A 72089-nucleotide genomic window follows, 5' to 3' on the forward strand; every position below is an offset into this window, starting at 1 on the left:
GGATGGTAAAGGTCTGCTGGAGAAAGTTGTTCTCTCTAGTATGAGGAACTAACTCAGCACTGGAAACCAGGGAGGCTATCTTCTGAGCTCTAACCCCAGAGCCCCCAATCCTGGATTCTCCTCACACAGCTCTAATCCACTCTATCCTCCCTCTGCTAGAGACCAAGGTGAGTGGCTGCACATTAAATTTTGTTCATTGGCCTGCATTTCCAGCCATCTCTACCTGGCAGACAACAACCATGCTGCTTTTCCCAGCCAGATGTTATGTGGGCATCTCTCTTTCTCAGTACTGGTTATCTGTGCTGGGGAACCAAGCATAGGGTTTAGAACCCAGAGTTCTCAATGGGAACCTCCACCCCCCCACACACACACACACACCAGCTGAGATATGACTTCAGAACTCCAGCTGCTGTCTGAGGGAGCCTGTCCAGCATTTCCTACCATTCTCTATGCAGTCTCCACTTTCTATCCATGGTTATCAGGGTTCTCTCCAGCTAGTCTTCAGCTGATTATTCAATATGGATTTTCTATATTTTAGTTGCAATTCCAGTTTGGTCCTGGCAGAGTGTCAGTATAGCTTCCATTTACTCTGCCACCAGAAACTCAAAAATAAATTTTATCTAGTTATTTGAAAGTACTACTTTGGAGTTTATTTTTTTAATTCTTTATTGTTGAAAGTAATACGTATGTCTCCTTTTACTCACATTAACCTCTCCCTGCCCACTCCTACCCAGAAGCACATGCCCTCATACCCCTACTGTGTGTGTCCACTGGTTATGCTTATATGCATGCATACAAGTCCTTTGGTTGGTCTCTTACCCTCCACCCCACCCTCCCCTACCCTGCCTCTGAGGTTTGATGGTCTGTTCAATGCTTTGATGTCTCTGGATCTATTTTTGTTCATCAGTGTATGTTGTTCATTATATTCCTCAAATGAGTGAGATCATGTGATATTTATATTTCTTGGTCTGGCTTATTTCACTTAGCATAATGTGCTCCAGGTACATCCATGCTGTTACAAATGGTAAAAGTTCTTTCTTTTTTATAGCAGTGTAGTATTCCATTGTGTAGATGTACCACCGTTTTTAAATCCACTCATCCTCTGATGGGCACTTAGACTGCTTCCAAATCTTAGCGATTGTAAATCGTGTTGCTATGAACATAGGGGTGCATATATTCTTTCTGATTGGTGTTTCTGCTTTCTTGGGATATAATCCTAGAAGTGGGATTACTGGGTCAAATGGCAGTTCCATTTTTAATTTTTTTGAGGAAATTCAATACTGTTTTCCACAGTGGCTGCACCAGTCTGCATATCCTTGCCAGCGCTTGTCATTTATTGATTTGTTGATGATAGCCATTTACAGGTGTGAGATGGTACCTCATTGTCATTTTGATATTCATCTCTTGGATGATTAGTGATTTTAAGCATGTTTTCATATGTCTCTTGGCCTTCTGTATGTCTTCTTTTGAAAAGTGTCTATTTAGGTCCTTTGCCCACTTTTTGGTTGGATTTTTATCTTCCTTTTTTTAAGTTGTACGAGTTCCTTATAAATTTTGGAGATTAAACCCTTATCAGATGTAACATTGGCAAATATGTTCTCTGGTGCAGTGGGCTTTCTTATTGTTTTATTGATGGTTTCTTTTGCTCTACAGAAGCTTTTCATTTTGATGTAGTCCCATTTGTTTATTTTCTCCTTAGTTTCCATTGTCTTAAGAGATGTATCAGTAAATATATTGCTATGACATATGTCTGATATTTTGCTACCTATGGATTTTTCTAAGATTTTTATCCTTTATCCATTTTGAGTTTATTTTTGTGTATGGTGTAAGTTGGTGGTCTAGTTTCACTTTTTTTGCATGTATCTGTCTAATTTTCCCAATACTATTTATTGAAGAGACTGTCTTGACTCCATTTTATGCTCTTGCCTCCTTTGTCAAACATTAATTGAGCATAATGGGTTGGGTTGATTTCTGGGTTCTCTGTTCTGTTCCATTGCTCTATATGTCTGTTTTTGTGCCAGTAACAGGCAGTTTTGCGAATAGTGGCTTTGTAATATAGCTTGATATCTGGTATTGTGATTCCTCCAACATTGTTATTTTTTTTTACAGGATTGCTGTGGCTATTCTGGGCCTTTTAAATTCCATATTAATTTTGGAGAGTTTGTTCTAGGTCTGTGAAATATGCCATTGGTATTTTAATAGGGATTTCATTGAATGTATATATTGCTTTGGGCAGTATGGACATTTTAATGATGTTGATCCTACCAGTCCATGAACACGATGTATTCTTCCATTTGTTTATGTCTTCCTTTATATCCTTTTTCAATGTCCTGTAGTTTTCCAACCTCAGGTCTTTTGCCTCCTTAGTTAATTTTATTCCTAGGTATCTTAATTTTTTTGTTGTTGTTGTTGTTGCAATGGTAAATGGAATTGGTTTTTTAGTTTCTCTTTCTGTGAGTTCATTATTGGTGTATAAAAATGCCAAAGATTTCTCGGTGTTAATTTTGTATTCTGCTATGTTGCCAAATTCATTTATTAGGTCTAGTAGTTTATGATGGAGTCTTTAGGATTTTTTATATCATCTGCAAATAATGACAATTTTACTTCTTTTCCAATTTGGATACCTTTTATTTCTTTTTCTTGCCTCATTGCTATGGCTAGTACTTCCAGTACTATGGCAAACAGGATTGGTGAAAGTGGGCATCCCTGTCTTGTTTCTGTTCATAGGGGATGGTTTTAGTAATTTGCCCATTGAGTATGATGTTGGCTATAGGTTTGTCATATCAGGTGTTTATTATGTTGAGATATGATCCCTCTATTTCTACTTTGCTTAGAGTTTTTTCAAAAAAGGGTGTTGGACTTTGTCAATGCCTTTTCTACATCAGTTGTTATGATTGTGTTGTTTTTGTCTCAATCTGTTTATATAATGTATCACATTTATTGATTTGCAGATATTGTACCAGCCTGCATCCCCAAAATAAATCCCACTTGGTCATGGTTTATGATCCTCTTAATGTATGCTGGATGTGATTTGCTAATATTTTGTTGAGGATTTTGGCATCTATGTTCATGAGGAATATTGGCCTGTAATTCTCTTTCTTTGTAGTTTCTTTATCTGGTTTTGGGATTATGGTAATGCTGGCTTAATAGAAAGAGTTTGGAAGTGTTTTTTCCTCTTGAATTTTTTGGAATAGTCTGAGGAGGATTGGTGTTAGTTCTTCTTTGAATGTTTGGTAAAACTCCCCTGTGAAGCCATCCAGACCAGGGCTTTGATTTGCTGGAAGTTTTTTTTTTAATTATTATTACTACTTCATTTTCATTAGTTGTTTTCAGCCTATTCAGGTTTTCTCATCCTTTCTGATTGAGTTTTGGAAGATTGTATTTTTCTAGGAATATGTCCATTTCATCTAGGTTGTCCAGTTTGTTGGAATAGAGTTGTTCATAGTATTTTTTTACAATCTTTTATATTTCTGTGGGGTCAGTTGTTACTTCACCTCTTTCATTTCTCATTTTTTTTATTTGGGTCCTCTCTCTTTGTTTCTTGGTGAGCCTGGATACAGGTTCATCAATCTTGTTTATCCTTTCAGAGATCCAGCTCTTGGTTCTATTGATCTTTTGTATGTTTTTGTTTTCTTTTTTAGCTCTCTATGTCTTATATTTCCACTCTGATCTTTATTATTTCCTTCCTTTTACTTAGTCTGGGTTTTTCTTGTTGCTCTCTTTCTAGTTCTTTAAGTTGTAGAATTAGATAGCATATTATCAGTTTTTCTTGTGTTTTTTTTTGTGTGTGGTAGGCCTGTAGATCTATGAACTTCCCTCTCAGGACTGCTTTCACTGTGTCCCATAGATTTTGGATTGTTTTTATTTCATTTTGTTTGTTTCCAGAATGTTTTTTATTTCTTCTTGGATCTCTTTGGTAACCCATTTATTGTTTAATAGCATGCTATTTAGCCTCCATGTGTTAGATTGTTTTTGATTGTTTTTATTGTAGTTGATTTCTAACTTTATGCCATTGTGGTCTGAGAAGATGCTTGATATGATTTCAATCTTCTTGAATTTGTAGAGGCTTTGATTGTGTCCTAATATGTGGTCTATCTTTGAAAATGTCCCGTGTGCACTTGAGAAGAATGTATATTTCATAGCTTTTGGGTGAAATGTTCTGAAGATGTCAATTAATTCCATCTGATCTAGTGATTTGTTTAGGGTTGCTGTTTCTTTGCTGATTTTTGTCCAGAGAACTTATCCAGTGGTTTCAATGGGGTATTAAAATCCCCTACTATGACTGTATTGCTGTCGATCTTTTCCTGATATCTTACAGAAGTTTTTTTATGTATTTAGGTGCTCCTGAATTGGGTGCATATATGTTTACCAGAGTTATATCCTCTTGATGAATTGCTCCCTTCAGTATTATGAAGTGGCCTTCCTTATCTTTTGTTATGGAATTCACTTTGAGGTCTATTTTGTCTGATATAAGTATTGCTACCCCAGCTTTTTTTCATTTCCACTTTCTTGAAAAATATTTTTCCATCCCTTCACTTACAGTCTGTGTGAGTCCTTTGTTCTGAAGTGAGTCTCTTGTAGACAGCATATACACTGAGTGGCCAGATTATTATGATCTCTGAATGCATAATAATCTGGCCACTCAGTGTATATCCTATATAATAAAAGGCTAATATGCAAATTGTCCCCTCGACCAGGAGTTCGACCAGCAGTCAGGCTGGCCAACCGCCCATGTCTCCTCCCCCTGACCAGGCTGGCCGGACCCCACCCATACACGAATTAATGCACCGGGCCTCTAATATATACATATACTGAGTGGCCAGATTATTATGCATTCAAAGATTATAATAACCTGGCCACTCAGTGTATATGGGTCATGTTTTCTTAACCATTCAGCTACCCTATGTCTTTTGATTTGAGCACTTAATCCCTTTACATTTAAGGTTATTATTGATAGGTACTTGTTTGTTGCCATTTTTACTCTTTATGCCTCTGTTCCTTCTCTTTCTATTTCTTCTTTTTTCGGCAGTTCCTTTTGCATTTCTTACATTGCTGGCTTGGTGGTAATAAACTCTCTTAGCGTGTTTTTTTTTGCCTGAAAAACTCCTGATTTCCCCTTAAATTTTAAATGATAGCCTTGGTGGGTAGAATATGCTTGATTTCAGTCCCTTGCTTTGCATCACTTTGTATACTTCATTCTATTCCCTTCTGTCCTGATGTAAAAATAGGGAACGCTTCACGAATTTGCATGTCATCCTTGCACAGAGGCCATGTTAGTATTCTCTGTATTGTTCCAATTTTAGTGTTTGTGCTGCTGAAGTGAGCACTAGAGTTTATTTTTAATAAATGGATTTATGAAATGCTATTAAAAACAGCTCACTAAAATTACTTTCACTAAAATGTGCATAAGTGTATTTTTAATTCTTACCATCATAAATGTCATTAGTAAACCTAAAAACAACCAAAAAATTTATTCAAGAAATAAATAAAAATACCCAGGGGAAGTAAATCTGTTTTCCTTATAAGAAATATTCTAAATCAGTACTTTCAGATAGCATTTATAAAGTAATTGCCACATGTCAGGCACTATGTTGGTCACGTTGCCACACAGTATCTCATTAAATTCTCAAAACAATTAATCTGGCAGGGTATAATTCCTTTTCTGCCAAAGAAAAAACTGTGGCTAAGAGAGGTGAAGAACAGGCTTTCCCAGAGCACAGCCAGCTAGAAGAAAAGGCTGTAAAAAGTGTCTTCCTACTACATTAGAACTACACTAGAGAAATATGTTATTTAAAGAAACTCTGTGGTTACTCTTTTAAAGAAAAGAATAACTTATTATGTCATTTATCACCCCCTAAGTTTCCAATTTTTTAAAGTTTGGGTTTTCATACAGGAGGTTTTCTTTAAGAAACAGCCACCTATATTTTAGAAGCCTTTCAAGAAATAAATTGCCCTCTGAAATTGCTCCTTACAACTAAAGCTTCATGATTAAATAACCCAACACAACTACTGTTCATGGAAAATGGTGGTCCCAACAGTGCAGAGATTTCATTTGGTAAAAGTATTTTAAAATTTCCCCTGGTTTTCCAAAAATAATTAGCTACTTTCTACGTTGTGATTTGTGGAATGTTGACTTTTTAAAAGGATATATAACCACTTCATAAGTTATGTCTAAGCTTTACAAGGGCAAAGGGGAGAGGATAATGGGATACATCAGTAATAGTGTCAACAATAAAAATAAATAAACAAAAAATAAAGAGAAATGCATTTGGATCAAAAAAGGATACCATTTTAATACCTTAATGAATCAAATTTTATGTAACACCATTAAATTCTCTAACCCTTAAAATGCTGGTTAATAATAAGCTTTAAGTACATGAGGTATTTTTCCTCCTTCAGGCAATCAAATAACAGTCAAAAGTAAACTTTGTAAGGTTAAATAAGAGCAGTATACACAGAGATGAACACTAATGTGGACATTTCACATTTCAGCAATGAAGAGTTTTTTTTAAGTAGCTATCTTAGGATTGTACCAACTCTATCCATGGAACATCATAAAGAAATAGAATGGCATTTTTTGAGACTCGACCAAGAGAACAAAAACATAACAAATCTAATTATGTGTGTGAGTAGAGACCAACTTGCCTTGAACATTTTCAAGAATTTAGTGTTTTCTTCATGTACTATGGAGAATTCCCACTTCTTTAAACAATTTGGGGTTCATTTTCTTGCTTTTGCTACACTGACATTCATCATCACCAACATGCCTCTCTCCACCCTCCTTGCATCCTTCCTACTGAACACATGAGCACCTTTCAAAATTTTGGGAACACAGGCAGATTTACCGTTGAAGCTAATATAGTTTAAGTTTCAAGACCCATCACTAGGAGGGGCCCTTGCAATTTGTCCACATGGCTATGTGTTAATACAAAGTTTACAAATGTAAGGTATTTTTGTATTATTTTTTTAGAAATATACCCCTCCAAAATTTTTTAAATGAATTAAGCACCAAAAAATCTGGCTCCCTCACTGGTAATGAAAGTATGTTAATGAACACTGATACAAGTTATACAAATATCTGATGTGCATAAGGCCTTTTCCAAGTCAGTTAAACAGGGGCCAGGTCAAGTCATAAAGAACCTTCTTCATCAAAATTTTTAATCTGCAAGAGAACCTTGAAAAAAATATGTTGGAAAATTGTCTATAATGGTTCCACATTTTCTTGAATCTTCTAATAGTCCCAATATGTTTTGGAATTAAAAAGCCAACAATCATATATAACCCTGACTACTAATAGTGTTAAACTTTTTAATTTTTATTTTTTCAAAAGAAAACTGAATCTTTTTCTATATGATTGAAAAAATGTCTCACTAGAATGGAGCACATCCTCCACTAGCTGCTGGACTAGGCTTCCTTTTCCAAGAACAGGATTCTTTCCTGTGACTTATTTCTCACTGCTTTGGCATGTCTGTGATGCTGGGATGGATAGGAGTTAAGAGAGGAAATTCCATAGCTGCTGAGCTTCTGGTTTTCTAAACTGCTGTTTCAAAGTGAGTGACGTTCTTTCCAGAAAGGAACTTTAGTAGTTCATGGCATGAATTTCAACTTAGATATGTGATTGAAAGAGAGACAATCATTCTTTTTTGCCCTGATTTCATCACCCTTAAACAAGAGGAGGGGGTGGGGTGGGCTAGAAGGGGTCAGTGGGGAAAAGTGGGGGGGCATATATAATACTTTCAACAATAAAGATTTTAAAAACAAATAAATAGGAGAGCACTGGAAGACACCAGGTGACATTAATTTGGATATATTCTGAGGTGAATTCTTCCACAAGTTTTCTCACTGGCCACCAGTTGTCACTTTTATAGCACACATATGCAGACACACAAATTCACAATTATTATTTTTCTGGCTGCAAACATTAGATCCTTAATGAAAGAAATTCAGTACCTTGCACAGTTCATAGAAAGTGTAAAAATTTGTTTGAAGAAACGAGTTTTTGACAATTTTGGTGAAAGCTGATTATATATCTTTTTATCAGCATATATTTTCTTTTGCATTCACACACACACACACACACACACACACACACACACACACACACCCTTCCATAGCTATAGCTCAGTCTTTTTTCTTTTTCTTTTGTTAATCCTCACCCGAGGATGTTTTTCCATTGATTTTTAGAGAGAGTGGAAGAAAGAGGGAAAGACAGGGAGAAACATGGATGTGCGAGAGACACATTGATTGGTTGCCTCCTGCACAAGCCCTGACCAGGCACCGGGCTGGGGAGGAGCCTGCAACCAAGGTACACACCCTTGACCTGAATCGAACCCAGGACCCTTTGGTCTACAGGCCAATGCTCTATCCACTGAGCAAAACTGGCTAGGGCTACAGCTCAGTCTTTAAGTGCCAACTAGCCTGGGCCCTGGGGATTCAAACACCTCAGTTCAGATCCCAAGTTCTAGAAAAGTTCTGACTGGGTGGCCTCTATCTGAGATTTGGCCAAGATTCTTCCAGTTTTTGGCTACATCCTGTGTCTCATATATTACTTCTTAAGAGTTTTAAAATACAAAATAAAGTCACAAAAGAAAAAGTATAAGTTATGAGTTCACCAGGCTATAATGGAAATACACTGAGCATGATAAATTACTAACAAGTCCAATTTCACAGTATTGCCTGTAAAATTTTGACTTTCGATACATTTTTCCTGCTCCTAAGGTGGTAGGAAAACATTTCTAAGAGACAGTGTAGATGAAAGTCAGTCAAATATACACTGAGTGGCCAGATTATTATGATCTCTGAATGCATAATAATCTGGCCACTCAATGTATATCTTATATAATAAAAGGCTAATGTGCAAATTGTCCCCTCGACCAGGAGTTCAACCAACAGGCAGGCTAGCCAACCGCCCATGTCCCCTCCCCTTTGTCAGGCTGGCTGGACCCCACCCATGCATGAATTCATGCACTGGGCCCCTCTAATATATATATATATATATATATATATATATATATATATATATATATATATGTAATGAGTGGCCAGATTATTATGAGTTCAGAGATCATAATAATCTGGCCACTCAGTGTATATACTGCCAATCATATTGTAATGACCCAAGCTAAAGATGGAACCACTCATCCTCTTCTCCCTCATGGGGTGAGCATCCCTTTTAACCTTTTTTTTCACTTTTTTTAATTTAGGTATTATATGTGTACATATCTTACCATTGTCCCCCCCACCCCACACCCATACATGCCCTCACCCCCCAGAGTTTTGTGTCCATTGGTTATGCTTATATGCATGCATACAAGACCTTCGGTTGATCTCTTATCTTCCCCACCTCTCCCTAACCTTCCTCCTGTAATTTGACAGTCTGTTTAATGCTTTACTGTCCCTGTATCTATCTTTTTCTTCATCAGTTTATAATGTCCTTTATTATCCATAAATGAGTGAGATCTTGTGGTATTTTTCTTTCATTGACTGGCTTATTTCACTTAGCATAATGTTCTCCAATTCCATCCAGGTTGCTGCAAATGATGAGAATTCCTTCTTTTTTGTGGCAGCATAGTATTCCATTCTGTAGATATACCACAGTTTTCTGATCCAGTCATCTGCTGACGGGCACCTAGGTTGTTTCCAAATCTTAGCTATTGTAAATTGTGCTGCTATGAACATAGGGGTGCATATATCCTTTCTGATTGGTGTTTCTAGTTTCTTCGGATATATACCCAGGAGTGGGATTACTGGGTCAAATGGAAGTTCCATTTTCAGTTTTTTGAGGAAACTCCATACTGTTCTCCACAGTGGCTGCACCAGTCTGCATTCCCACCAGCAGTGCACGAGGGTTCCTTTTTCTCCGCATCCTCGCCAACACTTGTCGTTTGTTGATTTGTTGATGATAGCCATTCTGACAGGTGTGAGATAGTACCGCATTGTTGTTTTGATTTGCATCTCTCAGATAATTAGTGACTTTGAGCATCTTTTCATGTGTCTCTTGGCCTTCCTTCAGTCTTCTTTTGAAAAGTTTCTATTTAAGTCCATTGCCCATTTTTTTTATTGGATCATTTATCTTCCTTTTATTAAGTTGCATAAGCTGCCTGTAGATGTTGGAGATTAAACCTTTATCAGTGATAGAATTTGCAAATATGTTCTCCCATAGAGTGGGCTTTCTTGGTGTTTTGTTGATTGTTTCTTTTGCTGTAAAAAAAGCTTTTTATTTTGATGTAGTCCCATTTGTAATTTTCTCTTTAGCTTCCATTGCCCCAAGGGCAGTGTCAGACAAGAAGTTCTTTTGGCATATGTCTGAGATTTTGTTGCCTGTGGATTCCTCTAGTATTTTTAGGGTTTCCCGTCTTATGTTTAATTCCTGTATCCATTTTGAGTTGATTTTTGTGTATGGTGTAAGTTGGTGATCTAGTTTCATTTTTTTGCATGTATCTGTCCAATTTTCCCAACACCATTTATTGAAAAGACTGTCTTGACTCCATTGTATGTTCATGCCTCCCTTGTCAAATATTAATTGAGCATAGTGGTTTGGGACGATATCTGGATTCTCTATTCTGTTCCATTGATCTATGTCTGTTCTTGTGCCAGTACCAGGCTGTTTTGAGAACTGTGGATTTGTAATACATCTTGAGGTCTGGTATTGAGATCCCTCCTACTTTATTCTTCTTTCTCAGAATTGCTGTGGCTATTCGGGGTCTTTTTTTATTCCAGATGAATTTTTGGAGAGTTCTTTCTAGGTCTGTGAAATATGCTGTTGGTATTTTGATGGGGAGTGCATTGAATCTATAGATTGCTTTGGGTAGTATGGATATTTTAATGATGTTGATTCTACCAATCCAGGAACATGGTATGTTCTTCCATCTGTTTACGTCTTCCTCTATCTCTTTTTTCAGTGTCCTGTAGTTTTCCGTGTATAGGTCTTTTACCTCCTTAGTTAAGTTTATTCCTAGGTATCTTAATTTTTTTGGTGCGATGGTAAATGGGATTGCTTTTTTAGTCTCTATTTCTGTAAGTTCATTATTGGTGTATAGAAATGCCATAGATTTCTTGGTGTTAATTTTGTATCCTGCTACATTGCCGAATTCATTTATTAAGTCTATTAGTTTTTTGATGGAGTCTTTTGGGTTTTTTATGTACAATATCATGTCATCTGCTAATAAGGACAGTTTTACTTCTTCTTTTCCAATTTGTATGCCTCTTATTTCTTCTTCTTGTCTAATTGCAATGGCTAATACTTCCAGTACTATGTCAAACAGGAGTGGTGAGAGAGGGCCTTCCTGTCTTGTTCCTCTTCTTAGGGGAAATGGTTTTAGTTTTTGCCCATTGAGTATGATGTTTGCTGTGGGTTTATCATATATAGCTTTTATTATGTTGAGGTATGATCATTCTATTCCCACTTTGTTGAGAGTTTTTATCAAGAAAGGGTGTTGGATTTTGTCAAATGCTTTTTCTGCATCTATTGATATGACTATGTGATTTTTTTCTCTCAATTTGTTTATGTGATGTATCACATTTATTGATTTGCGGATATTGTACCATCCTTGAATTCCTGGGATAAATCCTACTTGGTCATGGTGTATGATCTTTCTGATGTACTGCTGGAGCCGATTTGCTAGAATTTTGTTGAGGATTTTGGCATCTATGTTCATGAGGTATATTGGCCTGTAATTCTCTTTCATTGTGTTGTCTTTATCTGGTTTTGGTATTAGGGTGATGCTGGCTTCATAGAAGGAGCCTAGAAGTGTTCCTTCCTCTTGAATTTTTTGGAATAGTCTGATGAGGATAGGTTTTAGTTCTTCCTTGAATGTTTGGTAAAACTCTCCTGTGAAGCCATCTGGCCCCAGGCTTTTGTTTGCCAGAAGCTTTTTGATGACTGCTTCAATTTCTTCCATAGTTACTAGCCTGTTGAGCTGTTTAGATTCTTCCTGATTTAGTTTTGGAAGGTTATATTTTTCTAGGAATATGTCCCTTTCCTCCAGGTTGTCCAGTTTGTGGGAATAGAGTTTTTCCTAGTATTTTGTAACAATCCTTTGTATTTCGGCGGGGTCTGTTGTTATTTAACCACTTTCATTTCTGATTTTGTTTATTTGGGTATTCTCTCTTTGCTTCTTGGTGAGCCTGGCTAGAGGTTCATCAATCTTGTTTATCCTTTCAAAGAACCAGCTCTTGGTTTTGTTGATCTTTTGTATTGTTTCTTTGGTCTCTATGTCATTTATCTCCGCTCTGATCTTTATTATTTCCTTCCTTCTGCTTACACTGGGCTTTTCTTGTTGCTCTCTCTCTCTAACTCTTTGAGTTGTTGGGTTAGGTAATTTATTACTATTGTTTCTTGTTTTTTGCAGTAGGCTTGTAGAGCTATGAACTTCCCTCTCAGGACTGCTTTCACTGTGTCCCATAGATTTTGGATTGTTGTGTTTTCATTGTCATTTGTTGCCATGATGTTTTTTTATTTCTTCCTTGATGTATTTGGTAACCCAGTCATTGTTTAATAGCATGCTGTTTAGTCTCCATGTGTTTGATTTCTTTGGGTTGTTTTTATTGTAGTTGATTTCCAGTTTTATGCCTCTGTGATCTGAGAAGATACTTGATATGATTTCTATCGTCTTAAATTTGGAGAGACTTTGCCTATGTCCTAGCATATGGTCTATCTTTGAAAATGACCCATGTGCACTTGAGAAGAATGTATATTCTGTGGCTTTGGGGTGAAATGTTCTGAAGATGTTGATTAATTCCATCTGGTCTAGTGAGTCATTTAGGATTGATATTTCTTTGCTGATTTTTTGTTTAGAGGATTTGTCCAATGGTGATAGTGGGGTATTAAAGTCTCCTACTATGATTGTATTGCTGTCAATCTCTCCTTTGATATCTTCCAGGAGTTTTTTTTTTTTTTATGTATTTGGGTGCTCCTGTATTGGGTGCGTATATGTTTACAAGAGTTATTTCTTGTTGGATTGCTCCCTTTAGTATTATGAAGTGGCCTTCATTATCTATTGTTATGTCTTTCACTTTGAGATCTAATTTTTTGGATATAAGTTTTGCTACCCCAGCTTTTATTTCATTTCCATTCGCCTGGAAAACCTTTTTCCATCCCTTCATTCTTTGTCTGTATGCGTCTTTTTTTCTGAGGTGGGTTTCCTGTAGACAGCAGATATATGGGTTTTGTTTTCTTATCCAATCAGTACCCTGTGTCTTTTGATTGGGGCATTCAATCCATTTACATTTAAAGTTATTATTGATAGGTACTTATTTGTCGCCATTTTTATTCTATACCCCTGTGTTCCTCTTTGCTCCCCATGGTCTCTCCTATTTCTTTCTTTCTTTTTTTTTTACAGCAGATCCTTTAGCATTTTTTGCATTGCTGGTTTGGTGGTGATAAACTCCCTTTGTCCTTTTTTGTCTGTGAAGCTCCTGATTTCAATTTTGATTAGCCTTGCTGGGTACAGTATTCTTGGAATCAGACCCTTCCTTTGCATGTCTTTGTATATTTCATTCCATTCCCTTCTGGCCTGATGAGTTTCTGTTGAGAAATCAGTTGCTAATCTGATGGGGGTTCCTTTGTATTTAACTTTCTGTCTCTCTCTGGCTTCTTTTAAGATTCTTATTTTATCGTTGGTGTTTGCCAATTTAATTATAATGTGCCTTGGTGTCGGTCTTTTAGGGTTCGTTTTGCTTGGGACTCTGTGAGCTTCTTGGATTTGTGTGGGTTTTTTCTTCCCTATATCAGGGAAGTTTTCTGTTATTATTTCTTCAAACAGGTTTTCTTTTCCTTGCTTAGTTTCCATTCCTTCTGGTACCCCTATTATTCGGATGTTGTTTTGTTTCATGTTGTCCCAAATTTCCCTTAGACTCTCCTCATGCTTTCTAGTTTTTTTTTTCTAGAAGCTGTTCTATTTGGGTATTTTTTCCATCTTGTCTTCTAGCTCACTTATGTAGTCCTCTGCTTCTTCTAGTCTACTCTTGATGCTTTCTATTGAGTTCTTACAGCAGCGATGTCATTTCTCATTTCTTCTTGGTTCTTCTTCATTTCCTCTTGGTTCTTACTCATATTGCTGAATTTGTCTTCCATTCTTTTCAGCCACCTTATGACCATTTCTCTGAATTCTTTCTCTGATAGGTTGCTTGCCTCTAATTTGTTTACTTCCTTTTCTGGTGATGCCTGCTTTTCTCTCCTATGGGGGCTGTTTCTTCATCTCCCCATGGTCTCTCTTCTCCGGTGTCTGGTTATATAGTTCTCTCTCTCCTGTGTTGATTTGAAGGTACAAAATACAACACAACCAGGTACAACACTCAAGGCACTGAACAGAATTGTATTCACGATATTAATAACCTCCAATAAAGGTGTCCCCCAGAGAAAGACAAATTAGGGGATAGGAAAGGAATAGGAAGAGTAAAAAGAAAGAACAAAAAAAGGAGTGTGAAAATGAACTTGGGAAAAGACAAGAAAAAAGAAAAGAAAAAAAAGCAAGAGAGACAAGAACGATACTAAGAGAGAAAAGGGGAACAAACTATAAATATGGGGAGTAAACTCCAATAGAACAACCACTAATCCCAGCAAATGCCAGCTATACGAACCTGGAGATTAATACAAGCTACAACACCAACTAATATCTAGTGAGGCAAGGGAAAACAGAAGTAAAAAACAAACAAAAACAAAGCAAGCAAAAGAACCAAACAAAAAAAGAATAAGCAAAACAATCTCATAAGAAAGCATACAAATTCAATCTAATCAACATTTAAGCAAACAAGAACAAAAGGCCAGAGAGAAAAACAATTTTTTTTTTAGTTAAGGTAGTATAGAGAGAGGTGTGTATGGACTTGGAGCAGGAGGTTGGAAATTAGATATATAAGTAGGGTAAAATTTTAACAGAGGGTAAACTGAAAGAGTGGGGAAAATCTAAAGCCAGAAAGAGTTAAGATAAACAGGAGACCAAAAGGGAAAAGGTTAGGAAGAGAGTGATGGCATAAAGTTAGCGTTGAGATAGGGTAAAACAATGTTAAAGGAAAGATGCAAATAGAATGTAGGACACTAATCCCAAAATAAAACAAAGAGAAAATTTAAAAAAAGTAAAATAATAGTAATATAATGCTGATTGAAAATAAAAATGTAATAATTAGAAAGGTGAAAATCGAGTGAGGAAAAAAATTTAGTTTCTTAAGTAAAAGATGCAAAAAATGAAAATAAAAAATAAAACATTAAAATATTAAAAATTAAGATAAAAAAATTAAAATAAAATATAAGAAGAATAAAATGTGCAATAGTGGCGGTCATTCACTTCCTCTATTGTTCTGTTTGGTACGCCTGTTTCCCGGTCCGGGCTGTATTGGAGTTCCCTTCGTTCCACTGTTCCTCAGTGTTGTAAGCCAGTCCTGATTTTTAAGCAGGAGGTGTCTTAATTTCTCTTAATTATTTTTTATTAAACCAGAGACAATTTGTATTTCAGCCCCTGGGTGGCAGTGTTTCTGGATTGACTTCCGGGCTTCTCTAGCTTTTTTTTTTTCTCTATGGCCCTCACTATCAGTTTGTGGAAGTGTGCGCCTCAGAGCTGCCTCTCCGATGGTCACTCCCAGCTCCGCTCCCCAGGTTCCGGAGAAACAACTTCCCCCTGCAGTCTCTCAGGGTATTCCCCAACTGGGTTTTCCCATGTATTGGGCTTAGTAATCAGAATCGGAACAAGCCCAAGTGTGCAGACAGTGGATCTCTGCACAAGACTAAGCAGCCTGCACTCCTTTGAAAAATTCTTAGTCTGACCCTCCTCCTCAGATCAAAATGGGTTGCTTTTTAGAGAACCCTTCTGTTAGCAGCTCAGAGGACCCCCTTCCACATTCATGGATCTCGGCAGCTCCAACAGCCGCGGATTTTTTTAGACACAGACTTCCCCAGTCCTGCAGTTCCCGCCGTTCGCGCGTTTCCCTCTCCCGCTGCCGGGACGAGAAACCTCACCTTATCCCTGCGAAATCTGACCTTTTCTTGGTGCAGTGAAGAGTTCCTTTGAATCCGTGTGTTTGCACAGATTGGGGCCGGTGTTCTGGTGCTCACAGCTGTTCAGTGTTCGCCGTTGTCGCAGAAAGTCAGGCCTCCAATAAAACCCTCCTTTCCTTGCAAGATGGCGAGTTTTCCTCCTCTGAGCCCGCTGCTCCGGGAGGGGACCCAGCCGCTGTGGGTGCTGCACGGTCAGGGGAACCCTGCCTAGCACTCCTCCACCTTCTCCTGGAGTTTAGCTGTCCCTTAGCTTGCCAACAGACACTCCCTGTGCGAATCTCAGCTGTTCTTACTCTCCGACCCAGGACCAGTCTTAGAACACGTCTCTATTCAACCGCCATTTTTCCTACCCAGCTGTCTTTTAACCTTATAGCAATTCACTTTCCTCTGATTTCTCTTCCAGAGTTTAGCAAACTATACCCGTGGTACTCCTACAGCATTTCAACAGTAGCCAGTGCGCTAATTATGTCATCATAATAGTATGCTTTCAAATGTACTCTGGAACAACAGATTATCTCTCTGGCTCTGGGACCAAAATTACAGTTCTCCTTGGATGCTGTAGTAGGTACTGAATTTCTTTAATTAAGTATCTGATATTTATATCCAGAAAAATAACAATTTTATATGGGTGGGAGATACAAAAATGACAACCGGTAGTTAATGTTAAAACTCTTTCAGGAGAGGAAGGAGTATCATTTTAGTACTGCCTTCTTATGTTGATTTACATATTCTCTGGAAAGCTTTAAGGTGAACAGGTTTATGATTTATCTATAATAATAAAAGCATAATATGCTAATTAGACTGACGTCCTTCCGGGTGTCCTTCTGGACGACCTTCCAGATGAAGCCAGGGCTGTGAGAGAAGCCTGGGTCCCGGGTGCCAGAGGGAAGCTGGTGCCAGCAGTTGGAGGAAGGAGGGCCTATTCTTGTATAAATTTAGTGCATCGGGCCTCTAGTAGTTAAATAAAAATATTACGCTATATGACATTTCTAAATAAAATGGGCTATTGTCTTTTAGGTAATATTTTTGTACTTCCCAAAAATGATTATTGAACATTTACCATGAGCCAGGAACTATGTTAATTACTGAAAATTCAATAGTAAAAAGGATATATTCTCTTCCAAAAAGGACTTACGTTTTTAAGGACATAAGCATAGAAACAGTTCATGCTAATTCAGTGTGACAGGTGGGCATAGGAGTGAAAGACCCCAGAGTAATATGGGAGCATAAAGAGGTGTCTAATCCACTCTCAGGTGGCCAGAAATGGAGGAAGAGATATCTAAACTAAGATTTGAGATATTAGTAAGACTTTCCAGGTAAAAGATGGAATAAGAGTGGAGAAAAGTGATTTACTCAAAGGATGTGAAAAGGCCCTGATGGACAGGCATGATGTACCTAGACATGAACTGGAGAAGTTAAGGATTTTGGACTTTATCCTGAGGGCAGTGGTAAGCCATCAAATGGATTTCAGTAGGAAAGAGATATAATCTAATTTATATTTCATAAATATCATTCTGGCTGTATTATGGAAGACAGGTTGATAGAGGACCAGAGAAGATTGATCAGCAAGGGGAATATTGCAGTAGTGCAGGTGGGAAATGAAGGTGGCCAACAGTGGAAATGGGGGATAAAGAGAAGTATATACATTTTCCTATTCCTAAGGTGGTAGAAAAACATTTTTCAAGGATAATGTAAAGGCTGGTTAAAGTCAGCCAAATATACACTGAGTGGCCAGATTATTATGATCTCTGAATGCATAATAATCTGGCCACTCAGTGTATATCCTATATAATAAAAGGCTAATATGCAAATTGTCCCCTTGACCAGGAGTTTGACCAGCAGACAGGCCAGCCAACCGCCCATGTCCCCTCCCCCTGACCAGGTTGGCCAGACCCCACCCATACACGAATTCATGCACTGGGCCTCTAAAATAGATATATAGATATAGATATAGATATAGATATAGATATAGATATAGATATAGATATAGATATAGATATAGATATAGATATACTGAGTGGCCAGATTATTATGCATTCAGAGATCATAATAATCTGGCCACTCAGTGTATATCCTGTCAATCATATTGCAATGACCCAAGCACAGAGATGGAACCAATCTTCATCTTCTTCCTCATGAGATGAGCATTCCAGCCTGTCTCAATCTTGCAGCAGTTCTGCAAGGCAAAGAGAACTGTGAAGGATGCAATTGATAACAATGGCTAGTGTTTAGTGTAGCATGCACTTTACTTTCAATATCACTTGACCCGTACAAGAACCCTATGTGGTGGTCACTACTAAGGAAATTGAGGCTAGAGAGATTAAATTATTTACCCATGGTCCTTCAACTAGTAGTAGTCGCTGTTCTTAATCACTATATTCTCCTGCCCCTTCAGGTGAAAATATCAGGACCTGTTGAACAGATTGATAGAGCAAGGGAAGGGTAATAGTCTAATCTGACCTCAGATTCCTGGTATGGTTAACTGGGAACAGAAGAGAAGAAGCTTGGGGGAAAGTATGGGAGTTGTGTGATGCATTCAATTTTGTACATGTTGAGTTGGGTATCTATTAGCTTTTTAAGAGTGAATTAATAATATAGGTGAATATATGGGTCTTGAACTCAATATATCTGATGAAGCCACATATTAGAAAGAGAATTATCAGCCATGGGAGCAGTACAAATCACCACAAGAGAATTTGTAGAATGAGAAGTTTCCTAAGAAACAGATAGTTTATGGTGCAGGCAGAGGAAGCAGACTACAAAAGAAGAGAGAGAGAGAAAGAGAGAGAGAGAGAGAGAGAGAGAGAGAGAGAGAGAGATAGGAGAAAGGAAGAAAGAAAAAAGAAAGAAGAGGAAAGAAGAGGTAAAGGAATAAACTCAGAGTGGGTGGTGTCATGGAAGCCACAGAAAAGAGTATTTCCAGAAAGAATCAGTCAGGATTTATTGATACTACAAACAGGTCAAGTAAGATGCAGATCAAACATGTCTATAGGCTTTATGAATAATGAAGCTAATTGTGACTTTGATGAGAGTACCACCAGTGGAGGGTGAGAAATAATAAAGAAGAGGCCAGAGGGAGAGACAACTTTTTCAGGAAGTTCCATTGTGGATGGGGAGAAAGGTCTAAGGTATATATTGTCTCATTTGATCCTCACAACTTTATGACATAGACCTTATCATCATTCCCATTTTATAAATGAGAGAAATCTGACACAGAGAGTTTAAACAGCTTTTTCAGGATTACCCAACTAGTACATGGCAGAGCTAAGACTTGAACTTAGGCAGTCTGGCTGCAAAGCCTGAGTTTATGATCATCATCATAATGTTAGAGCTACTGTTGATTGAGCACTCTTTATGTTCCAGACATTGTCCTATGTGTGCCCCATACATTATTTCATTTAATCATGACAACAACACTGTGTGAGAAGTTCTATCATTTCCCACATTCTACAGATAAGGAAAATGTGGCTCAGAATTGTGAAACAATTCCACCATACTACCTCCAATAATGTGTTCTCTATAGGAAAATTACCCTTGATTTTTCCATTTTAACTTATGGTACCTATTCCAGGAGCATACCATCTAATTCAAGTACTTGGACATTTAAATCTGCAATGTAGATATTTCTAATTTGCCTTTCAAGTTATATTCTTTTAAGTGGATGATCTGTGAAGAAAATTGTTTTACCTGATTAAGCAGGCAGAAGAAGAGGAAATGGGCTTTAATAGTAGAACAATGGCTAACAATAATGTTATAGTTGTATATCACTTTAATGTTTTACAAAAGACTTTAATATATAATATTTTATTTGATCCTCCCCACAGAAGAGTTTCCTGAATATTAAACTTCTAAGACCTTAGAATACAATATCTGAAGGAAACCTCACCCCCGGAGGCTTGCTGTTATTTTATAAGTTACAAACAGCTATTGTGTCTATGAGGGTTAAAAACATTTCCCTCTGGAGGCAGAGGGATGGTCTACTCTAGAGCAGACTCTTAAATAATTTAATTTTAGAAACTCTGTAAGAACATGGAATTCATATTCATATTTTAAGGCAGAGACTCCCAGTCTTTTGGGCAATAAGGTGCCGTATTTTCAATCCCACCCACTTTGGTCTTAAAGGTGTTATAGGGTATATATTTTAAAACAGTAATTAAAACCAATTTTATTTTGAAAATGCTAAAGTCATCTAGGATACTGGAACTGTAAAATGTGTCACAAAACAAGGATTGGGACTTGAGCTGAAACCTCAATCCTATACCTAAAAACATTACCATTTGACAATTATGAATAAAGACAGATTAAAATAGGACAAAATTCACTTATTTAACAAACATTTACTAAGTACTCCATGCATAGGTAAGTCATTGTGAAAAGTACTTAAGTCCTCAGAGGTCACTGTATTAGTCAGGGTAGGCTAACTGCTGTAACTGTAATAAATTATCCCAAATTTCAGTGACTTAGCAGTAAAAGGTTATTTCATGTGTTCCCAGCATCAATCCTGGGCAGCTCTCCTCAAACAGAGACTCAGGCATTCAGGCTCCTTGCATCTACTGGCTTCACTACCCTCTATGGCAGTGGTTCTCAACCTTTCTAATGCCGTGACCCTTTAATACAGTTCCTCATGTTGTGGTGACCCCTAACCATAAAATTATTTTCATTGCTACTTCATAACTGTAATTTTGCTACTGTTAATGAATTGTAATGTAAATATCTGTGTTTTCTGATGGTCTTAGGCTCTACAGCAGCGGTTCTCAACCTGTGGGTTGCGACAGGTTGAGAACCACTAGCAGGGTCGCGACCCACAGGTTAAGAACCGCTGCTGTAGAGCCTAAGACCATCAGAAAACACAGATATTTACATTACGATTCATAACAGTGGCAAAATTACAGTTATGAAGTAGCAACGAAAATAATTTTATGGTTGTGGTCACCACAACATGAGGAACTGTATTAAAGGGTCAGGGCATTAGAAAGGTTGAGAACCACTGCTCTATGGCCTTAGAGTCCTCTACTGGTTACTCTACAATTGGTTAGTGACAAGGGAAGAGAGGATGAGCAGAGGAATTCATGGGATATTTTAGGAGCCAGGCCTAAAAGTGGGACACAACACTTTCACCCACAATCCATGGACCAGTACTCATTTACCTAGCCCCAAGTTTACTATAAGAGAGTCTTGAAAATGTAATCTTCCTATGTGACTAATAAAAAGAAATTGGATTTGGTGACTACCTAGCCAGTCTTTGCCTCAATCACATAATCCAGTGTTTCCCAAACTTTAATCATTCTCAAATAACCTTCGTGATTTTTACTATATGTGTATCAGCTTTATTATTATTTAACATTTTTCTAAAAGTTGAGTCAATTTTTTATACTTAAATACATTTATTTTAAAAGAAAACTTAGTCACTATAGTGACTGGAAAAGCAGTATTACTTCCAATGTATAGAATATAGCCATAAAAATAAATACAACCACAAAACAACATTAAATTTAACTAAAGACCATATCCTACTGAAAGCACTGAGCTGAGGCCTGGCTTTCTCTTTGGTAAAAAAATAAGATTAGTAAATGTTACAAGGAGACATGTGAACTACATAGGAGAACTAGCTGAAAATTACATCAGAAGAACTGAAAGAATTGAAACACTAAATTACTGGAATTAATAGATAGTAGTCCCAACATTCAGAATAATTTTCTTTCCTGGAAACTTTTTTAACATTTTTCTTTTACAAATTATTTGGTTATTAAACCATAAATTTTATTTAGAATTGGATTTTCTATAAATAAGAAAACTGAGACCTAGAGAGGTGAAATACCTTAACCATGGCCTCACAGTTAATAACTGGCAAGGCTAGAAGTAGAATAAGGCATACTGATATTTGATTCATAAGCACGTACATGAACTGTAAAGATATCACAATGCATTTTATATCTTTATATTTGACTCAATTAAAATCAGTAGTTGGTCACACTTACCGGTATGCCTAGCCTCTATGAACACATAATATCAGGAAAATCATGGTTAGGTTTCTATAAATCTAAAAAAAAATTACCAAAAAAAAAAAAAAGAAATTTTAAAACTCAGAATAGCCTCAAATTTTCTGAAAAAGTAATGAGGGATGTGGAATTACTCAATTAAAATGCATTATAAATCTGTCTGTGGTAATTAAGACAGTGTGGTTTTTTATATAATTTATAAATTAACTCCTTATCAGAGGTATCATTGGCACATATGTTCTCCCATACAGTGAGTTCCATATAACTCAACAAAAGGAAGATAAGCAATCCAATTTAAAAAGGAGAAAAAGACATAAATAGACACTTCTCCAAAGAGGACATACAGATGGCCAAGAGACACATGAAAAAATGCTCAACATTACTAATTACTCATTAGAGAGATGCAAATTAAAACTACAATGAGATACCAACTCACACCTGCCAGAATGGCTACCATCAATAAATCAACAAACAACAAGTGCTGCCAAGGATATGGAGAAAAAGGAATCCTTGTACACTGCTGGTGGGAATGCAGACTGCTACAGCCACTAAGGAAAGGAGTATGGAGTTTCCTCAAAAAAAAAAAAAATTAAACTGCCATTTGACCCAGTGATCCCACTTCTGGGAATATCTCCTAAGAATTTCAAAACATCATTCAGAAACAAAATATGCACCCATATGTTCATAGCAGCACAATTTACAATAGCTAAGATCTGGAAACAGGCCAAGTGCCCATCAGTAGATGAGTGGATAAACAAGATGTGGTACACTTACACAATGGAATACTATGCACCTGTAAAAAGAATATCTTACCCTTTGAGACAGCTTGGATATGCCTGAAGATTATTATGCTCAGCGAAATAGGCCAGTCAGAAAAAGACAAATATCACATGATCTCACTTATGTGTGGAATCTAACAAACAAAATAAACTGATGAACAAAATGGGTACAGAAACATAGAAGCTTCGAACAGACTGACATATCTCAGAGGGGATAGGGAGTGTGGGAAGAGAGTAATCAAAGAACTTATATGCATATATGTATAACCCATGGACACAGACAATAGTGCAGTGAAGGCCTGGGGTGTAGTGGGAGCTGGGTGGAGAGAGGCAAAGGCAGGAAAATGGGAGATATCTGTAATGCTCTCAACAATATAAATAAATAAATAAATAAATAAATAAATAAATAAATAAATAAATAAATAAATACAGTATGGTACTAGCATGAATTTATAGTCATGTTGATGAAATAAAACATAATAGATACAAATACATATGAGAATTTCATATTTGATAAAGTTATTTCATATCAGTGGGGAGAATGTGCATTCTTTAGTAAAAGGTATTTGGAGAACTGGATAGCCATAGCAAAATAATTATCATAATTTTATTATATGTGCTTATAGATATACATGGAGTATCTCTAAGAAGATACATAAGAAATTGATCACAGTGGTTTCTCAAGAAAGGGATACTAGTGAGGTGAAGGCCTGGGGGGTGCAGGAGTGGGATGGAGGGGGTTAATGGGGGGAGGGGACATCTGTAATACTTTAAACAATAAAAATAAATTATAAAAACAACAACATTCCATTTAATACCTAAACAAAAAAAGATAAAAGATACTAAGTTGTTGACATACTATATGCATGTGTTGTCTATTTTAATTTAAGTATTTAAAACCCAATAAACATTATAGAGTAACATTGATAACTTCACACAATTAACCATCCCTAGGCAGCCTAGAATTTATATATATATATATATATATATATATATATATATATATATATATAATTGATTTTTTATAGAGAGGAAGGGAGAGGGAAAGAGAGTTAGAAATATCGATGAGAGATAAACATCGATCAGCTGCCTCCTGCACACACCCCACTGGGGATGTGCCCGCAACCAAGGTACATGCCCTTGACCGGAATCGAACCTGGGGCCCTTCAGTCCGCAGGCTGACGGTCTATCCACTGAGCCAAACCGGTTAGGGCGCAATCTAGAATTTTCACATTTTTCTGATACTAGTAAAATTTTGAAAGCATTTTCTATTTTTATTGTCTATTTTGTTTACATTCAGGGTTACTTTATGCCTATGACTCAATTCTGAGAGTATAGAGTCTCCCAAAGCAGCTCCCTCCCCCTGACCTACTTGACACTCTGAAACATACACCTGTTTCCAGGATCTGAAATTTAGGCTAGGCCTGAATGAAATCAGACTGCCAAAAATGAATTTTAGTAACATGGGAATTCATAACTGCCCTTATCCTGTATTTCTCTAAAGTATAAATATTGCCCCGTGACCCAAGAAAGTATGGCTCCAACATTTTGGATTGTCAAGAGGGTAGTTGAACATTTTTTGAAATGGTAACAGTTTTTTTCTATTAAAATGTTGAATTTGCAATCTCTTGACAAGCATATCGCAGGATAGATGAACCCTCCTATAAGATATGGTTGCTCTAAAACAGCTTGAAGGGAGCAGGGACAGAAGGGAAGGGAGAAGGCAAGAGATAATCTAAACATTCTCAGTAACTTTCATTTAGCTTTTATAAATAGCACACATACACCCCCAATTTATCAAAATACAGTAGTTCAATCATTTCTCATCTTTGTACCTTTTATCATCGCAATTGCTATATTGCATCAAAACCTGATTAAATAGCTGTTACCCTAGAGAAACCATAACTTCTCAAGGACAGGAACTGCATGATTCATCTTTGACTACCCAAGAGTTTAAAATAGTGCTTAAAATATGGTAAATATTCCATTAATGAATGAATGAATGGATGGATGAATGAACAAGTGAAGGAGTTTTCTTCCACTAAACTGAGTCATAATAATTTATTCACAGTGTGAATTATGTCTCCATTTAACAAAATAATGCATTCATAGAGGTAGACATTGAGGTATGGTATTTTTAAGAGAGGAAGAGATTTGCAAGTGTAACTGAAAGTTGATATTTACATTCTGAATTTCCTCCCTTCTTGAGATCATGGTTCTGGGCTTTTTCACCTTTGGTCCAAGGGAAGACAAATCCAAGCAGGCATTTGCTATAGCCCTGATACCTGAAGTACAAATGAAGAACCTGGTGATTCTTTACTTCCAGCCTTCAGGGGATGAGAAAAGAGAGAGAGCTAGGGGAAGTCAACTGGGCAGAGGTAAATGGATGAATACTAAGTCTCAACACCCCACCCAGTGGCAATTTACCAGCTGTGCCTTTAATTTAGCCCTTTGTCTTCCCTAGAAAGGCCCAAGCCATTGTACTTGGAAAGAAAGCTCCTCTAGCAAGCTGTTCAAAAGCAGAGAAGAAAATTACAGGGGAAAGGAGAGATGATATTTGTTAAGGGAAAATAATATTCTCAAAATAAGATAAAGGGAGAATATATGAGAAGAAATAAATAAATGAATAAATTCGCTCATTTGTCTGATTTTTTTTTCAGATTAAAAACCCAGCTCAAAGAACAAGTGGGCCCTGGCTGGGTGGCTCATTTGGTTGGAGTGTAGTCCCATACACCAAAGATTGTGGGTTCGATTCCCAGTCAGAGTACATGACTGGGTATCAAGTTCGATCCCCAGTCAGGGCACATCGGGAGGCAACTGAATAATTTTTCACATCTTTCACATCGATGTTTCTCTCTCTCTCTCTCTCTCTCTCTCTCTCTCTCTCTCTCTCTCTCTCTCTCTCTCTCTTCCTGTCTCTAAAAAATCAATAAACATATCCTCAGATGAGGATTTTTTAAAAAAAGAACAATTTAGGATCTTGTTCTCTTATTGATAAGATTATTACCAACCATGGGATAACTTGGCACTAGAGAAAATTGAGCAATATCTGAAGGCAAGCACCCCACAAAGCCAAACCCCAAGAGGAGCCATCATAGGGTGCTAACAATCAATGTTAAGGTTTTCATATTTTCTTCTTGGGAGTAAAGAAGAAAGACAGTGAATTATTACTGGTGTACTGTTTGTTTTTTAAAAAGAAGTCATTTAAACATGAGAAACAATACATATAAAACACTTAGCACAGTGCTTTAAACATAGGACGTGCTCAGTAGAAGTTGGATATTTTTAATAATAGTATTAATTATAATACCATTTGAATGGAGCTGACTCTGACTTCAGCTGCAATTAAAGAAATGGACACTGGGCTGGAAATAGGTGATTACAATTATAGTCCTGGCTCTGCCACTATCTGCATGACCTTGAGCAAGTCACTTTCGTTCTTGGGGACTGAGTTTCCACAAGGGTATAGAAAAGAGACTGGACTAAGTAATGTGTGAGTTCCTTTCAACCTCCTGGATTCTATACAAAACAAACCACCTAAACAAATACAAAAATTCTTAGGTTTCCTTTTTGTCCTTCTTGGAAGGCCCAAGGGCTCTTAAGATACATCAGCTTGTCTGACTCTTCAAAGTAGTCCACACAGATTCTGCAATCCTTTTTAACAAAGGCAGGAGCAAACTGCAAAAGCAGCAAGAAGGACCGTGTTGACAACAGACTATGGACTGCAATTCCTGTTGCAAATCAGTTCTGGCAGGAAGAACAGTGACAGAACCGTCTGAATTTTAAGCAACAGTTCATCAACTCTGAATAATGTGGCTGATGAGCTTAAGATTTCCTTTCCTCATAGAAAATGGACCCACTTGGAAAGAGGGTCCATATGCATATTAAGCTCTAACATGTTGGCAGATAACATTTAAGTCTTAATGTTGATCTCCAAAAGTTAATATGGCTCACATAGGAAACGCCAATCCTCGTGCATACTGGACAAGAGAAGGGAGTGATATGGCCCTGTCCTGGCTCTGATGTTAATTTGCAGGGTCACCTTGGCATATTACTTAAGCTCTCTGTGTCAGTGTCCTAATTGATACATGGAAATGATAGCTCCAGTGGAATGAAGTAACATATGTGAAACTACTTTGAAGAACATAACGGTTACACAAATGAATTTTCTCTCCATGTGTCTAGAATGCATGTGTATGGCTAATGCAATTAGGAAAGTAAGAGAAATTCCCTGAATATAATTATTCATTATTCTTGAAATAGCAGTTGGTATACAATGTCATTGTGTTCTCTGTATCATTTACAAACAGATGATCCTGATTTCACATAAGCATTCAGTCATTTAAAAAAAAGTTTTGCTGCTCAAATATTAAAGCAAGACCATTTTCACTGTGAAAAAAATTCATTTATATCTGTTTAAAGGTTGCTTTAAACTAATCATAAAAAGAAATAGACGATCTTTATTTCACAAAAGCAGCTGTAACACAAACTAAAGTTTCACTGGATAGTTAATGCATAATTTTAAGCAATTTGGGGCACTCTGTCCTTTATGAAAAGTTTCAGTTCATGTCAAAGCTTTATTGAGAGCCTACTATATACCACACACTGTGATGACATTTGGGATCCAATGATAATAAGAAACAAACCTGTCTTCCAAGAGGGAAGTCAGTCTGCTAGACAGGATAGTTCTAAGGTATCATGTAATCCGTGCTATAATAGATTTATGAAGTGGCAGTGAGCATCCAAGACCTTGGACAGACAGGATTCATCAGGACTCTCAGGAAAGCAGGTTCTTATTCAGAGAGAGAGGAAGACCAGCATGGGGTTTTGTTTCCTGCTTCTAAACCTGGCTGGCTGGGGGTGTGGGAAGAGGGGTAGAGCCATCTTACTTCTGCTGTGCAAACTCCTTTTGTCAGCAGTGGCAATATGTCAGAAGGCCAGCAAATAGGGGTGTTGTCTTGCTACTGAAATTGAGTAGCTTTTTATCAGAGCAGAAAGTTGGGAATTTTCTTCACTGAAGATTAGGAAAAGAGAAACTGACAACAAAACAAAGAGTCTGGCAACCAGATGGGAGATGATATTTGCAAACAGTAGCTCCAACAAAAGTTTGATTTCCAAAATATATAAAGAACTCATAAAACTCAACACCAAATAAACAACCCAATCAAAAAGTGGGCAGAGAATCTGAAAATACACCTCTCCCAAGAAGACATAAGAATAGCCAATAGATATATGAAAAGATGTTCAACCTCACTGGCTATTAGGGAAATGCAAATCAAAACTACAAGGAGATAACACCTTACACCTGTTAGAGTGGCCATTATCAACAAGACAAGCAATAACAAGTGTTGGAGGGGTTGTGGAGAAAAGGGAACCCTCATTCACTGCTGATGGGAATGTAGACTGGTACAACCACTATGGAAAGCAGTCTGGCAATTCCTCAAAAAATTAAGAATAGAGCTACCATACAACCCAGTAATCCCACTCCTGGGTATATACCCAAAAAAACTCAAAATCATGTATTCACAAAGATATATGCAGCCCTATGTTCATTGCAGCATTATTCATGGTGGCCAAGACATGGAAACAACCAAAGTGTCAAGCAATAGACGACTGGATAAAGTAGTTTTACATATACACAATGTAAAACTACTCAGCCATAAGAAAGGATGAAATACCACCATTTGCAACAACATGGATGGATCTTGAGAACATTATGCTAAGTGAAATAAGTCAGTCAGAAAAAGCTAAGAACCATATGATTCACTCATATGTGGAATATAAAACGGAAACTCGTGAACACAAATAGCATTATGGTGGTTGCCAGAGGGAAGAGGGTGAGGTGAAAGGAGATCCTAATATATAGTGACAGGAGAAGATTTGACTTTAGGTGGTGGGTACATGGTGCAATATATCAGTCTTATAACATAGAAACCCATGCCGGAAACCTATATGTTCTTGTGGACCAATGTCGCAATTTAATTTTTAAAAAATGAAGATTAGGACCTGGCCGGTTTTGCTCAGTGGTTAGAGCGTCGACTTGAGGACTGAAGGATCCCAGGTTCGATTCCAGTCAAGGGCATGTACCTTGGTTGTGGGCACATCCCCAGTAGGGGGTGTGCAGGAGGCAGCTGATCGATGTTTCTCTCTCATTGATGTTTCTAACTCTCTATCCCTCTCCCTTCCTCTCTGTAAAAAATCAATAATATATATATATATATATTTTAAATGAAGATTAGGGAAAGAGAGTATTGAAAACATTAGAAGGTACAAATTTAGGTAAGATTAAAGCATTTTACATAACAAAGTTTGGCAGTTTATCTCTGTTAAAAATCTATAGTCTCTGATAAGGGGTCAATTTCCAAATAATATAAAGTACTCATACAACTCAACAAAAGGAAGACAAATAACCCAATTAAAAAATGGGGAGAAGACCTGAAAAAAAAACTTCTCCAAAGAGTACATGCAAATGGCCAAGAGTCCTATAAAAAAATGCTCCATATCACTAATAATCAGAGAAATGCAAATTAAAATGACAATGAGGTACCACTCCACATCTGCCAGAATGGCTATCATCAACAAATCAACAAACAACAAGTGCTGGCAAGGATGTGGAGAAAAGGAAACCCTAGTACACTGCTGTTGGGAATGCAGACTGGTACAACCACTATGAAAAACAGTGTGGAGTTTCCTCAAAAAATTAAAAATGGAACTGCCATTTGACCCAGTGATCCCACTTCTAAGAATATATCCTAAGAAGCTAGAAACACCAATCAGAAAGAATATATGCACCCCTATGTTGATAGAAGCATTATTTACAATAGCTAAGATCTGGAAATAGTCCAAGTGCCCATCAGTAGATGAGTGGATAAAAAACTGTGGTAAATTTACACAATGGCATACTATGCAGAAGAATCTATTACCCTATGAGATAGTATGGAGGGACCTTGAGAGTGTTATGCTAAGCGAAATAAGCCAATCAGAGAAAGGCAAGTATCACATGATCTCTCCTATATGTGGAATCCAATGAACAAAATAAACTGATGAACAAAGAAAAGATCCAGATACATTGAAGCATGCAACAGACTGATGTATTTGGGGGGGAGGGCGGAGGTAGGAAGAGATTAACCAATGAACTTATATGCATAACCCATAGACACAGATAATAGTGCAGGGAAGGCCTAGAGAGGGAGGGGAGTGGGGTGGAAGGGGTCAATGGGGGGAAAAGGGGGCATCTGTAATACTTTCAACAACAAATATAAATTTAAAAATCAATGGAAAAAATCTATAGTCTCATTGTAAGTAGTAATAGTTGCTTCTTGTTCCTTCATCCCCTTACTTTTATCTCTCATCTATTAATTGTGTTTATCTCTCTCTTTAACTTTCTTAATTGTTCATAGGTTTGAATTAGAGTGTATTTTTCATCATTTGCTATATATACTAGTTTTATATTTTCTGATCTTTACAAAGAGAATATTATTACTAACTTAGTTTTATTTTTGTAAGTTAAATGGCCTTAGATGAATTTTGTTCCCTGAAAACTAGTGGTCCTCAATAGAAAAAAATAGTTTTCAGTCCCATATTTTTAAGCATTGATTCATAAATTTTAGTGAGTACTGAGTTAAAAAATACAGACTCTGGTAGGTTGGGATTGGGGACTGGGAAACTGCATGTTAAATACCCCACCAACAGTGTTTCTAACATAAGAGAACCAGGGACCAAATTCAGACCTGGTAGCTGGGATGCCCCCCAAGGAAATTCAGAATGACTACATACCCAGGGACATCAGTATTTCTAACAAGCTCCCCTAGGTGATTCTGAGACATCCAAGATTAAGATCTACAATCTAAACCTTTAGTTTAAAGTCCTCTCTCTCTTCCAACCAAAGGTCACTTTTCCCTATACTGTGCTTCTAAGAGATAGCAGGCAATATGACTAGCGAATCTCTCAAAGCTACGTAAGACTAATTTCCCAGTCTTCTTGCCTTTTCTGCCTCTGGACAGTTGTGAGGGTGAATCCAAAGGTGAGCAAACTTTCAGAAGCACCAAAATATCAATACTTCCCCCAAATACTTATTTGATGCTTACCAGGTTCTTGAAAAAGAGTAATGAACAAGAGGTAAGGACTTTTACAGTTCAAAGTCTAGCTATAATCTATATAAATATAAGCCTAAGCGACCATTATGACCAAACGACCAGAATGACCAGAACTGGTTGACCAGTCGCTATGACGCACACTGACCACCAGGGGGCAGATGCTTAATGCAGGAATTGCCCCCTGGTGATCAGTGCACTCCCACAGCCAACCTCCCGCGGTCCCTCCCCCCTGCTGGTCTCTCCCCCCAGCTAAGGCTCTGGGCACCAGAGAATCTGGGTCCAGAAAACCTATAGGAGAAGAGCTACCCCAATGCTGATCAAGACAGAGTAGCAGCATGGAGGGGGCAAAGGGGCAAGGGAGCAGCCTAACTGCAAAGACATAAAGTAGGCACCACTGCCATCTTATCTCTGCCACCACCCGTGCCATGCACTCACCCTTCTGCCCTAGTCAGCCACTTCTAACTCGGCCCCACATCGTTCTGGGCCCACAACCACTGATTGGCTAGTGTTCCTACAGCGGTGTGCCACCATTGGATGAAGTCAGCTACCTATCATGCTTGGGGGCAGAGTCCCAAGTAAATGTGTGGCTGAGGTAGGAGAGATGACCTCTCTGTCTGTCAGTAACTCTGCCCCGGGGAGAGTGAGGCAGGCAGCTAAGTAGAGCTGTATTTCCACTTCAGAGCATAGATGGTGTTCAGGCCATTTTGGGGCACTCTGTCTGTGGTCTTTGCTTGCCACTAACTCAGCACATCTACACAACTAGATCAGGGCCAGCTGGCCAACCTCCCATGATCCCCCTCCCCACCCCCATGCACGAATTCATGCACCAGGCCTCTAGTCTATCTATATATATAAAAAGCCAGCAAACGGAATGCCAGAACAACCAGAATGACCAGTTGCTTTGACGCCCACTGCAGCCAGTGAACCAGCCCTATCGGGGGGTGGGGCCAGCTGGCCAACCTCCTAAATACCCTCCCCCTGGACAGCCCTGCCCCCAATGTGCCCCCACCACCTCGATCAGCCTCACCCCTGATTGCCCCCCCAACCTCAATAGGGGGCTGGGCTGGTCGGCCAACCTCCTGCAGCCTCTCTCCCTGGCCAGCCCCACTGCCTATGGGCCCCCACCACCCCAATCAGCCCGCGGCCCCTCCCCCCAGCCAGCTCCATCCCTAATCGCCCCCCCCACTTTGATCAGGGGCAGAGCCTGCTTACCAACCACTCATGGCCCCTCCCCCAGGCTGCTGGCCCCCGATTGGCCCCCCCCACACACCAATTGTGGGTGGGGCTGGCCAGCCCACTGCCCACAGCCCCTCCCCATGGCCGGTGCCACCCCCAATCGGTTCCCCCACCCCAATTGGGGGTGGGGCCCACCGGCCAATTCTATGAAGCCCCTCCCCCCAGCCTGCCAGCCCTGATCGGGCCCCAATCAGGACAGACCCACTGGCCAACCTCCTGCCATGTCCTCCTCCCAACATGCCTGGCCCCAATCTGCCAAGCCAGCCAGACCCCACCTATGCATAAATTTGTGCACTGGGCCTCTAGTATATACAGTATATAAAAGCCTAAGCAACCGTTATGACTGAACAACCAGAATGACTGGAATGACCAGAACAACTGGTCAACCTGTAGCTATGATGTGCATTGACCACCAGGGGCAGATGCTCAATGCAGGAGCTGTCCCTGGTGGTCAGTGTGTCCCCACAGCCAACCTACCATGGCCCCTCCCCCCAGCCAGCAAGCCCCCATCGGCCCCTGGTGCTAAATTATTAGTAGAAGATCTTCTTCTGGGTTGGGGTTTCATACGTAGCAGAGCAGCTCCCTCTTGAATGTTAACTAAACTCAAGACTTTATTTGGATTTCATTCAGTCCTAGAATCAGCCATTTCTTCATGGAGCCCTGGTTTCTTTCATTGTGGTGGCTGCACGGTGGTGAGGGAAGGAAGAGGGGGCAGGTGGGGAACCATGCGGTGGCAGGGCGACGACAGCAGTGTCAGCATCTGGTATCCATTCCTTCCATGCCCAGCCCAGTGACTGTCGCCTCCTCTCCCAACCCCACCGGGGCCCTTGGGCCCGGGATGGGACAGGGAACTGAGGGGGAGGTGGTGGTGGGCATGGACCCTTTCCTGGGGGGCCGAGGGCCAGCTCCCTCCTTGGGGCCGGTGGCCAACCTCCCACGGTCCCTGCCCCGGGCACAGGCCCCAATCACCTGATCAGGGCCTGCCAACCAACCTCCTGCGGTCCCTCTCCCCTGGCCGGCCAACCTCCCATGGTTCCTCCCCCCCAGCCAGCCAACCTCCTGCCACAGTCTCTCCCCTGGCTGGCTAACCTCCCTCGGTCCCTCCCCCCCCCCACACGAATTGGGGCACCGGGCCTCTAGTGTAATAAATAAGCAAGTTTCAAATCATTAGAGGTGCTATGAAATGAAGTAAGTAAAATTGGACCATAAAGTAAAGCCGGGGTGGAGAGAGTTTGCTTCTAATAGACAGAGTATCAAGGATGCCCACCAATACAGGAAGAGTGGTATGATTGAGGAAATTTCAGAATCCCTGTGTTGCTAGAATGAAGTAACAAGAGTGGTACATAATGAATTTGGAGAGAAACTTGTGGGTCTGGTAAAGAATTTGAGTTTTCTTTTAGATACAAAGGGAATAGTTGGAGAGGTTTAAGTGAGATAGCCATATAATTCAAATAATCTTTTTAAAAATAAGTTTCTTATTTTGGAATAATTATAATTGTACAGAAAAATTACAAAGATAGTACAGAATTTCTGAATAGTCTTGAATCCAGTTTCCCATATTTTTAACATCTTGAAATACCACAGTATATTTGTCTAAACTAAGAAATCAACATTGGTACATGAATGTTAATTAAACTCAAGACTTTATTTGGATTTCACTAGTTTTTCCATTAATGTTTTTTGCTGTTCCAGGATCTAATCCAGGATACCACATTGTATGTAGTCATCATGTCGTCCCAATTTTTTCCTAATCTATTGTAATTTCCATCTTGCCTTATTTTTCATAACCTTGCCAATTTTGAAGAGTACTGGTCAGGTGTTCTATAACATATCCTCTAATCTGGATTTGTCTAATTTTTTCAGTCATAATTAGACTCAGGTTATGGGTGCTTGAAAAGATTATCACTGAAGTGATGTGCTCTTCTCATTATATGATATCAGGGGCACATGATACCACATGACCTTACTGGAGATGTTAACTTTCATCACTTTAAGGTGATTTCTGCCAAGTTTATCCACTATAAAGTTATTTTTCTTTTATATACTTCATGCTATAGAAGCAAGTCACTAAGTCTAGCCCATCCTCAGGGAAGTGGAGAGAGGAATTAAGTAAGCTTCACCCGCTGGAGGGGATAGGATCTACGTATAATATTTGAATTCTTCTGTAAAGAAGATGTAGTCTTTCTTCCCCATTAAAAATTATTTTATTTACCCAACTGTTTCTTTATATCAGTATAGCCTCATGGGTATTTTATACTTTGGGTTATAGTCAAAATATTATATTACTTATGTTATTGTTAAAATTATTCCAGCTTTAGCTATTGGGAGGTTGTTCAGATTGGGTCCTATATTCTTTTGGAATGCTCATCTTCTTTTTCCCGTTTTTCTTCTTTTTCTTTCTTTCTTTCTTCACATTTTTTTTTACCCTGTGGCATTACAAGATGCTCTGTGCTTATCTTGTATTATCTTCTATTTTTCCTTTCTCAGTCCTAGAATCAGCCATTTCTCCAAGGAGCCCTGGTTTCTTTTATTGGAGCACAGTATTAAAAACCAAGATCTGCACACTGTTCTTATTGCTGGTGGGGTGTCATTGCTTCCAATTCCTCTCAGCTTATATACCTAGGTGTACTAACCCAGATATATCCATATATCTATAATTATTTCTATATCTATTTATATATACATTAAACTAAATATGAGTTCACACTGATATCTCTGATGGTTGTTCAGTACCACAGGATTCATTAAATCACATTTTTAAAATATCATTCTTAAAATATCTATATATAAAACCTTAATATGCAAATAGACCAAACGGTGGAACAACCGAACAACCAAACAACCAAACAACTGAACAACCGATCGCTATGACATGCTCTGACCACCAGGAGGCACGCACAGAACATGGCTCATCAGCAGCAGGCTGCGGAGTGCAGAACATGATGGGCGTTAGTTGTGGCGGGATAGTGGAGCAGGTGAGCAGGGGCACCAGACCAAGGTGGGGCGCTGGTCACTGTTATTGGGGTGAGCCTCTGGTGGTTACTGAAAATTCTTTGCTCCCACATGTCGCAGTCCCACCTGGTGCTTGCACCTGCTGCCAGCACCGGACCCACTCACACCCACTGCTGGTGCCAGAACCACCATTTGCATCCACTGCTGGTGCCTGGCAATGGACCTGATAGCTCGGCACCATCAGTGAGTGCAAGTGGCGGTTGCCAGCCCTGATTGCTCCTCAGGGCTTCTCCACCTCCCCCTGCTCCTGAGGGGCAAGAGGGGCAGCAGCCGCTGCTTGCACCCACTGATGGCGCCAGCTCCGTTCGCACCAGCTGCTGGCACCAGCCCCAATCGTTCCACGCCATCAGTGGAGGTGAGCAGGGCCAGCACCATCAGCACATGGGAGCAGCAGTGGAAGCGAGGCTGCTGGCACACAGGGGACCAGGGGCCGTGGTGGGAGGGGCCCGGCGGGGATATGGAAGATAGGCCAAGACCCAACCCTGTGCCCACCGCAGCCTTGTGGCCCACAGGTCCTTTTAAGGTGCACAAATTCGTGCACTGAGCCTCGAGTATTTTATAAAAGAACAACAAAAAGGGATAACTCTAGCTGCTCCAAGAGTCAAGGCAGTGAGACCAATTTGGACTGCTTATGTCATCTAGGTATGAGGTGATTTAGGCTTCAATTAGAATGGTGGCAAATAAGGAGAGGATTTAACTGATTCCAGAAAGACTTTGAAGATAGAATTGATAAGATTTGATGTTAGTTTGAGTATGGAGTGGGGGTAGTGATAGGGGCAGAAATAGAAATTTTGGCACCAGCTATAATTGTAAGAAATATTAACCATGCTCTTTTAACCGTGATTGTTTTATTCTGATTAAGGAAGACACATTCTACCATGGCTGGGAGTTGCACATGGGACCTGAGGACTCACCTGGAAATGCAGCTCATCCTCCTCATCCAGGAGCTGCCTATTATCATGGAGGGATTAACAACTTTGCTGCAGAAACCAGAGCCTGAAAGCCCTTTGCATATCATCAGCTCTTCAAAGCCTTTGCATACCTGCAGGCGTTTGCAAATTTCCAGTCCACATTACCTGTAAACTGCCCATTTGGCATACCCTTTTGCCTACCCCCATGTAATCTTTGTCCTTCTACCCATATAAGCAGCTGGCTTATGGTGGGAGGCAAAGCAGATTTTTGTAGATGCCCTGCTGCTCTCCCATACTGCCAGCAATATTGGAATAAACACTCATGTATGATTCAATCCTGTCTCTGATTAATTGGCTCAGGTAGTGACAGGCATCCCGGACCCATTGTTTGTCCACTTACAGTAGGGGAGTTAGAGAAATAGAAGAATCAAGGACAACTCCTAGTTTGGGGGGGCGGTCAGAGAAACTGTTTGCCCAGTGATGCCATTTGTTGAAATGGGGAAAACTGGAAGAGGAGCAGGCATGGAGGGTACAGAAGTCAAAAGTTCTGTTTTTACTTTGAATTTTAAAGTACTCTTTAGATATTACAAGTAGAGATGTCAAATAAGCAGATATACATTGAAGTGTGGAGATTAAGGGAGAGTCCTGGGCTGAAGATATAAATTTTGGTGTTATCAGCATATAGATGGTAATTTAAGCCAGAGGCTGGATGGGAAAACCTAGAGAAAAAGTGAGAGTGATGACAGGGGAAAAAAAGAAACAGCACTAAGTCCCAAGACACTCCAGCAATTAGAGCAAAAGAGGAGGAGCCAGCAAAGGCAATTTAACTTCTCTACTAGAGTTCAAGGTTCACAGTGTTTTTTATCTGAGGCATGCATCACACATTTCCTCCAGATATTCACTGGAAAGCAGAGGAATTTCTATTTTTATATTAATTTTGTTTTGTAACTGTTATGGGGAGGCAAGTGAAAATGATTCAACTTTTATTAAATCAACTCTTTGGGGGTGATGGGAGTTAACCTGTTATGTGGCCCTCTTGTTTTCTGGAATATATCGTTCTCCTTTACTTTCACAAAATTTCAATAAATTAATTACCGCTCTTTGCATTTCCCTCATTGTGTCCCAGAACATTTTTTCTGAAGTGACAGAGAAGAGTGGACTAGTTATGGGAAGTGGGGAATGAATGAGTGCTAGAATGCCTTCCATACCTGCAGATACATTTATTATATAGGATTTTTTTTCTAAACAAAATTGAAAGCCAAGTCTCAGATAAACATCCCATCTCCTCATTTCTCCAGTCCAGTCTGCATTTCTACCACATCTACTCTAAGCCATGCTCCTATCACCTGCCAAGAAAAACAAGAGTAATGTGCTGCCTTCAAAGCATGTATTCTGAGCCAGGCAGTCCTGGGTTTAAATCATACCTGACTACTTACTAAACTGTGTAATCTTGAATACACTTATTAGAGCCTTAACTTTCTTACTTGTAAAATGAGGATAATAATAGTGACAATTTCATAGAATTTGTGAGGACTTGATGAGATAATGTACATAAAGTGCTTAGAACAGTATCTGGTTCATAATAAATGCTATATAAGCATGAACTATTATGCAACTGACTAACATGCCAGCTGGTCCACCTGCTTTCAGTCTTTCTGTGCCCTCTCACCTGCATTCTGCTTCTAGGAAATGTTGTTTTTTTTTCGTTTTTTTCCATTCCTTTAACTGATTAATTTTCAATCAAACATGTACCACGAGTCAAGCTGAGTATACTAGGTGCTGAGTATATGACAGTTAACAAGCAGCACAAAGTTGTTGATTTCCTGGAGCTTACATTCAATCAAGAGAGAGACAATAAGCAAAATAATGTCAAGCAGTAATATACCTGCTTTTGCAGTACTATGAAATAAATACAAGAGTAAAATGTGATAGAGTGAGACTCCTCCTGTGAGTCTTTCTGAGACAGTGCCTGTTCATCAACCAGTCAAGGGGTGCTATTTATAAAAGACACAGGAATAGCAACTACAAAGGCCTTGAGAAGAAAAGAACTTTGGCATGTTGGAAGAATGGGTCATAGTGGTCATAGAGGCATGTGGCACAGGTTGTGAGTGATCACCACTACCTATGTTATCTTCTGATTGGACATACGGCCAGACTCCATCTTCCAGCCTTTGTTTACCCCTATATGTGGCCATATGAATGAGTTCTGACCAATGGAATGTAAGTATTTTCAGGACTGACCTATAAAACCCTCCAAATCTTCTCTCTCTTCTTTCATCTACTTGCTGGCTGAAAAAGAACCAACAGACAATTCCAAATCACTTGAAGATTTCGAGCCACAAAATGGATGGCATCATACCTCTGAATGCATGGAATGATGGCTACAATTGAGAATTTTGGGGTGATCACTTCAGTACTAGAATTTCTTACCTCAATACCAGGAGCATGTTGCAAGATGAAGTCAGAGGGAATGAAAAGGCCAATTGTTAAAAAAAAAAAAACAGCTTTTCATCCATCTATCATATTCCCTACTATACAGACACCCTATAAGGCTCCCTCTGTTCATCCTCATACTACCTACTTCACCATAATCTCTCCCTGATCTAGATTTTGTGTTATGGCCAGGTGGTCTTCTCGTCTCCTGACTTACAACTTAGCCAACCTACTAATGTCTCTAGCCACCACATTCTCTAAATGCCTTTAAGCTTCTCAGCGTTCATCCCACTGTTCCTAGATTATTAAACACATATCAGTTTCTTTGTTTTGCAGGCTCCGTGATGAGGTGGAGAAGTCAGGTCATATGCTTCTTCTGGATGGCTCACAATGCCTGACAGAACGGTCAGCACATAGAAGGTATTCATCAAATGTTTGGTTGCTCACATCAAGCTCATTTGATATAATTTCTCACCTGCTCCATTCAAATGTGAAGGTGGCCTTTTGAAAGCCATTAAGCCAAGTCTCTGTGATTGTGAAGTTTGCCTAAAGGAGCCACAACAAATGTTCCTACAATTGCACTGATTCCCAGGAGTAGGTTGTATTTACCTGAAAGCTTTCCTTTGAAGCTTTAAAATAGAATCTCTGCCATTACTGAGACAATTGAAGCCTTCAGCTTACTTATAGCAAACCTCAGAAAACAAACATTGCAGAAGCCCCATTTCTGAAACATCTAGAAAGCTGACTGTCTTGGCTCCCAGCTCTGAAGCTGACATAGCACTTGCTTTCTGTAGCTTCTATTTTGTTCAAATTCCATTTGCATCATTCCAAATTGTGCAACTTGATCCCAGAACCTTTAAGCTAAGTTGGGAGTTTTGTCCAACCCAGTATGTCACGAACTAAATCTCTCCCAAATACACTCAGAGGTCTCAGCCATGAGAACTAATCGGGCCTTAACCAGCAGAGTCATGGCTCAGGGAATAGTGCAAGTTTTATCCAGAATCAGCCCCACCCTGATATTTTCTCATATAATTAGAGATCAAGAAAGTATCCCAAAATATGCCAATTTAACTTGATTTGGCTTCTGAGGCAGGTGGCCCTCAACTCCAGGAACAAAGGGCCTTTGGAGGTGTCATTTATTAAGGCAAGTGGAGGAGTAGGCTAGTGAGACACGTTCCACCTGCCTTTACTTTTAACCCTGACATTAACCTTCCTCTCAGTGGGGGAGCAACAGTGACTGGGGCTGCAGCTCTAAATAGGCACATTTATCCCAGGTGGTGCTGTCAGTGTGGAGACTCTGGGCTTCAATAATTATAGATAGGGGTTGATTCTTTGCTAAGAAGTCATCCCTCATTCTGGAATTGAGTCTGTGTCCTGGATTAAATTATTCACATCTCCTGACTGCCTTTATCCCCCTTTTCTACTGTTCCTCTCATATGTTGGCTTTTTATGCTTGCCTTCCATTTGAATCTTACACAGCCCCTTCACCTTTTTGTAACCACAACCACTAATCCCTTGATGGGAGAGAGTTGGCATTTGTTAAGTTTCAACTCAAGGACTGTGTGAAGCCCTATAACAAAAATAGATGATAGAGATAGATCATAGATAGATAGATAGATAGATAGATAGATAGATAGAATATTTTACTCTCTTATACCCTTAATTTATGAGCTAGTCATTATCACTCTTATTTTCAGTGTAAAGAAACTGAGGGACAGACAAAAAAAGGCCTGGCCTGGGGTCAAATGGGAGAACTGAGATTTGGATGCATATCTGGTTGGCTTTAAAACAATTGTTCTTTGCACAGTGACTACATCATGTTCCCAAAGACACTGCATGCGAAAGAAATGATGTTGTTGAAAACTTCCCTGTTCCAGTGCTTCCATCAATATCAAAAAGAAATATTATTTCCACAATGTACCTTTGTGATCTTCTCCTGGAATATGAAATAGCAATTGCTTATTGAAGACTACTTTTGTCAGTGTTCAGCTAAGACCAAGGCTCAGCAAAATTATTCCAGAATTTTATTGTGCAGAGTCAATTGAGACTTCTGTTGCCTGAGAAACGGAAAATACCCAGGAACAGGATATTCAGAACAGCATAGAGGACGAGAGTGCAAGCCAGGCTCAGGAATCAGACTGCCTGTTTGTTTGTTTTTTTTAATATATTTTTATTGATTTTTTACAGAGAGGAAGAGAGAGGGATAGAGAGCTAGAAACATCAACGATAGAGAAACATCGATCAGCTGCCTCCTGCACAACCCCCACTGGGGATGTGCCTGCAACCAAGGTACATGCCCTTGACCGGAATCGAACCCGGGACCCTTCAGTCCGCAGGCCGACGCTCTATCCATTGAGCCAAACCGGTTTTGGCAAGACTGCCTGTTTTTATAATCTGTATCATTCGGTAACTATGAGAGCCTGTGGAAGTTACTTAAGTCCAAATGCCATTGTCCATAAAAATATCATCTAACACCTACTGAGCCCCCACTATGTGCCAGACATTGTTCTCAGTTAAATACCTTACATATATTAACTCACTCTTCACATCAACCCTATAAGGTAGATTACTCTTATAATTTCTATTTTATAGATGAGAAAATGAAGACACAGAGAACTTAATTGCTCAGAGATACACAGCTTGAGGATAGCATTATCAGGTTCAAAGTGGGCAATCCTCTTCCAGACCCTATGCTCCTCACCAGTACTGTCTTTACAGGAATAATAATAATACCTACCTCATAGGGTTGTTAGAAATGTTATTCTAGATGCTGCATTTAAAGTGCATAGTAGTGTTTAGTATAAAGTAAGCTCTCAATAAATACTAACTAGTAGTAATAGTAGTATTGAAAGCTAGAGTATTTACTTTTTTGGCAAGTCACCTTGAATGAATCAGTTTGGGTTTGGAAAAAAGGTAAGCCTGGGTATTATAAAAATCAATATCACATGATCTCACTCATTTATGGAATACAATAAACAACACAAACTGAGGAACAAAAACAGATCCGGAGACAGAGAAGCACAGAACAGACCGTCAAACCTCAGAGGGAAGGTAAGGGAGGGTGGGGGTAAGGGGGAGAGATCAACCAAATGACTTGTATGCATTCATATAAGCCTAACCAATGGACACAGACACCAGGGGTGGGGGGTGAGGGCATGAGTGGGGGGTGGGGGGCAATGGGGGGAAAAGGACACATATGTAATACCTTAATCAATAAAGGGAAAAAGTAAAATAAAATAATTTCAGAAAAAATAAAATAAAAATAAAAACTACACACACAAATCACCACAGCCACTCTGATTATGTTTCTGAACCTTCATCTGAGCCCAAGCATTGATATTGCTGCTCTTCTGGTTAGGGTGGCAACATGTATTGCACTCCCATTTCAAGAGCATAGGTTGGGGTATCAGAGAGCGAACCAATGCCTGGATTCTAATCCAGAAATAAGATGGAATACAAGGACATAGGACACTCTTATAGCACCTTGCGTTTCTCTTCCATTGTACTGAACACATTTGTAGTTAATTATTTGGGTAATTACATGTTTATTATCTTCTCTCCCCCTAAACTGGACTGTCAACTCCTTGAGGACAAGAGCCATGTGTGCTTTTCCACTATATCTCCAGATTATGGCACAGAACCTAGCATGAGGCTTGAGTTCAAGGAGTGTGGAATGCATGAAGGAATGGTGTTGTTGCCTTAAGGCTACAGAGCAAGTTTAGAGTTGTACTTCCTCTCAGGATGCCAGAGATGCCAGAGAAGGTGCAATTCCTAGGTACAGTCAAAAGGTGGCAGAGTGACTCAGCAAACGGTCACTTCCTGGCACCCAGAGAAGATAATAACTCAGACAGAGCTGGGTAGTCAAAAACTGGGAAATCTGGGATAATATCTATTGCACCCACACTGTTCAGCACAGGGCACTGCTCATCATACATGTTCAAAAATATTTATTGAAAGCAGACAACTCTCCTTTCAGCAGGGATTTTTACTCATTTATCTTTCTTTCTATAAAAGCTGCCTTTCCACAAATATTTATTCAGTGCCTACTATGTAGACACTGAGGCTATAATGATGAGCAAGGTAGATCTAGTTTTTTGTCCTCTCAGAGCTTATACTTAGCAGGGAAGCTATGAGTAATGAGACAAGTACAAAATGCTATGTGGCAGGAGCCCCTATCCTGATCCAGGAGGGTCAGGAGAGCTTTTTGGAATTGTCATTAAAGCTAAGGAGTAATTCTATATTTATACACTCACATGAAGAAAGAGACAATTCCTTCATTATATAAACTGTTTCAAGGCAGAGAGAATATCAAACATACAAAGTTTAGGAAATTCCACCATTGGCCTTTTTCAAAATCACAACCTAGACCAAATGTAACTATTTTTAACAGAAGACATTTGTTGAAAAGGAATTGCAAATGCAAGTCAAATCCCAAGATGCACATGGACTTCCCTGAATTCTTGTCTAGCATTTCTTATATGTGTCCAGGGATTTTTATTTCCTACAGTGTTAGCTTATTTGATTCAGATCTGCAAAGGAGAAAAAGTAAACATCACTAGTCCCATTTTATAGGGTCTAACCAATGGACACAGACACCAGGGGGGTGAGGGCATGAGTGGGGGGGGGGGACAATGGGGAGAAGTGGAAGCTCAGAGAAGTTACATGACTTGCTCAAATCCCCACTGCACTGAGAGGCAGAGTTAGCCTGGTCCATTGACTCCCAGTCTGGTAGTCTATTATTCTACTCTGTTCATCACAATGACATGCAAGTCCAAATACATAAAGTAGACATGTCCATAGGTCTCTTTCCTTGGCATTAGACCTGCATGTGTTTCCTCTTGTTCTTTATGTTCCAGAACATTTTATATAAGAACGGAATTATGTGTTTTCTAAATATTTCCTATGATAGTAAAGCTATTCATATATTAAAGCCCTTCTGGAATAAATTTGGAAATATATTTTCCTGGGAACTCATCCTCAGATTGTCAAATTTATTGGCATACAATGGTAAACAGTAGTCTTTAAAAATAATTTGGTAACATTTTTCCACATTTGCTTTATATCTTCATGAATTATGTTTGGCCTGAGCCATGGTAAGAGTGAGTCGCAGCAATTAATAACCCTTTACTGCCAAAAACCTCAGCGAATATCTATTTAAAATAAGGATTTTTCTTACATAACAATGATAAAATGTCAAATTCAAGAACTTCAATATTGATTTTAAAAAACTATTACTTAATGTACATTCTAAATTCTATTTCCAACAATTATTCCAATTAAGTGCTTTGTAGCAATTAATTTTCTAATCCAGGCTCCAGTCTAGAATAGTGCATTGCATTTAGTTGTCCTGTGTCTTTAACTTCCTGAAGCAGTTCCTCAGTGTTTCTTTATATTTTATCACATTGCCATTTTTGGAAAGTACAGGTCAGCTATACTGTAGAATGGCTGTCAGTTTGCTATTGTCTGATGATTCTTTATGATTGTATTCAGAATATGCATTTTAGGCAGGAATACCACAGAAGTGATGCTGTGCCCTTCTAAGTAGGCACAGTTGTAAGTCCATGATGTCATTTTATCCCTTCTTTGAGTGTGTGAATGTTCATTTTAATTACTTTGTTAAGGTTGTGTCTACCAGATTTCTCCACCATAATTTTCTCCTTTATAATTAATAAGTAATCTGTGGGGAAATAACTTAGATTCTCTTCAACAGACTTGCACCCAATGATTTTAGCTTCTTGCCTAAATCAATTATTACTATGTTAATTGCAAATTATTGATGTTGAACTCTACTATTTCCACAACATTGATTAGTGAGCATTCTATTATACAGAAAAGATTTCCCTTCTTTCTCCATTTTTAATGCATTGATTTTTTTTCTGTTTTCAGTACAATTTTGTACTTGTGGATTTTATTCTAAATCGTGTTAAATTTATTACATTCAGGGCTTGCTTTGATGATAAAATTGTTCTCAATTAGATTGTAAAAACCTTCAAGCCAGCTCTTATACCCTTTTGACATGTTCCATCAGTATGTGGCCACTGTCTTACTTTGGGGCACAACAAGATATTTCCAATTTCCCTAGCTCTAGAACCAGCAATTTCTTCAAAAGGTTCTGGTTGCTTTCAGTGAAGAATGGTATTTAGAAACCAAGTGCTTGGCATTAGCTGTGTTCATTGCTACTGGGGTGTTACGACTTCTAGGGTTCTTCTTCTCTTATTCCAAAGATATATTTTTCTTTTCCCACAGTGAGAGCCCTAGCTTTCAACAACTTTCGTATAATTACTCCTTTGCTCAGTCCTATAGACATACACAAAATAGTTTTAGAATTGCTGCAGTGACACCACTGTCATTAAAAAGCTTACTAAGAAAAGTTCAAGCTTTGTTTAAGTTCTTATCTTTAGACTGAAGGCATGTGGTCAAAAGTTACTTGGATTTGTTTTTCATCCACTGTAATGTTATATTATCAATTTGGTATATATTGGTCAATTTGCCTTTGTGTTCAATTTTAGGGTTTCTCATTGTTATTGATTTAATTTCATATTTTGCATATGTAAAATATTAAAATTATTTCAAGAGTCAATATTATAGACAAAAGGTATTTTCAGGTCTCTGAAAATGTTTTAATTTTTCCATGTCTCTTATGACTTCCTTGTTGCAAAGATTGCTTATTTGAATCTCTTACTCTTTTTTCTTAATTAGATTTGCCAAATGTTTTTACAGTGACACATTGCACTTTTTAATAAAATACTGGAAAAATTATAATTTTATTGTGTGTTTTTAAGAATTAGCCTTTTTGGGTCAGGTCTATATTTGCTTATTTTTTATAAGTACCGCGCACTAACCGATTACGCCACTGGAGCTCCGTTTGCTTATTTTTTATTTTAGTAATGCTCGTATCTTTAATTTCTTCCATCTACATGACTGGATATGTGTTACTCTTTTTCTCCTAGCATCTTGAGTTTGATAATTATTCCACTATTTTTTTAGGTTTTCTTTTATAAGCATTCTAATTTTCTTCTGTACTGTTTTGGCCACCCACCAAAGATTTTAATATACAGTTCCTTTATTTTCATACAATTCCAAATATCATTTGTCTTATATTTTCCCAAGTCTTCATTTTCAAACTTTCTTTATCATTTAATTTTAGGTATTTGTCCCTTATAAACCACATATGCTAAAGACAACAGTGGAATTTAATTTGTTCACATTTATTGGAATTATTGATATGTTTGAACTTATCCCTTCTATCTTATGTTTCTCTTTATCATGCCTTTCATTTATTTTTTTTCTTTTCCTTTTTTGTCTTTTTGTTGACTTTTAGTTTCAAAACAATAATTTAGTTACATATTTTAAATAGAATCTCTGAGAAGATAAAAGAAATAAACTTAGAGTCAACATAACAACATTGAAATCACACTGCAGAATTTCTTCATTGGAGACGCTCATGCTGCTGTTGCTAAGTGATAAGTACTCAACACCTGTCATCCAACCTCTGACCAACTGGATGCATCGACCAATACCCTTACTAGAACATCTGCATGGTGCCTTTTTCTCCTTCCAATTCAAAGTGTTGTGTGAAAGTCTCTGATTGAATCTAGGTCATGTGATTGTGCCCTAAGTGAAAGGTTGCCTGGGAAAGTAACTTTGTGCCTTATGCATTGGAAGGCTCAAACTCTTCATGTGAGATAGTTTCCCCTATACTGTATAGGAAAAACTTTCAAAGGTGCTGGGCATCAAAAAAAAAAATGAATGTTTACAATAGTTGCATTGATTGATTTTCTTTGTACCATTTTTTTTTCTCTAGTGGTTTGGAAGTTAGGCATACCATTTCCATTTTTCTAGTAATCACCTTAAAATTTAAGTTTATATTATTCTATAAATATCTAGAATTAATGAGCTCCTACTTCCTTTCTCTGAAGAAGGTAAGCTCTTTATCATGCTATCAATAATCTCTTCAGTCTCACTGTTTCCTCAGCTCCTCTCTCAAAGTGTGATCATTTCAAACTTTAGTTCCAAATTTTTATGAATTGCTTTTGCCTTAGGCATTAGCAAATACTTAGACTTAACTGAAGTTTTTGACTTTTTGTTTATTGTTGTTCATCATTTTTTTTCTTCAGTGCTATGGTAGAGCCAACACATACTTGCTCACAAGAACCAATAGTTATTAGCTCTTTTCAACTCTGTGGTAGTGGCATCATGTTGAAATATGATGTCAGCCATAATGGGAGCATAAATAACACAGAAATCAGCAAACATTACAAATTAGAGATTTCCCCTCTCCAGGGAGTCATTTGTTAAATATTTACAAGCACACCACTGGTTTCTTATATGTCATGTCTTTCTCTTTGTTACATTACTTTATATATATACTAGAGGCCCGTTGCACGATATTCATGCAAGAATAGGCCTTCCTTCCCCTGGCTTCACTCCCAGCTGCTCGGGAGCCGGCAAGTCTTCACTCCCTGCCAGAGCACCACTCATGTAGCTTCCTCCGCCGCACCCCCACCTCCCTCTCATAGCAGGCATCTCGTCCCTCCTGGCTGCTCCGTGCCTGCATATGCAAATTAACCCACCATCTTTGTTGGGTTAATTTGCATACTCACTCCTGATTGGCTGTGGGCATAGCGGAGGTATGGTCAATTTACATGTTTGTCTATTATTAGGTAAGATAGAGTGATAGAACAGAAGAAGAAATGGTAATTTTTGAGGGTCTACCATGAACCAGGTAAGATGCTAGGTATTTCCAAATACCTTATTACTAATCTACATTTTTTAACTGATTTCAGAGAGGAAGGGAGAGGGAGAAAAAGATAGAAACATCAATGATGAGTGAGAATCATTGATCGGCTGCCTCCTGCATGCCCCCTACTTGGGATCGAGCCTGCAACCCAAGCATGTGCCCTTGGTTGGAATCAAACCCAAAATTCTTCAGTCCACAGGCCAACGGACTGAGGCAAACCAGCTAGGGCTGTTACATTACTTTTTAATTTTGTTACACCCTTGAGTATTCAGAGAGGGTCCATGAATAATAAAAGTTATGAGTATGTATTTGCCCTCCATACTTGAAAGCTAATTTACCTAAGAATAGGACTTATGGAAGAGAATGCTAAATGTCTAACCAAATTCCAGTATTCCCATTTCCTTGGGAAACACTAGTAAACATCAATTTTTAGCTGAGTAACTGCTGCCTGCAGTAAATACTATATTTTTTTCAGTCATTCTTTTTTTTAATTCTTTATTGTTTGAAGTATTACATAAGTCTTCTTTTTCCCCATTGACCTCTCCCTGGCCATTCCCACCTCCCAGTACATGCCCTCACCCCCCTAGTGTCTATGTCAATGGGTTATGCTTATATGCATGCATACAAGTCCTTTAGTTGATCTCTTACCACCACCACCACCCCCAGCCTTCCCTCTGAGGTTCCATGGTCTGTTCAATGCTTCTATATCTCTGGATCAATTTTTGTTCATCAGTTTATGCTATTCATTATATTGCACAAATGAAAGAGATCATGTGATATTTATCTTTCTCTGACTAGCTTATTTCACTTAGCATAAAGTTCTCCAGGTCTATCCATGCTGTTGCAAATGGTAAGAGTTCCTTCTTTTTTACAGCAGCATAGTATTCCATTGTGTAGATGTACCACAGTTTCATAATCCACTCATGTGCTGATGGACACTTGGGCTGTTTCCAAATCTTAGCTATTGTAAATTGTGCTGCTATGAATATAGGGGAGCATATATCCTTTCTGATTAGTGTTTCTGATTTCTTGGGATATATTACTAGAAGTGGGATCACTGGGTCAAATAAGAGTTCCATTTTTAGTTTTTTAAGGAAATTCCATACTGTTCTCCACAGTGGCTGCACCAGTCTGCATTCCCACCAGCAGTACAAGAGGGTTCCTTTTTCTCCGCATCCTTACTAGCACTTGTCATTTGTTGATTTGTGGATGATACCTATTCTGACAAGTGTGAGATGGTACCTCATTGTCATTTTGATTTGCATCTCTCAGATAATTAGTGACTTTGAGCATGTTTTCATATGTCTCTTGGCCTTCCTTCTGTCTTCTTTTGAAAAGATTCTATTTAGGTCCATTGCCCATTTTTTTATTGGATCATTTATCTTCCTTTTATTAAGTTGTATAAGTTCCCTGTAGATGTTGGAGATTAAACCTTTATCAGTGATAACATTTGCAAATATGTTCTCCCATGCAGTGGACTTTCTGGTTGACTTGTTGATGGTTTCTTTTGCTGTGCAGAAGCTTTTTATTTTGATGTACTATTAGTCCCATTTGTTTATTTTCTCCTTAGTTTCCATTGTCCTAAGAGCTGTATCAGTAAAGATATTGCTACGACACATGTCTGATATTTTGCTGCCTCTGGATTCTTCTAAGATTTTTATGGTTTCCCATCTTATATTTAAGTCCTTTATCCATTTTGAGTTTATTTTTGTGTATGGTGTAAGTTGGTGGTCTAGTTTCATTTTTTTTTTGCATGTATCTGTCCAATTTTCTGAACACCATTTATTGAAGAGACTGTCTTGATTCCATTGTATGCTCTTGTCTCCTTGGTCAAATATTAATTGAGCATAATGGCTTGGGTTGATTACTGTGTTCTCTGTTCTGTTCCATTGGTCTATCATATATACTGAGTGGCCAGATTATTATGATCTCTGAATGCATAATAATCTGGCCACTCAGTGTATATCCTATATAATAAAAGGCTAATATGCAAATTGTCCCCTCGACCAGGAGTTCGACCAGCAGGCAGGCCGGCCAACCACCCATGTCCCCTCCCCGTGGTCAGGCTGGCTGGAGCCCACCTATGCACAAATTCATGCACTAGGCCTCTAATATATATATACTGAGTGGCCACATTATAATGCATTCAGAGATCATAATAATCTGGCCACTCAGTGTATGTCTGTTCTTGTGCCAGTACCAGGCAATTTTGAGAACCGAGGCTTGGTAATATAGCTTGATATCTGGTAATGTGATCCCTCCAACTTTGTTCTTCTTTCTCAGGATTGCTGTGGCTATTCAGGGTCTTTTTTTATTCCATATGAATTTTTGGAGAGTTTGTTCTAAGTCTGTGAAATATGCCATTGGTATTTTAATGGGGATTGCATTGAGTCTATAGATTGCTTTGATTAGTATGGACATTTTAATGATGTTGATGTGATCAGTCCATGATCACAGTATATTCTTCCATTTGTTTATGTCTTCCTCCATCTCTTTTTTAATGTCCTATAGTTTTCTGAGTACAGGTCTTTTACCTCCTTAGTTAAGTTTATTCCTAGGTATCTTAATTTTTTGTTGCAATGATAAATAGGATTTTTTTTTTTTAGTTTCTCTTTTTGTGAGGTCATTATTGGTATATAAAAAAAGCCATTGAGAGGAGAAAAAATGGCGGCAGAATAGACAGACAGGTCCCAAGCCTTGTCCCAGAGCAGAAAGAAGGAACAGCTGAGGGTTGCACAGGGAGTATTTCTTGGCGAGTTAAAGGACAGCTAAACTCCAGGAGAAGGTGGGGGGCTGCTGGACAGGGTTCCCCTGACTGGGCAGCCCCCACTGCGGCTGGGTTCCCTCTCAGAGAAACTGGCTTGGATGAGGAGACCACGCCATCTTGAAGGGCAAATTGGATTTTATTGCAAGCTTGAAAAGTTGCAACTGTGGCGACCACCGAACAGCTGCAAGCCCCAGAACAGCAGTTTCCAATTGGCGCAAACACATGGTTTCAGAGGAAGTCTACACTCCACCACGGAAAGGTCAGATTTCGCCTGGGATAAGGTGAGGTCTCTGGTCCCTGCGGGAGAGAGAAACACATGCACTGTGGGAGCTGGAGGACCGGGGAAGATCTGTGCCTAGAAAAGTCCGTGGCTGTTGGGGTTGGCATGATCCATGAATGTTAAAAGGGGTCCTCAGAGCTGATAACAGAAGGGATCTCTAAAAAGCAACCCATTTTGTTCTGACGCAAAAGAAAAGCCTAAGGGTCTTAAAAGTGTGCCGGCTGCTTGGACCAAGGGGAAAAGGGGATACGAAGACTTGCCTACAGCCCCGTTGTTCACACACTTGGGCTTTTTCCTCTCCAAATCCTTGCTTCTGATTACTAAGCCCAATACATAGGATCACCCAGTTGGGGACACCCTGGGAGACAGCAGGGGAAAGTTGTTTTTCTGAAACCTGGGGATCGGAGCGGGAAGTGACTTTCGGAGAGCCGGCTCTGAGGTAACCCACTCCCACAAACCGGTATTTAGTGCCACAGGGAAAGAAGGCTAGAGAGGCCATGTAGACCCGGAAGTCAATCCAGAAACTCTGCCATCCCGGGGCTGAATCACAAATTGACTCTTGTGTAAACAAAAATAAAGGAATACAAGAAATTAAGACACTGCCTGATTAAAAATCAGGACTGGCTTACAACACTGAAGAGCAGTGGAATGCAGGGATCTGCAACACTGTCCTGAATGGGAAACAGGCGTGCCAAACAGAATAATAGAGGAAGTGAATGACCTTCACTACTGAACATTTTATTTTTTTACTTTTTATGTTTTTTGTTTTTTATTTTTATTTTCTTCATCTTTTACTTAAGAAACTAATTTTTTTCTTTTTTCCTCACTTGATTTTACATTTTTAATTATTACATTTTTATTTTCAATCAGTATTATTACTGCTATTTTACCCTTTTTTTAAGTGTCATTTTATTTTCACTTCATTTTACTTTGGGATTAGTTTCTACATTCTATTTTCATCTTTCCTTTTGCATCATTTTACTCTATCTCAACTCTACCTTTATGCCATCACTCTCTTCCTAACCTTTCCCCTTTTGATGACCTGTTTCTCTTACCCTATTCCTGCTTTAGATTTTCCCTATTCTTTCTGTTTACCCCCTGGTAAAATTTCACCCTACTTATATATCTAATTTCCAATCCCCTGCTCCAACTCCATACACAACTCTCTCTTCTCTGTCAACTATCCAAATAATTGTTTTTCTCTCTGTCCTTATGCTGTTGTTTGTTTGAATGTTGACTATGTCGATTCTTTATGCTTTTTTGTGAGATTGTTTTGCTTATTCTTTTTTTTTTTTTTTGCTTTGTTTTTGTTTGTTTTTTGCTTCTGTTTTCCCCGGCTTCGGTTGATATTAGTTGTTGTTTGTAGTTTGTATTAATCTCCAGGTACTTGTTGCTGGCATTTCCTGGGATTAATGGCTGTTCTATTGGAGTTTTCTCCCCATATATATAGTTTGTTCCCCTTTTCTTCATTAGTCTCTTTCTTTTCTCTTACTTTTTTTTTTCCTTTTCCCAATTTCATTCTGACAATCCTTTTTTTTTTCTCTTTCCTCTTCTTCTTTCTCTCTTATTCCCTAATTTGCCTTTCTCTGGTGGTCACCTTTATTGGGGGTTATCAATAGCGTGAATACATTTCTGTTCAGTGCCTTGTGTTTTGTACCTGGTTGTGTAGTATTTTGTGCCTTTAAATCAATGCAGGAGAGAGAGAACTACATAAACAGACATCCAGAGAAGAGAGACTATGGGGAGACAAAGAAACAGCCCACATATGAAATAAAAGCAGGCATCATCAGAAAAGGAAGTACACAAAAAAGAGGCAAACAACATGTCAGAGAAAGAATTCAGAGAAATGGTCATAAGGTGGCTGAAAAGAATGGAAGACAAATTCGACAATATGAATAAGAACCAAGAGGAAATGAAGAAGAACCAAGAAGAAATGAAAAAGGACATCGCTGCTGTAAAGAACTCAATAGAAAGCATCAAGAGTAGACTAGAAGAAGCAGAGGATGGCATCAGTAAGGTAGAAGACAAGGTGGGAAAAAATACCCAATTAGAGCAGCTTCTAGAAAAAAAAATTAAAAAGCAGGAGGAGAGCCTAAGGGAACTGTGGGACCACACAAAACAAAACAACATCCACATAATTGGGGTCCCATAAGGAGAGGAAACTGAGCAAGGAATAGAAAATCTGTTTGAAGAAATAATGACAGAAAAATTCCCCAATATAGGGAAGAAAAATCCCACACAAATCCAAGAAGCTCACAGAGTCCCAAGCAAAATGAACCTCAAAAGACCGACGCCAAGGCACATTATAATTAAATTGGCAAACACCAACGACAAAGTAAGAATCTTAAAAGCAGCCAGAGAGAGACAGAAAGTTACATACAAAGGACCCCATCAGACTAGCAACTGATTTCTCAACAGAAACCCATCAGGCCAGAAGGGAATGGAATGAAATATACAAAGTCATGCAAAGAAAGAGTCTGAATATAAGAATACTGTACCCAGCAAGGCTATCAATCAAAATTGAAGGTGAAATCAGAAGCTTCACAGACAAAAAAAGGACTAATGGAATTTATCACCACTAAACCAGCAATGCAAGAAATGTTAAAGGGTCTGCTATAAGAAAGAATATAGGAAGCGAAGAAGGAACACAGGTGTAAAGAATAAGAATGGTGACAAATAAGTACCTATCAATAATAACTTTAAATGTAAATGGATTAAATGTCCCAATCAAAAGACACAGGGTAACAGATTGGATAAGAAAACAAGACCCATAAATCTGCTGTCTACAAGAAAGCCCCCTCAGAAAGAAAGATGCACACAGACTGAGGGTGAAAGGATGGAAAAGGGTTTTCCAGGCAAATGTAAATGAAAAAAAAAGCTGAGGTAGCAATACTTATATCTGACAAATTAGATCACAAAGTGAAGGACATAAGAAGAGATAAGGAAGGCCACTTCATAATACTAAAGGGAGCAATCCAACAAGAAGAAATAACTCAGGTAAACATATATGCACCCAATACAGGAGCACCCAAATACAAAAAAAAAAAAAAAAAACCAACTCCTGGAGGATATCAAGGGAGAGATTGACAGCAATACACCAATACACTCATAGTAGGAGACTTTATTTTTTTCCAATTTTTTTATTAAGGTATTATATGTGTACATATCTTACTATTGCCCCCCACCCCACACCCATATATGCCCTCACCCCCCAGAGTTTTGCATCCATTTGTTATGCTTATATGCATGCATACAAGTCCTTTGATTGATCACTTATCTCCCCCACCTCTCCCTAACCTTCCCCCTGTAATTTGACAGTCTGTTTGATGCTTTACTGTCTCTGTATCTATCTTTTTGTTCAAGTTTATAATGTTCTTTATTATCCATAAATGAGTGAGATCATGTGGTATTTTTCTTTCATTGACTGACTTATTTCACTTAACATAATGTTCTCCAATTCCATCCAGGTTGCTGCAAATGATGAGAATTCCTTCTTTTTATGGCAGCATAGTATTCCATTGTGTAGATGTACCACAGTTTTCTAATCCAGTCATCTGCTGACGGGCACCTAGGCCGATTCCAAATCTTACCTATTGTAAATTGTGCTGCTATGAACATAGGGGTGCATATATCCATTCTGAATGGTGTTTCCAGTTTCTTAGGATATATTCCTAGGAGTGGGATTACTGGGTCAAATGGAAGTTCTATTTTCAGTTTTTTGAGGAAACTCCATACTGTTCTCCACAGCGGCTGCACCAGTCTGCATTCCCACCAGCAGTGCACGAGGGTTCCTTTTTCTCCGCAACCTCGCCAACACTTGTCGTTTGTTGATTTGTTGATGATAGCCATTCTGACAGGTGTGAGATGGTACCGCATTGTTGTTTTGATTTGCATCTCTCGGATAATTAGTGACGTTGAGCATGTTTTCATGTGTCTCTTGGCCTTCCTTCTGTCTTCTTTTGAAAAGATTCTATTTAGGTCTGTTGCCCATTTTTTTATTGGATCATTTATCTTCCTTTTATTAAGTTGTATAAGCTGCCTGTAGATGTTGGAGATTAAACCTTTATAAGTGATGCCATTTTCAAATATGTTCTCCCATGCAGTGGGTCTTCTTGTTGTTTTGTTGATGGTTTCTTTTGCTGTGAAAAAGCTTTTTATTTTTATGTAGTCCCATTTGTTAATTTTCTCTTTAGCTTCCATTGCCCTAGGTGCAGTGTCAGTGAAGAATTTCTTTTGGCATATGTCTGAGATTTTGTTGCCTGTGGATTCCACTAGTATTTTTATGGTTTCCCGTCTTATGTTTAAGTCCTGTATCCATTTTGAGTTTATTTTTGTGTATGGCGTAAATTGGTGATCAAGCTTCATTTTTTTGCATGTATCTGTCCAATTTTCCCAACACCATTTATTGAAGAGACTGTCTTTATTCCATTGTATGTTCATGCCTCCTTTGTCAAATATTAATTGAGCATAGTGGTTTGGGTCAATATCTGGATTCTCTATTCTGTTCCATTGATCTATATGTCTGTTCTTGTGCCAGTACCAGGCTGTTTTGAGAACAGTGGCTTTGTAATACAGCTTGAAATCTGGTATTGAGATCCCTCCTACTTTATTCTTCTTTCTCAGGATTGCTGTGGCTATTCGGGGTCTTTTTTTATTCCAGATGAATTTTTGGAGAGTTCTTTCAAGGTCTGTGAAATATGCCCTTGGTATTTTAATGGGGAGTGCATTGAATCTATAGATTGCTTTGGGTAGTATGGACATTTTAATGATGTTGATTCTACCAATCCATGAACATGGTATGTTCTTCCATCTGTTTACATCTTCCCCTATCTCTTTTTTCAGTGTCCTGTAGTTTTCCGTGTATAGGTCTTTTACCTCCTTAGTTAAGTTTATTCCTAGGTATCTTAATTTTTTTGGTGCGATGGTAAATGGGATTGCCTTTTTAGTCTCTCTGTCTGTAAGTTCACTATTGGTGTATAGAAAGGCCTTAGATTTCTTGGCATTAATTTTGTATCCTGCTACATTGCCGAATTCATTTATTAAGTCTATTAGTTTTTTGACGGAGTCTTTCGGGTTTTTTATGTACAATATCATGTCGTCTGCAAATAAAGACAGCTTTACTTGTTCTTTTCCAATTTAGATGTCTTTTATTTCTTCTTCTTGTCTAATTGCAATGGCTAATACTTCCAGTACTATGTCAAACAGGAGTGGTGAGAGGGGGCATCCCTGTCTCGTTCCTGTTCTTAGGGGAAATGTTTTTAGTTTTTGTCCATTGAGTATGATGTTTGCTGTGGGTTTATCATATATAGCTTTTATTATGTTGAGGTATGAGCCTTCTATTCCCACCTTGTTGAGAGTTTTCATCAAGAAAGGGTGTTGGATTTTGTCAAATGCTTTTTCTGCATCAATTGATATGACTATGTAATTTTTATCTTTCAATTTGTTTATGTGATATATCACGTTTATTGATTTGCAAATATTGTACCATCCTTGCATTCCTGGGTTAAATCCTACTTGGTCATGGTGTATGATCTTTCTGATGTACTGCTGGAGCCGATTTGCTAGAATTTTGTTTAGGATTTTGGCATCTATGTTCATGAGGAATATTGGCCTGTAATTCTCTTTCATTGTGTTGTCTTTATCTGGTTTTGGTATTAGGGTGATGCTGGCTTCATAGAAGGAGCTTGGAAGTGTTCCTTCCACTTGAATTTTTTGGAATAGACTGAGGAGGATAGGTTTTAGTTCTTCCTTGAATGTTTGGTAAAACTCTCCTGTGAAGCCATCAGGCCCCGGGCTTTGGTTTGCCGGAAGCTTTTTGATGACTGCTTCAATTTCGTCCATAGTTATTGGCCTATTGAGCTGTTTAGATTCTTCTTGATTGATTTTTGGAAGGTTATATTTTTCTAGGAATATGTCCATTTCCTCCAGGTTGTCCAGTTTGTTGGAATAGAGTTGTTCGTAGTAATTTGTAACAATCCTTTGTATCTCAGCGGGGTCTGTTGTTATTTCACCTCTTTCATTTCTGATTTTGTTTATTTGGGTCCTCTCTCTTTGCTTCTTGGTGAGCCTGGCTAGAGGTCCATCAATCTTGTTTATCCTTTCAAAGAACCAGCTCTTGGTTTTGTTGATCTTATGTATTGTTTCTTTGGTCTCTATGTCATTTATCTCCGCTCTGATCTTTGTTATTTCCTTCCTTCTGGTTACACTGGGCTTTTCTTGCTGCTCTTTTTCTAGCTCGTTGAGTTGTAGGGTTAAGTAATTTATTACCATTGTTTCTTGTTTTTTGCAATAGGCTTGTAGAGCTATGAACTTCCCTCTCAAGACTGCTTTCGCTGTGTCCCATAGATTTTGGATTGTTGTGTTTTCATTGTCATTTGTTGCCATGATGTTTTTTATTTCTTCCTTGATCTCTCTGGTGACCCAGTCCTTGTTTAATAGCATGCTGTTTAGTCTCCATGTGTTTGATTTCTTTGAATTGTATTTATTGTAGTTGATTTCCAGTTTTATGCCACTGTGATCTGAGAAGATGCTTGATATAATTTCTATCTTCTTGAATTTGAAGAGACTTTGCCTGTGACCCAGCATATGGTCTATCTTTGAAAATGACCCATGTGCTCTTGAGAAGAATGTATATTCTGTGGCTTTGGGGTGAAATGTTCTGAAGATGTTGATTAATTCCATCTGGTCTAGTGAGTCATTTAGGATTGCTGTTTCTTTGCTGAGTTTTTGTTTAGAGGATTTGTCCAGTGGTGATAGTGGGGTATTAAAGTCTCCTACTATGATTGTATTGCTATTAGTCTCTCCCTTGATATCCTACAGGAGTTTTTTTATGTATTTGGGTGCTCCTATATTGGGAGCGTATATGTTTACCAGAATTATTTCTTCTTGTTGGATTTCTCCCTTTAGTATTATGAAGTGGCCTTCCTTATCTCTTGTTATGGCATTTACTTTGAGGTCTATTTTGTCAGATATAAGTATTGCTACCCCAGCTTTTTTTTCATTTCCATTTGCCTGAAAGATATTTTTCCATCCCTTCACTTTCAATCTGTGTGAGTCTCTTGTTCTGAGGTGGGTCTCTTGTAGGCAGCATATATATGGGTCATGTTTTTTTATCCATTCAGCTACTCGATGTCTTTTGATTGGAGCATTTAGTCCGTTTACATTTAAAGTTATTACTGAAAGGTATTTCTTTGTAGTCATATCTATTTTTGTGTCTGTATTCCTTCTTACCTGTTTATTTCTTCTTTTTACAGTATTCCCTTTAGCAATTCTTGCATTGCTGGTTTGGTGGTGATTAACTCCCTGAGGCTTTTTTTGTCTGCAAAGCTCCTGATTTCCCCTTCAATTTTGATTGATAGTCTTGCTGGATATAGTATTCTTGGATTCAGTCCTTTGCTTTGCAACACTTTGTATACCTCCTTCCATTCACTTCTAGCTTGTTGTGTTTCTGTTGAGTAATCATTTGACAATCTGATGGGTGTTCCTTTGTAGGTAACTCTCTGTCTCTCTCTTGCCGCCTTTAGGATTCTCTCTTTATCATTTATATTTGCCATTGAAAGTATGACATGTCTTGGTGTGGGTCTTTTGGGATTGATCCTGCTTGGGACTCTCTGTACTTGCGTAAATTTTATCTTTCCCATATCCGGGAAGTTTTCTGCCATTATTTCTTCAAATAGATTTTCTAATCCCTGCTGCTCTTCTTGTCCTTCTGGCAGCCCTATTATACGCATGTTACTTCGTTTAAGGTTGTCCCGAAGCTCCCTTAGGCTTTCCTCCTGCTTTTTAATTTTTTTCTCCAATTGCTGTTCAGATTGAGCTTGCTTCTGTACCTGATTTTCTAACTCATTAATTCGGTCCTCTGCTTCTTGTAGTCTACTGTTGAAACTTTCCATGGTGTTTTTTATTGTAGCTATATCACTTTTCATTTCTTCCTGATTTTTGCATAAGTTGTTGATTTTCTCATCCATCCGATGTATAAATTCCACGACCATTACTCTGAACTCCTTTTCGGTCATGTTGCAAGCTTCAGTTTCACTAATTTCCTTTTTTGGCGACTCCACATTTTCTTTCCTATGTGAGTTATTTCGTTTCCCCATTCTGGCTATTACCAGAAAGCTCAAGCTTCCATTTGCGTGGACTTGGGTCGTGTGCTGTGGGGACTTCGCTCCACCTGAGTTTCACTGAAGTGCTCTGACACTAGGACGTGTGGCTGCCTTTGGTTGGCGGGAACCAGACTTACCCAGGGTCAGTGTCCCCAGTGTTCCGTGTGGTCTCGTGTGCACACTTAGAATCAGGGGCCCTGTCTGCACAACACTGTTGGTATGTGCCGAAAATGAGATCCTTAGCATGTGCCAGGAGTCAAGAGTTTCCCTGTGTCTGCACCAAGACTCGAGTGTCAAAGTCTCTGTTGCCTTGTGCGGTTTCTCGTTGAGAATCAGGGTCCCTGTGTGTGCATGCACCAAAAATTGGGGTCGCTGGCTCTTAGTGTGAATGCGCTGTGAGTCAGGGATCCCAGGCAGCTGTGTCCGGCGTGCCAAATTCCCTGAAGTGGAGCTGCGTCCTGTGTGTGCTCTCTCTACTGAGCCAAACTGGCTAGAGCGCACATTCTTAAAATCCTGAAGGTGAGCTGGCTTCGTGAACTCTCCCAGAGTCCCGGAAGGGGGGCGGAGTCCATCCTGCACGCCAAATTCCCCAAAGGGAAGCCCCTCTGTGCACGCTCTAAGAATCCCCGAAGGGGGAGCTGTGACCCGCAAGCCAAATTTCCCCAAATTCCCTGAAGGGGAGCCCTCTGTGCGCACTGACAGATTTCCCCGACAGTGAGCTGCTTCTGTCCCGTGCGCGCCAAATTCCCTACGGGGGAGCGCGTCCCTGTGCAAAGCTCGGCAGCTTGGGCGAGGGGCAGGTCTATCAGTTACTATGGCGCTTTCTGTGCCTGTGGGCGCTCAGCAGCTTGGGGGAGGGGCGGGTCTATCAGTTACTATGGCGCTATCCGCGCGCCTGCGGGGAGGGGGATAGGCTCTTTGACTCACGGAAATCTGCGGGGAAGTCTGGATTCTTGTTGTTTGTTGGTCTGAAGCTGTGATAGCAGTTCTCTGTCCCCAATGGCTGCAGGGTCCTGGTTTATGTCAAAAGCCAGGATCCGAGTCTCAGGCAGCTCTGTTTCCCAAGATGGCATGGTCTCCGTGTCCGCACCAGCCGCCGAGCAGTGTCCGCTTTGTGCGCGGGGCTCCACCGTCTAGGACTGCCCTGTTAGGGAGCCCCTTGGAAGACCTGCAGAATCTAACTGACCCTAGCTCATACACACACACACACCTCACACGTCTACACTCTCCTCTATGGGTTCCTCACTCACACTCTCTCTCTCCCTACCTTCCTGCCGGTCGCCATCTTTTTTGTCCATAGTAGGAGACTTTAATACCCCACTATCACCATTGAACAAATCCTCTAAACAAAATATCAGCAAAGAAACATCCATAATAAATGACTCATTAGACCAGATGGAATTAATTGATATCTTCAGAACATTTCACCCCAAAGCCACAGAATATACATTCTTCTCAAGTGCACATGGGTCATTTTCAAAGATAGACCATATGCTGGGACATAGGCAAAGTCTCTTCAAATTCAAGAAGATAGAAATCATACCGAGTATCTTCTCAGATCACAGTGGCATAAAATTGGAAATTAACTACAATAAAAACAATCCAAAAAAAATCTAACACATGGAGACTAAACAGCATGCTATTACACAATGACTGGGTTACCAGAGAGATCAAGGAAGAAATAGAAAACATCATGGCAACAAATGACAATGAAAACACAACAATCCAAAATGTATGGGACACAGCGAAAGCAGTCTTGATAGGGAAGTTCATAACTCTACAAGCTTACTGCAAAAAACAAGAAACAATGGTAATAAATTACCTAACCCTACAACTCAAAGAGTCAGAAAGAGAGCAACAAGAAAGGCCCAGTGTAAGGAGAAAGAAGGAAATAATAAAGATCAGAGCAGAGATAAATGACATAGAGACCAAAGAAACAATACAAAAATCAACAAAAGCAAGAGCTGGTTCTTTGAAAGAATTAACAAGATTGATGAACCTCTAGCCAGGATAACCAAGAAGCAAAGAGAGAGGACCCAAATAAACAAAATCAGAAATAAAAGAGGTGAAATAACAACGGACCAAAAAGATTGTTACAAAATACTACGAACAACTTTATTCCAACAAACTGGACAACCTGGAGGAAATGGACATATTGCAAGAAAAATATAACCTTCCAAAACTCAATCAGGAAGAATCTAAACAACTCAATAGGAAGAACTTGAAGCAGTCATCAAAAAGCTTCTGGAAAACAAAAGCCCAACGCCAGACAGCTTCAGAGGGATTTTACCAAACATTCAAGGAAGAATTAAAACCTATCCTCCTCAGACTATTCCAAAAAATTCAAGAGGAAGGAACACTCCCAAGCTCCTTCTATGGAGCCAGCATCACCCTAATACCAAAACCAGATAAAGACAACACAATGAAAGAGAATTACAGGCCAATATCCCTCATGAACATAGATGCCAAAATCCTCAACAAAATTCTAGCAAATCGGATCCAGCAGTACATCAGAAAGATCATACACCATGACCAAGTAAGATTTATCCCAGGAATGCAAGGATGGTACAATATCTGCAAATCAATAAGCGTGATACATCACATAAACAAATTGAGAGATAAAAATCACATAGTCATATCAATTGAATCAGAAAAAGCATTTGACAAAATCCAACACCCTTTCTTGATAAAAACTCTCAACAAGGTGGGAGTAGAAGGATCATACCACAACATAATAAAAGCTATATATTATAAACCCACAGCAAACATCATACTCAATGGGCAAAAACTAAAACCATTTCCCCTAAGAACAGGAACAAGACAGGGATGCCCATTCTCACCACTCCTGTTCGACATAGTACTGGAAGTATTAGCCATTGTGATCAGACAAGAAGAAGAAATAAAAGGCATCTAAATTGGAAAAGAAGAAGTAAAGCTGTCCTTATTTGCAGATGACATGATATTGTACATAAAAGAATGAAAGACTCCATCAAAAAACTAACAGGCTTAATAAATGAATTCAGCAATGTAGCAGGATACAAAATTAACGCCAAGAAATCTATGGCCTTTCTATACACCAATAATGAACTTACAGAAAGAGAGACTAAAAAAGCAATCCCATTTACCTTTGCAGCAAAAAAATTAAGATACTTAGGAATAAACTTAACCAAGTAGGTAAAAGACCTATACGCGGAAAACTACAGGACACTGAAAAAAGAGATAGAGGAAGACTTAAAAAGATGGAAGAACATACCATGTTCATGGATTGGTAGAATCAACATCATTAAAATGTTCATACTACCCAAAGCAATCTATAGATTCAATGCACTCCCCATTAAAATACCAACGGTATATTTCACAGACCTAGAAAGAACTCTCCAAAAATTCATCTGGAATAAAAAGAGCCACAGCAATCCTGAGAAAGAAGAATAAAGTAGCCCTGGCCGACTTGGCTCAGTGGATAGAGCGTCAGCCTGCGGACTGAAAGGTCCCAGGTTCGATTCCAGCCAAGGGCACATGCCTGGGTTGCGGGCTCGATCCCCAGTCGGGGGCGTGCAGGAGGCAGCCGATCCATGATTCTCTCTCATCATGTATGTTTCTCTCTCTCTCTCCTTCTCCCTTCCTCTCTGAAATCAATAAATAATTATATTTTTAAAAAAAGGAATAAAGTAGGAGGGATCTCAATACCAGATTTTAAGCTGTATTACAAAGCCACTGTTCTCAAAACAGCCTGGTACTGGCACAAGAAGAGACATATAGACCAATGGAATAGAATAGAGAATCCAGATATCGACCCAAACCACTATGCTCAATTAATATTTGACAAATGAGGCATGAACATAAAATGGAGCCAAGACAGTCTCTTCAATAAATGGTGTTGGGAAAATTGGACAGATACATGCAAAAAAATGAAACTAGATCACCAGCTTACACCATACACAAAAATAAACTCAAAATGGATACAGGACTTAAACATAAGATGGGAAACCATGAAAATACTAGAGGAATCCACAGGCAGCAAAATCTCAGACAGATGCCGAAAGAACTTCTTCACTGATACTGCTCCTAGGGCAATGGAAGCTAAAGAGAAAATAAACAAATAGGACTACATCAAAATAAAAAGCTTTTTCACAGCAAAAGAAACCATCAGCAAAACAACAAGAAACCCCACTGTATGGGAGAACATATTTACAAATGTTATCACTGATAAAGGTTTAATCTCCAATATCTACAGGCAGCTTATACAACTTAATAAAAGGAAGATAAATGATCCAATTAAAAAATGGGCAACGGGCCTAAATAGAATCTTTTTGAAATAAGACAGAAGGAAGGCCAAGAGACATATGAAAACATGCTCAAAGTCACTAATTATCCAAGAGATGCAAATCAAAACGACAATGCGGTACCATCTCACACCTGTCAGAATGGCTATCATCAACAAATCAACAAACGACAAGTGTTGGCGAGGATGCGGAGAAAAAGGAACCCTCATGCACTGCTGGTGGGAATGCAGACTGGTGCAGCCGCTGTGGAGAACAGTATGGAGTTTCCTCAAAAAACTGAAAATGGAACTCCCATTTGACCCAGTAATCCCACTCCTAGGAATATATCCTAAGAAACTGGAAACACCAATCAGAATGGATATATGCACCCCTATGTTCATAGCAGCACAATTTACAATAGGTAAGATTTGGAAACGGCCTAGGTGCCCATCAGCAGATGACTGGATCAGAAAACTGTGGTACATCTACACAATGGAATACTATGCTGCCATAAAAAAGAAGGAATTCTTACCTTTTGCAGCAACCTGGATGGAACTGGAGAACATTATGCTAAGTGAAATAAGCCAGTCAATGAAAGAAAAATACCACATGATCTCACTCATTTATGGATAATAAAGAACATTATAAACTGATGAACAAAAAGATAGATACAGAGACAGTAAAGCATCAAACAGACTGTCAAATTACAGTGGGAAAGTTAGGGAGAGGTGGGTGAGATAAGAGATCAACCGAAGGACTTATATGCATACATATAAGCATAACCAATGAACGCAAAACACTGGGGGGTGAGGGCATGTGTTGGAATGGGGTGGGGGGGGGCAATGTACACATATAATACCTTAATAAAAAAATGAAAAAAAAATTTTAAAAGCCATTGATTTTTCAGTCATTCTTTAGCCAAATGTGGCCACATGATCAACTTCTTGCTAATGAAATTAAAAGTAAAACTGTGTGGAATTTCCCTAAAGCCTCCTTAAAGAGAACTGACAAAACTGGGAGAATTGTCCATTTTACTCTTCCATCTACTTTCTTCATCTGGCTGTTTGGAATATAGACAAGATGGCTGGAGCCCCAGAAGCTACCTTGGATGCAAGGTAAGCTGAGGATGGAAGCCATACCTGGAGAATGGTGGCTTACATAGAGAATGGTGGTAACAAAAAGATAGAAGGAGCCTGAGTAGTGATAACTTCATGGATCTGAGTTGATACTACATACCTCAATTTTTCTCTGATAGTTCCATCTCTTTGTTTTATATTTTGTGAGGTTTTCTCTACTTAAATTTCCAATAACTAATTCCTTCTTTAGACACACACATTCTATCATTCGGGAGTTTTGCTGAATTTTCAATTTTAGCAGTCAAGTTTTGTTTTTTTTTAAATATATTTTATTGATTTTTTACAGAGAGGAAGAGAGAGGGATAGAGAGTTAGAAACATCGATGAGAGAGAAACATCGATCAGCTGCCTCCTGCACACCCCCTACTGGGGATGTGCCCACAACCAAGGTACATGCCCTTGACCGGAATCGAACCTGGGACCCTTGAGTCCGCAGGCCAACGCTCTATCCACTGAGCCAAACCGGTTTCGGCAGCAGTCAAGTTTTAATATCCGAAGATACTTTCTTATTATCTGATTTTGGATTCAATATTATAACAGGCCCCTTTTCTTCCTCTTCTTCAGCTCTGCTCCAGGTGGACATTTAATATATATATATATATATATATTTATATATATATATATATATATATATATATATATATATATATATAATCACTGGATAGAATTAAAAGCTAAAGTACCAAAGGATACTACGAATTTCAGATCTCAACTTCCAAATTACTATATGATACTCTACCTCTGGGAGTTACTTGAGAATTAATTGAGTTGCTGAGTTAATACTTGTGTTACATTCACTGATAAAGATTTTTATTAAAGAATCCATTAGTAGAAAATAAACTTAAATATCCATTCCATCCTCCCTCAGATTACTTTAGGTTTTAGTTTTAAGAATGTGAACTGATAAACAGTTATCAAATAAAAACCAAATAGCCATTTATCATTCTAGCTAAGAAAATGACAAACTTTTTCTGTAAAGGACCAATATTAAATATTTATGGGTTTGTGGGCCATCTGGCCTCTGTCACAATTACTCTGTTACTATAGTGTGAAAGCAGCCATAGACAATATATAAATGAATGTCTATGGATTCCAATAAAAATTTACTTCTGAACACTAACATTGGAATTTCATATACTTTTCAAGTGTCCTGAAATATTATTCTTCCACTTATTTGTTTTAATCATTTAAAAATGTAAATAATACCCTAGCCAGTTTGTTTCAGTGGATATAGCATCAGCCTGCAAACCAAAGGGTCCTGAGTTTGATTAAGGTCAATGGCACGTAACTCGGTTGCAGGCTCCTCCCCTGTCCAGGCGCTGGTCGGGGCTCGCTCAAGAGGCAACCAACCAATGTGTTTCTCTCACATCAATGTTTCTCTCTGTCTTTCCCTCTCTCTTCCACTCTCCCTAAAAATCAATGAAAAAATATCCTTGGGTGAAGATTAACAACACCAACAAAAAAATGTAAATAACATTCTAGCCAGATGGCCAAACAAATTCAGGTATCAGGCTGGCCATAGTTTGTCTGCTGGCCATAGTTTGCTGACCTCTATTCTAGCTATCATCTTCAATGCCTATTTTGACCAGATAAATCCTGGAGTGTTTATTTCTCTTTTCCTCTTCCTCTGCTTCTTCTTCTTCTTCTTCTTCTTCTTCTTCTTCTTCTTCTTCTCCTCCTCCTCCTCCTCCTCCTCCTTCTCCTCCTCCTCCTCCTTCTCCTCCTCCTCCTCCTCCTCCTCCTCCTCCTCCTCCTCCTCCTCCTCTTTCTTCTTTTTCTTCTTCTTCTTCTTCTTCTTCTTCTTCTTCTTCTTCTTCTTCTTCATTAATCCTCACCAGAGGATATTTTCCCATTGATTTTTAGGGAGAGTGGAAGAGAAAAGGAAAGACAGAGAGAAACATTGATGTGAGAGAAACACATAGATTGGTTGCCTTCTGCAGGAGTTCCAACCAGGGCCCAGGCTGGGGAGGAGCCTGCAACTGAGGTAAATGCCCTTGACCAGAATCAAGGTCCCTGCCCTTTAGTCCACAGGCCAATGCTCTATCCAATTAGCCAAACTGGCTAGGGCAGCTCTTTTCTTCTTTCACCTGAATTTTGCCATCAACTAATGAATGTTTGGGAAGGGATCATAGTTGTTTCCTTTCTGTTATTTCCTATCTATTCAGCCTCATTTTGGCCAATTTGCATACCCATTGAAAGCCTCTAGATCAGCAGTTCTCAACCTGTGGGTTGCGACCCCTTTGGGGGTCGAACGACCCTTTCACAGGGGTCCCCTAAGACCATCGGAAAACACATATCTCCGATGATCTTAGGAACCGAGACACCGCTCCTCTATCCGTCTCCAGGAGGGTCCGCCCACATGCAGATATGCCCATACGAGTACCCGGCGTGATGACATCATTGCACCAACCCCATCACATACACCCCGTACAAATACAGGTGTATGTGACAGGGTTGGCGCCATAATGTACTTATGCGGACCAGTCACACATGTGTAGAGAGCAGCTATTGTGTAGAGAGCAGCTGCTGTGTTGAAAACAGCTACTCTGTTAACAGCAGCTACTGTGTTGAAAGCAGCAGTATTGGAGATAAAACGACACTTCATGAATTATAATTACTGGGTAAATGTAAAATCATGTACTGTAAAATCATCAACTACTGCAAAAAAAAGATATCTGTACCATGAGAACTTAATCTGGATGCTGATCGGTCTTTTTATATTCAGCTGTGGTTGATGTGAATACTGCCCCCTTGTGAAAGTAACAGGTATGTACAAAAAATAATAAGAGAATGGTGAATCATAGGAAACTTTAATGAACTGTATTGACTGAACTATGCCATGTATCATCTTTTGTATTATTAAAGCTATTGTTATATATTATTTTCATTAGCAAACCATCCCATGACAATGGATCTTGTAGAGAAGAACATTAAGAAAATATAGTGAGGATTTTTTACAGTATGGTTTTACCTCAATAATTACAGCAGGAATTGAGAAACAGCAATGTGTTATTTGTTGTGAAGTTCTATCAGCCGAATCTATGACGCCGAAGAAGCTAAAATGCCATTTTGATAGCAAGCATCTGAGCTTTTCCAGCAAGGATACCAACTATTTTAGAAGCAAGAAAGCCAGACTTGACACTGGTGGCAAGTACCACAAACAAAATGTAGCAGCCATTGAAGCTTCATATTTGGTGGCACTCAGAATCGCCAGAGCTATGAAACCTCACACCATTGCTGAGGATTTACTGTTGCCAGTGGCCAAAGACATTGTTCGAGTTATGATCGGAGATGAATTTGTTATGAAATTGAGTGCAATTTCCTTATCTAACAACACTGTCCGCAGAAGAATAGATGACATGTCTGCTGATATTCTTGATCAGGTAATCCAGGAAATTAAATCTGCTCCACTTCCAATATTTAGTATTCAGCTTGGTGAATCTACAGATGTTGCAAACTGTTCACAGTTACTGGTTTATGTGAGGTATATTAATGATGGCGACTTTAAAGATGAGTTTCTTTTTTGTAAACCTCTTGAAACGACAACTACTGCACGTGATGTATTTGACAGAGTTGGTTCATTTCTGAAAGAGCATAAGATCTCTTGGGAAAAGGTTTGTGGTGTTTGCACAGATGGTGCTCCAGCTATGCTAGGATGTTGATCTGGATTTCAATGTTTGGTACTGAATGAGTCACCAAAAGTCATCAGAACTCACTGTATGATTCATCGGCAAATATTAGCAATGAAGACACTGCGACAAGAGTTACAAGAAGTAATGAAAAACGTCATAAGTTCTGTCAGTTTTGTAAAGGCGAGCACTTTAAACAGTCAACTGTTTTTGCAACTGTGCAATGAGTTGGATGCGCCGAACAATGATCTGCTATTTCACACTGAAGTGAGATGGTTGTCAAGAGGGAAAGTTTTAAAACGTGTTTTTGAGCTTCGTGATGAACTCAAAACGTTTTTTAATCAGAAAGCAAGACCACAGTTCGAAGCACTTTTCAGCGATAAAAGTGAACTGCAGAAAATAGCTTACTTGGTTGACATCTTTGCCATCTTGAATGAATTAAATTTATCACTGCAAGGACCAAATGCAACATGCCTTGATTTGTCTGAAAAGAACCGATCATTGCAAATGAAACTTCAGCTTTGGCAAAAAAAAAATTGGATGAAAATAAAATTTACATGTTGCCTACCTTATCTGCTTTCTTTGAGGAACATGACATTGAACCAGACAAAAGGATTACAATGATAATTTCTGTGAAAGAACACTTGCACATGCTTGCAGACAAAATGTCATCATACTTTCCAAATCTACCTGACACCCCATTTGCACTTGCCAGAAGCCCATTCACAGTCAAAGTTGAAGATGTTCCTGAGACAGCACAAGAGGAATTCATTGAACTTAACAGCGATGCAGTGAGAACTGATTTCTCTACAATGCCAGTTACAAAATTCTGGATCAAGTGTTTGCAGTCATATCCTGTTCTGTCTGAGACTGTGTTGCGCCTTCTTCTTCCACTTCCAACAACATATCTTTGTGAAACAGGGTTTTCCAGCTTGTTGGTTATCAAGTCTAAATACAGAAGTAGACTTGTGGAAGATGATCTTCCCTGTGCTCTTGCAAAGACTGCCCATAGAATTTCTGATCTGGTGAGAAAGAAGCAATCTCAAACTTCATAGAGACGTTGGCTTTTTATGCATACTGTGGCAAAATGTAGCAATGTAGTTTACTGTTGTTATATTAAGACTGTTACCCATGCTGCACCATGCTTCAAGACAAAATTTCATTTATTTGTAATTAGAAATAAATATTTCACAATATATAATTACATATTGTTTTTATGATTAATCACTATGCTTTAATTATGTTCAATTTATAACAATGAAAATACATCCTGCATATCAGATATTTACATAATGATTCATAACAGTAGCAAAATTACAGTTATGAAGTAGCAACAAAAATAATTTTATGGTTGGGGGTCACGACAACATGAGGAACTGTATTAAAGGGTCGCGGCATTAGGAAGGTTGAGAACCACTGCTCTAGATGGATCCCAGCATTGTTGCTTTACTTTGACTATCTTTTTCCTCATGGTTCTACTTTTAACCCAACAATGATGTAAACTACACACACACACACACACACACACACAGGGTAGTGGGGTAATAGAGAGACTGATATATTGAGATAAACATCTTTTCTTATTTCTCTGAGAAACTGGTGTGGCTAGGTCCATTAACATTTTGATTTTTAATGCTCAGACAAATGAATAAAGCCAGTCTCTTTACAAGGAAGGACACCAGTATGTCCTAATCCCAGAACTGTGAATTTTTAAAGTAAAAAAGTATTAGAATATTCATTCATGTAGATCATGCTATTTGATGGAACTTAGTTAATGTTCATGTTGGGCTTCAAACCAGAAACATTTGTCTTCAGAGCATGGGTCCTGGCATTTGTGGACTGAGAATTCTAATCCATCATTGCACTGATTCCCTTAGCCACCTGGACTTTAGTTTTCTGGTTTTACTTTTCTGAAATAAGGCCAGATAAAATATAGTAATAAATATAATGATAAGCAAACTTCCCTAGCCAGAGTTCTTGAGAAAACGTGGAGAAGGTGTGTAAACTTCACCAAAATATTTTCCAAAGCACATTGTTTCTTTACATCTCCATCTTGTATCCTATTTGCATAAGAATAAATAATCCAATGTAAATATTGTTTGTTGTCTAAACAACAGGACATTTTATATAAGGGTTCAGCCTTATTTTCTTTTTGATGTATTCTTACTAGAATAGAATTAAGGTAAATCTGTGGAGAAAGCAGACACAGTTGCTTCAGGCTGGGCCACATTACTGGGGTCACCATGAGTTCCAGCGTCTGGTCCTCAGCTTAACAAAATCAGAAACTTGATTTTTATGTCATTCATGCTTCAGGGGACTGAGTCATGTTAACCAAATTTACAGGAAACTAACTGATTAAATGGGAAGCCAATTGATTAATTTATACTGAAAAATAGAACTGCCAGCCAGCTAGTGCGTTCTCTGCCAGAAAAAAAAAAAAAAAGATAACTTGGGAAACCAAATTAAAGTCTAAAGGCTGTTGAAGTCTACAGAAGTCAGGACAAGAGTTGTTATATGGATTCAAAGTGGTAGACATTTCCAGCAGATCCCTGGGTTTATGTTGACTGATCAGGGACTCTCTTTTGTGGTCATTGCTAGAAACACATTGACTATGTCATACCCTGCAGCACTCCTTTTTCAAGTCTCTAAGAAAACCATGTGACAAGAAACATAGCCCAGAACACACAGACAATATTCTGCTGCCACCACTTAATGGGCCAAATATTTCCATATCAAAGTCCAGTCATCTTTCCCTAAACTGTTTTTCCTATAATCTTGGACTGTTCTCTAAATATTTTTTCCCTTTTGATCTAACTGAAACTCAGCTCGCCCCTGAGAATATCTTTTCCTCATGGCCTTAAGTGTGGCTATTTTCTTTTTCTTTTTTATTGTTTAAAGTATTACATATGTTTCCTTTTGCCCCATTGACATCCCCCACCCCCGTCTACCCCTATCCCCCAGAAAATGCCCTCACCTCCCCCCTAGTGTCTGTGTCTATTGGTTATGCTTTTATATGCATGCATACAAGTCCTTTGGTTGATCTCTTACCACCACCACCCCCTGGCCTTCCCACTGAAGTTTGACAGTCTACTCCTTATACTACTGGATCTGGAGGTAGAATAGTTCTTTCCATTGCCTTTTCCAGACCTTTCTTTCCTCTACCAAAATACTTTCATTTTGAATCTCATATCATCAGACAAAAACACTTACTATGCCTTCCTTGTTGCATTGATCCTATAACCTTTTCATTATTTCGTATCCCACATACAGTAGTTTTCACTTCCTTCAGTACCCAGCCTAGAGTCCATGGTCAATCATTATAACTTCTCTTTTGTATATACCCATGACTCCCTTACCCTTGTCCTGCTTTATCCTATCCATCTGGCGAAGTCTCCACTCTATTTTAATCAGATTTTCTGCCTCCTTTCAATCTGCATCTGAGCAGCTAAACATGTCTAGGGGAAACACATGAAATGCCTACTGGTCTCACTTTAATTTTATGACCACTGTCCTCAAGTGGACTCTTAATGCTACTCGGTAATTTCCTTAAATTTACCCACTCATTCACTCTTCCATTCATCTAAACAAATAATGCCTTACTTCCTTTCCCAACCCCAAGTACTTCTCTTATCCTTCTTCTTATCCTTATTTATTTCACTAGTAAGTAACAGCAATCAGGTGAGAAGTTGTTTCTCATATTCCCACCACCAGCTGACCTCCATCTGTATACACACTGCCATCCTCCCTGTTACTATAGATGAACTCTCTGTGCTTCTAGCTAAGGCAAACCACTCCATTTGTTCACTCAACCCCATTTCAATTCACCTACTTAATCTTATCTCTATTGTACATCATAATTATTTCCGTCTTTACTGGGTCATTACATCAGCATTTCAAACATGTTTTTATTTCTCCCTTCTTAAAAAATGTTTTTAATCTTACTCTACAATTACTATTTCTCTTTTCAATTTTATATAAAAAAACTACACAAATGTATTGCCCATACTCATCATATTCAATTCCTCTCCTCCAATTTCCTCTTAAATCAATTCCAAACAAGCTTTTACCCTCACCACTTCACTAAAACTTCCCTTGTGAAGGTGAACAATGACCTTCACCTTGCTGACTCCAATGGTCACCTCTCAGTGCCAATTGTACTTGATTTATCAGAAGCATTTAACCCTCTATACCACTTTTTCCTTCTGAAAATACTAGCTTTGGTTGGCCTCCATACTCTTCTGGTCCTCTTCCACCTCACTGCCCTCTCCTTCTTATTCTCAATGGCTGCTTCATCTCCATCTCCCTCACTTTGCAGTGTTGGAATTCCCGGGGGACGGGGTCATTCCTTGATCAAAGTCACTAATAATCAGAAAAATGCAAATTAAAACTACAATGAGATATCACCTCATACCTGTCAGAATGGCTATCATCAAAAAACCAACAAACAACAAATGCTGGCTAGCGAGGATGTGGAGAAAAAGGAACACTAGTTCGCTGCTGGTGGGAATGCAGACTGGTGCAACCATTATGGAAAAGAGTATGGAGTTTTCTCAAAAAATTAAAAATGGGACTCCCATTTGACCCAGCGACCCCACTTCTGGAAATATATCCTTAAAACCCCAAAAAACCAATCAGAAAGAATATATGCAACCTTATATTCATACCACCATTATTTATGATAGCTAATATTTGGAAACAGCCCAAGTTCCCATCAGCAGAA

The sequence above is a fragment of the Cnephaeus nilssonii genome, assembly GCF_951640355.1.
Source record: "Cnephaeus nilssonii genome assembly, chromosome: X".
NCBI classification, from domain to species: Eukaryota; Metazoa; Chordata; class Mammalia; order Chiroptera; family Vespertilionidae; genus Cnephaeus; species Cnephaeus nilssonii.